Genomic DNA, 72,089 nt, shown 5'->3' with positions numbered 1-72,089 from the left:
CTGCTTTCTCCCCATTACCCCAGGGGTGTACACACCTGTGAAAATGCCAGGTTTAGTGACTTAAAAAAAAGAGACCAAGACGAATCATTTCAGAACACAATTTCCACCTTTAATGAGACCTATAGCCTGTCCATCTCAATTAAAAAACAAACCAAAATCTTTAGGGGGATGAAGTAAAAAATAAAAAAAAATAAAATAATGTGGTTGCATAAAAGTGCACACCCTTAAACTAATACTTTTTTGAAGCACCTTTTGATGTTATTACAGCACTCAGTCTTTTTGGGTAGGAGCCTATCAGCGTGGCACATCTTGACTTAGCAATATTTGCCCACTCTTCTTTGTAAAAACGCTCCAAATCTGTCAGATTGCGGGGTCATCTCCTGTGTACAGCCCTGTTCAGATCACCCCACAGATTTTCAATCGGATTCAGATCTGGGCTCTGGCTCAGCCATTCCAACACTTCAATCTTCTACTGGTGAAGCCATTCTTTGGTTGATTTTAATGTATGCTTTGGGTTTGTTTGCTTTGTTGTGCTGAAAGTTGAAGTTCCTCTGCAGCTTTAGCTTTCTAGCAGAAACCAGAAGTTTTTTTTGCCAGAATCGACTGGTATTTGGAACTGTTCATAATTCCTTCTACTTTGACAAAGCCCCCAGTACCAGCTGAAGAAAAAGAGCCCCACAGCATGATGCTGCCACCACCATGCTTCACTGTGGATATGGTGTTCTTTTGGTGATGCGCAGTGGGGGGTTTTTTTTGTGCGCCAAACATACCTTTTGGAATTATGGCCGAAAAGTTCAACCTTGGTTTCATCTGATCATAACACATTTTCCCATGTTTCTGCAAAATTTAGCAGGGCTTGGATGTTTTTCTTTGTAAGAAGAGGCTTCAATCCTGCCACCCTTTCCCATAGCCCAGACATGAAGAATACGGGATATTGTTGTCACATGTACTACACAGCCAGTATGTGCCAGAAATTCCTGCAACTCCTTTATTGTTGCTGTAGCCCTCTTGGTAGCTTCCCTGACCAATTTTGTTTTTGTCTTTTCATCGATTTTGGAGGGACGTCCTGGTCTTTGCAAATGTCACTGTTGTCCTATATTTTCTCCACTTGATGATGACTGTCTTCACCGTGTTCCACGGTATATCTAATGCCTTGGAAATTCTTTTGTAACCTTCTCCAGACTGATGCCTTTTGACAGTGAAAGTATAAGAGTATATATATAACACTTATGCAACCACAATATTTTATTTTTTTATTTTTTACATCTTCCACCAGTTTGTTTGTTGATTTCAGTTTGTTTTTTAATTTGTCTTGGTCTCACTAAACCTGGCATTTTAACAGGGGTGTGTACACTTCTTATATACACTGTAGCTGGGTGGATGCCACAATACTGATTCCAAATAGTGGAATGGCACTGCATCACTATGGTATTTTATGTTATTTCACTAGTATATGGCTGCAGCTGATGGTCAGTAAATCAAAACCCAGAAACCTAGATATTCTCATAGATGGCTTTGTCGGTGGTGTTGCTTTGGGGCACACTGAGGGCTGTCCCTGGAGCATCAGAGGTGATGGATAAAAGACCTCTCTGCTGCCCTTGTTTGCCCTCTCACACTAATGTGGACCACCCCAGTGCCCCAGACTGAACAGCTTGCCAGGCATACGTGGGTGTAAAGGGTCTAATTGCAGCATCAGAGGACCGTATGTTTAGAATCTGCTCTATCCATCATATGGAGGGATTTCATCAAAATACTGCTTTAAAGCAATGTTTTAGGAAAACTATTCAAATGTACACTATAGCTCCTAAGCAGGAGTTGTAGTAAAGGGTAATTGTACACTTTTACCACAAGTTTACACAGTTCTAAGTCCTTAATGAAACATCTGAGATATGCTTTGATCAAAATATACACATCTACAAACACTAGTTAAAATTCAGAAATGCAAAGAAGCCAGATATAAACAGTATAGAGAAATGCCATGGTCTTCTCTGGGCATGAGCTCATTTAAGACGAGGCGAAGTGGAAAAGTGTCCGGTGTACTGACAGTCAGAATTTAAAATGATATTAGGAAATCATGGTTGCTGCATCCTCTGGGGCTAAAGAGGTGAGAAACCATTCCACTTATTATAAACATAGAGTTCAAAAGCCAGCATCTAAAATAGTATGAGGGGGACATTCATGCACAAAGCATACTTGTGCATCTGTAAAGGGACTGTTAATGCTGAATGATATATACAGGTTTGGAGCTCTGTGCTGCCAGTCAGACACCTTTTTCAGGGAAGGCCTTGTTTATTTCAGTAAGACAAGACCAATCCACATTCTTCGTAGATTACAACAGCGTGGCTCATTAATTCAGACTTGTCACCCACTGAAAACAACTGGTGATTTATGAAATAAAAACAATATAAAGAAAACCCCATGCTGTTAAGCAGCTGAAGGGCTCCTCAGTCGCTAAACACTTACAGAGTGTTTAACAGAAGAGTTGATGCAACATGGTGGTAAACAAGCTCCTGCCCAAACATTTTTTGAAATGTGTTACTGGCATCAAATTCAAAATAGGAATTAAAAACATTTAGCTCTCTCAATTTCAATATTTAAAAATTTGTAAATACATAAGATTATAGGGAAAAGCATTACTCTAACTTTGAATGTGTAAAAATGCATTTAAAAATATAAAATGAATAAGCTGCACCATCCTATGCACAAACATACACTCTCAGGAAAGAGGTATGACAGGAACATTATTGTTCACAAACGGTACAAACAGTGTAAATGTACCTTTAAAGGTATTTTTAAGTTTTCATTATACAACTTTAGGGCGGCACGGTGGTGTCGCAGTCATACAGCTCCAGGCACCTGGAGGTTGTGGGTTTGATTCCCACTCCGGGTGACTGTCTGTGAGGAGTTGGTGTGTTCTCCCCGTGTCTGCATGGGTTTCCTCCGGGTGCTTCGGTTTCCTCCCACAGTCCAAAAACACACGTTGGTAGGTGGATTGGTGACTCAAATGTATCCATAGGTGTGAGTGTGTATGTATTGCCCTGTGAAGGACTGGCGCCCCCTCCAGGGTGTATTCCTGCCTTGAACCCAATGATTCCAGGTAGGCTCTGGACCCACCACGACCCTGAACTGGATAAGCGCTTACAGATAATGAATAAATTATACAACTTTATAAAATATAAGAACATAGTATAAGTCCTGGGGATGGAATCAATACAATTTTAAAAACTACAATTCTAATAGAATAAGGTCCAATTATGTTCCCTAATTAAACGTACAAATATGTACCCTTGAGGGAACTACCACACTGACAGCAAAAGGTACCGTATGCATAAAATGGCCAGAGTGTTTGAACATATTTCTATGTTTTAATAACCCTGAGCTCTCACTCTCTCTCCTCTCCCTTTTTGTAACGTAGTGCTTTTATTTTGAATTCTCTGCAGAAAATTAAACCTTATATTCCTCCTATCCCCTACGTAGAGACGCATGCAGCGTGAAATTAAAGTCGAGGCCTTCTGATTTCAGAAGAAATGCCTTTTCCCAACCAGGCTGGAGCTCATCCAAGGCAGGGAGAGGTAGATGCTATTATATGGATTTTTCCACACAAGAACAATATTCAGGGGCTTGTTATCATGCGTGATTCACTGTTAATGATCAAAATGGCTTAATACAGTGCTGCAGCACATATGAAACACGTTTCATTTCCTCATTCATTATCTGTAAGCGCTTATCCAGTTCAGGGTGACAGAGGGTCCAGAGCCCATCTGGAATCACCGGGCGCAAGGCAGGAAGGGGGCGCCAGTCCCTCACAGGGCAAGACACACACACTGACACTTTTGAGTCGCCAATCCACCGGCCAAAGTTTTTGGACTGTGGGAGGAAACCAGAGCACCCGGAGGAAACCCACACAGACACTGGGAGAACACACCAACTCCTCACAGACAGTCAACCGGAGCGAGAATCGAACCCACAACCTCCAGGTCCCTGGAGCTGTGTGACACTACCTGCTGCGCCACCGTGCCGCCCCATTTCATTTCCTTACTTGCTATAAACTCTTCCCATTTCTAGCAGCGGATCATTTCAGTGCAGAACTCTTATGGCCAAGGAAATGTTTAATTGTTTGTGTGAAGCAGGTTCAAACAAAATTGAATTACGTCCAGTTTCTAGTAACATCTTTCATACAATTTCTAACAATGAAAAAATCTGATCCTAATAAGTAGACTTTTGCATTGTTTTCTTGGATAAGGATTGTCAATTACGGTGGAATTATGAATATACTACACCTCTGGCTTTTTTCACTGCCTGGGTAGGATAAAAACAACATTTGCTTTACATTTTGCGTTATTATTTCCTTCAGTGACTGGAATTACTGAATGTTCTTTTTTTTACAAGAATAAACATTAGGCACTAAGATAGCAGTCATAACTGATTGACATCACACGGATTCCCAACTGGTGACTGAAAATGTGAAAATTCTGTCATTTAATTGTACAAATCATATTTGTCCAAAGAAAAACATGTATCTCCATTTGAACAGAGCAGCTTGTCCTTGAGTAAAACTTTCATGATACATGAAGTATTATCTTATTATTATCCTAGTATTATTTTTGTTTTGACTTGTCTATTATTATTATTATTAATAATAATATTTTTTGCATTTATTTATTTTTAAATGACTTCCACTGAAAGTTTTTTTCCTTCTGTTATAAAGTTACTATTTAGGAGATGCACAGTTTTATTTGGATGGCACTGAAACAATGCAAACCTATTTATAGACCAGAATGCTCTTTAAAGGGAAAGTTTATGATTGTGGGGAAATGCTGTTTTCTCTGTTTTTTAATGTGTCTGTAAGTTTGTATTCACTGTTTGAATTTCCACAGAAACTCATTGGTAACTTGAGTTGTGCAGTTTTGTAGCACTTTCAGTCTGCGTTTACTTTCATGCAGTAGCCATCTCCTGAATTTGGAGACATTTCAACCTTCATCCTGGAACAGGAATGAAACAATATCCTCATCTCGGTTCATGCCTTTCAACCTTTAGAAGTGTGTCAGTTGTCTGCATTCCAGATGCTTTTTTTCCTACCGTGAGTAGAGAGAAAGAAGTCCTAGCATACTGGACTGAGACCTTTTTTCCCCCATTTACTGACACCACATTAAACAATCTTTGAGAACGCAAAATGTCCTGAGAGCTAGCAAATGGTATATAATTTATAAAGTGTTCTTTGATTAAAAAACTTGAACACTGCCTTTAATAATAGCTAAATATATGTCCACCATTGAAATACTAGTTTTCTAGATACTGAGAAATCTGTCCTAAATATGTTCATGTATACTTTGTCTCGCTTGTTCTATTACAGAGACTGGTGTGTTTACAGCAAGGTGGCTTTTACAATGCAAGAGCAGTTTGTGTTATTGATTTAATTATACACATATTCAAATGTGGCTGTCACTTTGGTGCTCGTTTGTCTGCAGTGACACAGATGACCATCCGGCCTGACGCCCTGTACAAACAAAAGCAGGTGATGTTGTGGATGGCAATGTTGTCATCAATTTCCTTCAAACCTCCCCCACCAACCCAGCAGCCCTCCACTCCTCCAGGCCCTTTTCCCTTAAAGCAGGGAGAAATATTGCAGGTGTCGTGGGCAGGCTAAGCGTCTGGCGTGTGATATATAGCTCTAATAAAAGAGCCATTTCCCTCAGTGGGCTGCTGAAGGACTGATAGGGCGGCAGGCCGAGGCCCAGGCCCCTGTGCTCCCTGGAAAAAGACACCAGTGCTCCATTTTAAACCCTCCAGGTCATTCTGTTACAGTCGTGCAGCTCTGATAACAGTGACACTGCCACTCAGGGCTCCAATGTGCCCAAGAAGTGCTTAAAGATACCATCAGGAGACCAATTTACACCCCAGATATCCTCTGTGTGTGTGCGAGTCAAGGAAGGTGTGCTTTTAAAAGACTGTCAAGGTCCATGCTTAGTTCCATTGTAAAGAATGAGATCCACTTTGGATCAAAGCTCACCCCCAAACTCCTGATAGGATGCAGTGTGATCCCTCTGAAGACACTAATAAGGAAAAAGGTGTTTATACCTTGAGAAAAAAAAAGCCAAAACATTTTGGCAAAAAAAAAAAAATTTGTAGAATGTTATCAAATTTAAATACACTATATTCCCACAAGTATTCGCTTGTCTGCCTTCCCACATATGAACTTAAGTTACATCCTATTTTTAATCCATAGGGTTTAATATGATGTTTCTGGGATGACTTTCCACAAAGTTTAGGAGTGTGTTTATGGGAATTTTTGACCATTCTCCCAGAAGTGCAGTTGTGAGGTCAGACACCGATGTTGGATGAGAGCCTGGCTCGCAGTCTCTGCTCTAATTCATCCCAAAGGTGTTCTGTCAGGTTGAGGTCAGGACTTGACTGTGTAGGCCAGTCAAGTTCTTCCACACCAAATTCACTCAAGCATGTCTTTATGGACCTTGCTTTGTGCACTGGTGCACAGTCATGTTGGAACAGGACCTGACTTTTCCCACAAAGTTGGGAGCATGAAATTGTCCAAAATCTCATTATGGTGAAGCATTAAGAGGTCATTACACTGGAGCAATGGGGCTAATCCCTACTCCTGATAACTCCACGCCATAATCCCCTCCTCCACCAAACTTCACACTGTGCACAATGCAGTCAGACAAGTACCGTTCTCCTGGTAACCGCCAAAGCCAAACACGTCCATCGGATTGCCAGACGGAGAACGGTGATTCGTCACTCCAGAGAACACGTCTCCACGGATCTAGAGTCCAGTAGTAGCGTGCTTTACACCACTGCATCTGATGCTTTGCATTGCGCTTGGTGATGTAACATCTGCTTGGCCATGGAAACCCATTCCATGAAGTTTGGAAGTCTGCAGCAATTGACCCTACTGAACAAATTTGGCGAACTCTGCGCACTATGCGCCTCTGCATCTGCTGACCACACTGTCATTTTACGTGGCCTACCACTTCATATCTGAGTTGCTGTCATTTCCAATTGCTTCCGCTTAGTTATAATACCACTGACAGCTGACTGAGGAATATTTAGTAGTGAGGAAATTTCACAACTGCACAACCTATCACGGTACCATGCTGGAATTCACTGAACTTCTTAGAGGGTCCCATTCTTTCACAAATGTATATAGAAGCAGTCTGCACACTTAGGTGATTGGTTTTATACTCCTGCGGCCATGGAAGTAATTGGAACACCTGAATGCTGTAATTTGGATGGAAGAGTGAATAACTTTGGGCAATATAGTGTAGCTTTTTTTTTACTTTCTGATATAATATTCTTTATAAAATATAAACAATGGTACTTCACCATTATATGGTAACAGCCATATTGAATGCTGGATTTTGCTCTGACATTTTTAATGGAATTATGAGATTTTAGCATTTAAAGCTAGCCTTAGCTAGGGATAATTTATAATATATTCAAAAATTGTTCCTAAAAGATAGGTGCTGGAAAAATTTCCATGTCCGTTTGTAGCAGAGATGTAGTGCAGTGCTTGTATCAACAATTAATTTATAAAATAATAAAATCATATAATTATATTAAACATAATCGTATTATTATAAAAAATTTGAAGGTTTTAGAAGCCAACAGAAGGTATAGGTTTTCCTAATGAAATATGGGACGAAACAGGTGTTAATATTCACAGCAGGTAACTATGGAAACTCCTAAGGCGCCAGAATGACAAGGTGGGGGTCCACCATGGAAAAAAGGACAACGTATTCAAATTAAAGGTCACTTGAAGTGCTGCATACTAACAGCTGCTGGAATGAAGCAGCAGCTTGGCTCTTTGAGCCAATAAAATGCATCTGTGGCATTGTGTGTTTGCAAGAGAGAGAGAGAGAGAGAGAGAGAGAGAGAGATCGATGCTGTGGCACCAGGCCGAGCTAAGATCCCAGAGGCAGGACTATCCATCCTTTCCTATTAGCGCTGACCATTGCTATCTCACTCATATTACTCCAGCCGGCTGGGGAAACAGTTTACCTTCAGCTAATTGCAGTGGCTTCAAGCTAACAGTGCTAAGCTAATGAGACAGACCAGCCAGTTGACTGCTAGGGCTCTGTCCATATTATCACTCCATTTCTCTTCCATTCCTTCTCAATTTCCTCCAATAACTAGCGTCACTATTGAGGGTGGACTTGAGAGAAATGGCTTTAATAAGACTTGATTGAAACAGAGATGATTCCAAGCCAATAGCAGAACATTAAAAGGTTATACTGATCCACTAATGATGCTAATAATTAGCAGTGAGGTCTGATCATTAAGGCCATCATGCTGCTGTGGAAAATAAAACATAACAATTTTCAGTTGAAAATTTGAACACATTTTGCCTTTTTTTTTTAGAATGCATTGCATCCATTGTGGCCACAGGTGTATATTACTGAGCATGTACAGTATTTATCTACAGAAGAAGACATGAAATGATGTTCTAAAAATCTGCAGCTGTTTAAGATGCGTGTGACCTACAGCTGTAAAAAAAAAAGGAGTAAAATAATGGTGACTAATGTTGATTTGAAGCATGATTTTAAGGGGCACTTCAATCACCCACAACACACTTGTAGTGTATATTAAACATCGTAGCTCAGTACATGAGCTAAATGTGGACTAAAATGTATTGTGAGTTCTTTGGTTACTAAGCAATAAACAGTGGACGTGTCTGAATTCACTTGTGTTTATCACTACTTGAACTGAGTGAACTGCAGTGCATCTCGATTTAGCACAACAGGTAACAGTCTTTATATTATCGTTTGCCTTTCCTTATTTAATTTCTTCTTATAAAGCTAATAAGCAGGGCATATTAATGCACCTAAAATTACCATCACACACTTTTGAGTACATGCACACTCGCTCATTTATAGTTAATTTACATTCAAGTGAATTTCCAATGCAAAATAAAGTTCATTTTCATTCCCATTGTGATGTGAATAGGAATTATACACAAAAAGCCGCCAATACTATGAGGGTCTTGATGCTAATGTGATTTTTTTTTTCTGTAGAACACATTTCAACAGGGGACTGAGGGGAAAATATCGGAGGCTGATCTTACCTCTCGAGTGAAGTTGAGAAAACTCAGTGAACATGCTCGTGACGGTTCTCTCAGAGATGGCTGTGAAGAGGAGGGGAGACTTTAATAATTTATGATAGTCTGCGCTCTTCAAGGCGCTCCAGCGCTCCCATTCCTCCTGACATTTAATTTGTCTGAAAATCAGTGAGTGTGCAGTCTGATTATCGCCTGTGCCTGGGTGAGGATGTGCTACACATTAGCCTAGCCTAGCTGCCAGCACCTCTGCATGCAGGTACATTCATCAGTAGACTTGTCTCAATGTAATATAAAATAACACAGAAATGTAAAATAACAACAATGTAATACAAGGTCCTTCCATGTAAAACAATGCCCTGAAAACTTTATGGGAGCGCACACCGAACTCCTCACAGTCCGTGACCAATGGTAGAACCCAGTGGTGGCAACACTTGTCACTGTGCCACCAAAAATAACACATTAAATTAAAGGTGGTCCTGCATCGCTCTGTCATCACATTAACTTCAACACCTGACTCTTTGTGAAATAGTGTGCCTCTGTATTGATGGTAGTAAGCAATGAGGGCAGAAAGGGAGAGGCAAGAACCTCCCGTTGTGACTCTAACTGTACACCAACAAGGTGGGCCTAAGAAGGAAGGGCTTTCAAAATAGCAGCCAGTGAATGTAAGAAACGTAAAAAGGTTAATAATATAATGGTAGAATACTGCCCCCTACAACACTGACCAAAAAGAGCTGCTCTTTCAAGCCTAACACACACTCTGTCAACGCTGGATATTCTCATTGACAGCAGTATTACTAAAAAACTTGGATAAACTCTTGCATTCAGCTTTAGATTCAACACCACTCACAGAATTGCTCCAAATCTCCGTGAGCCACATCGTCCTTGGCAAAGCAAGAGACCAAGCAAATGATCAATTTTTTCCAGCTCAGTTAATGTATCATTAATGAATGCACACATTTACCTGCAATTCACTTCTACTGCAGGCCAACAGTCTGCTCCCTCTCTACCTTTCTCCTTCTCTCAAGTCCCCACGTTCATTCATTCATTTTCTCTCTCTCTCTTGTTTTGGAACCCATTATCACACCCTTTCTTTTCCTCTGTAACAATTACTCTTTCTTTCCTCTTATCCCTCCCTCCCACCCTCTCTCTCTCCATTTAGTGAACCACGTTTATCAGTTACCTAAAATATTTTTCATTCCCAATACAAAGGAAATACAAATTAAACTGTCAGTCTACAACAATAAAACAATACAATAAGACAAACATGCAAATAAATAACCAAACATTTGCCATTTTATCATTGTTTGAAGTAGGTTAGAGCTTTGAAAATGATTTATCGGCCCTTCCTCAGCCTTCAGGATGATAAACATGCAGCTCGCAGCCAACCCACAGCGAGGTGATTTAGAACACATTCCAGTTTAAATGGGGCGGGAAACAGGCAGCATTAAGGTTAATGTACAGTAAAGGCAAAAAAATAGTTTGACATTCTGAAAATATCCTTGAAATACCTTCAAAGAATGCTGTATTTCGTTGTGCATCAATACTGACCCCATCTGGTGAAAACAGGCACAGGGCCAGCACAATCAGAAACCAGAGGTGTGGTGTGTGCACATAGATCAGCCATAACATTAAAGCCACCTTGTTTCCTCTCATTTGCGCTTTATTAACCATACAGGGGCACTGCATACTTCTACAATTACAGACTGAAGTCCATTTGTTCCTTTAATACGTTGTTAGCTGCCTTTCACCCTGTTCTTCAACTGTAAGGATCCTCAAAGGAGCACCACAGAACCACCCGGAGGAAACCTACACAGGCACAGGGACAACACACCAAACTCCTCACAGACAAAAAAGGAAATTAAATTTAAGGAAACTACCTTATTTCATAATAAGAGCCCTTGTTATATCTTCATAATAAAGAATGAAACAGAAGTCATTATTCATGTTGTTACTCTCCATAAACAAAATATTATAAATGTCAAAATGGGGGGAAAAACTGATTTATTTGTATTGTTGAAAAACAGAAACATTCTTCTGACAGAAACTGAAAAAAAAAATAATAATAATAACAAACAAATGATTGAATATAGGCATTTAACCCCAGATAAAGGCCACATTCCTTTTTACGAAACCCCAGTGTCATTAGATATCGAGAAAAAAAAAAAAAAGGAACATTTTGGTATGGTCTGGTATTCTAGGCTTCACTCTCCGCTCACAGCTGAAAAAAAAGACATCTGGAATATATTTAGACAACTGAGAGAACTCCAAACGTTGAAAAGCATGAGCCAAGATGAGACTTTTGCTCTATTCCCGCTCCATATGTGGGTAATACTGACTTCTTTTTTGCTGTTTCAAATTACATAAGGTGTCACCACACAAACCGAAAGTGCAACAAAACTAAAAAACTGACGTTGAAATTGAAGTACTGTGGTAATTCAAACAATTAACAAATCCATACAGAAAACTTCAGCCATGTACAAAAAAAACAACAATCTTTTTTTCCCTCCAATGTACCATTTCACTTTCAAAGACAGAGAGCTTCTGAACGTAAACAAACCTAGAGAGAACTGTGTTTCCCCCACATTTGTAGACATTCCTTTTAAGTGTTAAAAATGTATTTTGTATATCCAACACACAGCAGGTCATTAACGTGACACATTTCTTTGAACATTTGAGGTGTTTTTTTTGTGTGCTCTTGATATAAATGATTACTTGTTGCCATGATTAGGGAATGTTCACTCAACACTGCAGCAATCAACCAATGAGAAGAACAATTCTGAAACTTAATATTTTATAAGATTTGTGAAAAATTCCCATACAATTTTATGGTGTAAACAGTCGTTGAGAGTGGTTTGTTGTGAAATTCTACTCTAGAAAAACTAAATGATCAGAATTGTTCACAGCAGTGGTAATAACCAGACGTCTAAAGAATTTATGGTGCTAAAAGTATCATCCATGTAAGTTAGTACATGTATTGTTCATGAACACACCTGTTTTACTCTAGTTTCAACGTGTTTTGGGCTTAAAGTATATTCTCAAAAATGTAATCAAACAGGGCATTCTACAGTAAAGTAGTGCCTGTAGAAAACAGACTGTTCCAGCAGTTCCACCATTTTACACAACTCTACAGACTGATGTACTTCACTGGTGGTTGTTGATAGTAAACAAAAAATATTATATTTAAGCGGTATACATTAAGATGCCTAGTTTCGTTAACACCACTGTAAAGAAATCTCAGTTAACTAGTTTCTACAACCATTTCACAGCAAAATACTCCCAATGAAATTCGAATCACTCAGTAACAGATTTAACAAGTTGTTTTTTTTTTTAATCCACCCCAATGTGGTAAAAACGCACAAACCAATTACATTGTTTAAAAAGACCTAAAGTAAAATTAAATTAAAAACAAAAGGGTCGACAAAAAGCCATGCCAAAGCAAAACCTATTTCTTCCACTTAACAAACGTAATATCCTTGTGTACAGAATAACAAAATTAACCCATACAACATACCACACCAACAGACACACACACACAGACACACACACACAAGCTGCCTTTTACTATGATCCAGGACTATGATACAAACATGTGCTTCCCTCTGCTGTCCCTCGACACCTTCATACATGTGTATGAAGTAGATAGCTTATCAAATATTCTATATCTCAGAATCCCTACTCCACAACATACTATATACAAACTACAAGAGAGCCCTTCACCACTCCTCTACCAGAGACTACGGCTTGATTTTTCAAATACAGACCTTAGATTTAACCCCAGACTGGGCAACCTTCAACTGTGATTGATTCACCATTGCATTTGCAAGACCAGGCCAAATCCACATGTGGGTGATCAGCCATGCAGGTATGAAAACTTTATAAAATGTTTACAATGATATTTTCAATATCACTCCACAGTAAAACTACATTTCTTAAGGGTTTATAATGAGCTAGGTAATGCTAAGTAATTACTTCAAAAAGCCTGTTACAAACCATTAAAGAGCAGTTATTTTCTCCAGTCAGCAGTAAAGTTAATACTCATGTTGTTCATATACAACAGCACCCTGCTTGGCCCTTTTTGTGCTGTAACTGCTTATTAATAATTTATAACATTTTAAGTAATTACTAAGCATTAATACATTTTCTGTCATAAACCCTTATTCTAAGCGGCACAATTATTTTTTCCCATTTTTTTTTTTTATTCAGTACAATTTTCCCCTAACCCTGTTCTCATTGTACTGAACAGCATCAAAGGTTTAAAAGGTGACAGTGCTGTTAGTTAATATAGACCTTATAAAATTCATTTGCACGTCAAAACAGGAGTATAACAACTTTCTACAAAGACTTTCTTTCAGAAGAGCTGAGAAAAACCTTCAGAAAACCTGGAGGTACAATTAATTCTGCTAAAAGGAGAAGATAAGATCTAGCAATTATAATTATTTTAAATCAACCAAGAAAAAAAAATCAATAATATCATATTTGTATTAACAGAGTAAATATATTTTTGAAACAGTACTACACTGCCTAGGCAACAAGGGTACCCCAAAAGAAAGAGGGAAAAAAAACAAAAAAACAATAAATACAAAGCAATAATAAAATAAAATCTTCCAAGTCTGTACAAAACAAGTGTGGTTTCAGATACGAATTCTAAACCACATTTGCTAGAGATTAAATTGGCAGGGTTAAAACTGAGGAATGGCAATCCACATCAGTTGGAATTGTGCAATATATTAGTAGAGCTTCAACTTCAACAGCGTAAGTTCAAAAAAGGAGGGGGGGGGGAGAAAAATTAAACAAAAATTGGAATTTTCCAGTCCCTTTGCAGTTGTGGCATCAAATTTGTATATTTCAGGGTAATTTTGGGAAAACTGGAAAGCAAAATTCAGTAAGGATTCTGAGCGTGCAGATTTTAAATCTAAAATATATACAACAATGAAAACTCCACTAAATACTGATCATGGGCAAGTATTACTTTGGCCATGAAAAACAAACAAACAAACAACAACAACAACAACCTTTCGTGCCAATGACAACCTGGTGCTTGTAGCCCTCTTCACAATGAAAATGACTTTCCCAAATCCCAACAGCAATGATTATCCAGCGCCACACGGACATACCCTACTGTCTTGTTGTATGAACACAAATCTAGAAAATAAACAACGTTCCTGAAGTCCCGAACATACAACTACTCTATTTTCTAGTCTCCTGAGCGTACTTGTTCCACCAAACCTTGTCAGTTATGAATTAACTATACAACAAAGAAAACTCACACCCCTCAACTTTACACCCACATTAAGATTCAGACAGTTTAAAAACAAACAGATTATGGTTTACTTCACTATAAATAAATTAAGTGGCCGTCTAAAGCTTAATAAAGCGAAACCTTAAGGCGGCCCAAGTGCTAGTAAAATGTTTAAGGCAGCGCTGAGCTGTAGCCCTTTAAACATGATGAAGCAAGTGCGACAAAGCCACTGGTCCACACTCATCAACTAATGTTTACTTCACTGAGAAATAGGCATCGTGTGTTGTTTGGAAATAACGCTGCATGATACAGAACTTTTTAAATGATCTCGTGATGCTGATATATGCAAATAAAACACCCTTTTCAGAGTGATTTCAGCTACTTCAAGTTTCACGCATTGTGGAAACTTCTTGTACAGTCTGACTAAAGCATGAACGTTCAGGAGCAGCTGCACAGAAGCCCAATATCCCCATTCCAAAAGTCAAACATCTGGCACTAGGCTGGGGAGCAGTGGAACTCCATCAAATATCTACAATGTGCTCACATCGAGCCTAAACAGTTCCCAGAGAAGTAGAAGCTGTCTCAACAGCAGAAATGTTGGCTGAGCTGGTATTCTCAAACTTTTAGCTGTATAGTGTATGCAAATTAAGTCCAATCAGCATCATTAAGTAAAGTTTTCATATAACTCCAAAAAACAAATTCCTCGTGAAGGCCAATTCAGACCAAGTAAGACGTATTTCTGATGGGAACAGGCCTTGATTTGTTTCTAGAGTCTAGATTATTATTATATTAATAATATAATCATAATATAGAATTTGACTTTTATGGTGCAGCCCTCTATGAAAGTGTCTGCTATATCAGCGAGGATGCAAGTGATAAATAGAAAAAGAACACTAAAGAACGCAAAAATTAAAGCACATTTTATCTTCGCTCTTTCTCTCACATTCTGTCTCTCTCACTTAGAAGTCAATGTCACCGAAATTGCAGTCAAACAGTTCACTGATACCCTCGTCGTCCTCCAGGCCAAAGTGGTAGTCGTAGTTTTGGGGTGGAGATAAGCTGATGAAACTGTCTAATGGCAGACCAAAACTGTCCCCCACTGTCCCAGAGGAAGCAGAGCGCTCCAGGAGGAAGTCTGATGAGCTCAGGACAGGAAGGTCAAAATCAGGCATCTCACAAATACCAGAAAACGGGTCCAGAAAAGACTCTGAGGGAAGATCAGAGAGGAAACCTTTGCATTAGGGGGCTGTTAGAGACATGCAAGACACAATACACCACTAGAGCCCCAACTCTGTAACACAACGTTCACAATAAAACGGAAAAAAGTGAAACAAACAAAAAACAGTTTAAAAATGAGAGAATAATAGAGAAATGTGATTTAAAATCAGACGTTTCAAACAACTGAAAAGAAAGAAAGAAAGACGACACATTTTTCACGTTCTAATGACAAATTCTATTAAAAAAAAAAAAAATAAAATAAATAAAACGCACCTGTCTCATTACCCAGGGGCAGTGGGGAGGCACTTGGGAGAGTGGATGGTGATGATGCTGATGCTTCATTTGTATTTAAGGTGGTCTGAGTAGGGCTATGACTGGATGATTTGGCCGGACTACAACCTGTCACAGGACTACAAACTTCAGAGCTGTCTTCTGGACACAGGAAGACATCGATGGGTCCATTGCTGCTCTTCAGAGAGACCTGGTATCCCTGAGGACCCAAAAAAGAATCAATAAATGACTAACACACAATCAAAGACACAATCACTAAGCTCACGATGCACAAGTGTAGATAAAAAAAACAAACAAAAAAAAACACGTGTAAACACCTGACTGGGCTCCGAGACAGTCATCTGCGTTGCAGGAGGGGCTCTGATCACCATGACAATTTGATCTGGAGGGTCCACTGTGTTCCTCAAGTCCTGACACTTCACATATCCCAGCGTAGCTTAGTGTTAAGTCAACACAGATTACAAATGATATAAACATACTTCATTTTTTTTTATTTTGCATAAATGGTTGAAGACATTGTACACACACACACACACACACACACACACACAAAGGATATTTTTTATTATTAGAGTCCTCAGTGAGCAGCCTGAGCTGGAGATTGCATTTGCCGATGAGTTCATCCAGTTTTTCTTCAGCTTCAGACAGTTCAGACACTTCCTTCTGCAGCTCTTGATAGCGTGCCACTGATGCCCCATCGATTCGATTCCCACTGAAACAACAAACAAATATAGCTTTAGAAAAAGTTGAGACCTGGAGATAATTCAACATAGACTTAAGTTAAATTTGTCCAAAGGAAAGAGAGGACCCTAAACTGTGGTCTTGAGCTATCTGCCGAACAGCCCTCAAGGAGACGCCTCAAGAACCCGAAATTCTCAGTTTTAAAGAGGAAACTTAAGTATGAAATCCAGCCTGTCCAATAAACTAAGGGTTGAAGAATATTCCTCTTAAGTGAACTGTTTGTGAAACCCCCATTTCTCATCTCAGGTTATTTCTGTGAAAAAAGGGCAGATTGTAAGCTTTAAATCCAGCCCACAGTAGTTTACTTTACATTTTATTATGATTTGAATTTTCCACTACCCTAGTTTAGAGCGATACTAACTCCGCAATCTTACAATGATCTTGTGCCACTTCTTTTTTTCTGCCTGGACCCAGTTTCATTGACTTTCATAATCCATTTCAAACCTGTAATTTTTACAATGAACCTATGAACCCTGTCTGGTCTTACAGGAGTACATTTCAACTACAGCAGGTCTGGAGAATGCACATGGATTTTACTCACAGCCACTGAATGTGGTTCTTTGACTTCTTGGAGATGAGGTGAATGCCCTCCAGGACATTAGTGATGTCGTAGATGCGCCGTTTCTGGACATCCAGAACCTGTGAGGCCCAGTTAAGGTCCACCACACCATCAGCAGACTTCGCCAGAAGGTCCAGAAAACGCTTGGTGGTCAGATTGAGTGACGTGTCGTAGCGAGACTTCTCTGTGTTTAGGGAGAAGAGGGAGGGGGAAATGTATGCGTGAATGTTCTTAAAAGTCACTTTCAGGGTATTATCAAACTGTGTAAAAAAGTGCACCACTCTATAGTCTTCTGAAGGAGTCATTATCTTCGCCCCATTTAGAATAAGCTCCTAAAATATGTGATGAGGTGCATGCGTGTTGGTGATTGTAAAATGAATCGGCACATGGAACTCCAGCCTGCTGTGTGCTACCATGTTGTTTATTGCTATTTTAAAGAAGCACCACACTCCCTTTGCTCTTGGATACACAGCGAACACTGAAAGCTACCTACCATAGGAGCATGCCGATTATATTAATTTATAACTACATTTGGAGCTCTGAAAAGCATCATGTTGTATACAGAGGTCCCACCGCCATGCTCCAGACTGTCTATACAGACATCACAACCAGAATTATCTTACTTGCTTAAGGATGCTGCATGGTAATAGTGGTCCAAATCTTTTGCTGTAGAAGGTTGTTTACCTCTGGGAGCGGGTGTTGTTGGGGGGGCTGGGATTTGTGACGGTGGTCCAGAACTGCTGAGGTACTGGTGATCACTGTCCAAATCTAACTTCCTCTTCACCTAGAGTTAAGGCAAAAGTAATTAATTAAAAATAATGACTGACTAATAAGTTGAATTAATTAAAATGATCAAAACTATTGCGGTTAACACTAACAAGACAACTAGGAGAAACAGTATCACTGTAAATAATATTATTACAATTATGTTTTTTACAAGTAATAAAATGAGGGTTACTAATGTTATATTAATACTAATTTAAGGCCCAGGCACAACATTGGTAATAACAGGGTTATTACTAGTTATACCTAGTAAGTGCAGGTACAGGGCTAATAATAAAAGCTCTACAACAGTCTCCGCTACGACTAATGATAACAAAAGCAACAGAGTTGATAAGGGCCTAGTTATTGTGTAGCTGCTGTACCGGAGGCCTTCCGAGTGGGGGTCTGCGGATCTCTGGCCCAGGCCCGGTGTTCGTCTGCGGGGTGGCGAACAGCAGGATATCCGTGGTGGACTGGACTGCGGTCGGGTGGAGGTCCACACTGCTCGGGGTGGAGATGATAACAATCTGGTGATCAGCGCTCAGGTCAATGCTGCCACTGTTCAAGAGAGACTCGAAATCCACCAGCAGGTCTTCGGACGTCTGTCCAGTTATAAACGTCTCTGACATCATTGAGTCTGCGGAGGGTAACTGCGCACTGTTCTCTCTGTAAAAAGCTCCTCTACTTCAGGCATCCAGGAAAACACTGAGCTGAGACTGCCTTAAACTCTCATAAGTCAGTTTACCCTGAAAGTAGTGTCCTGAATCTGCCATTTTAAACATGAGCAAATAAGCTGTCTCCACTGGACAGACAAGGGGTCTGCTGCACACTGGGGTCTTTTATTGATAGAGAGGGACTACAGCAGCTAAGCTAGCTGGGTTAACTAGGTCAATGGAAGTACTACTTTCAAGATAAAGTACCCGAACTATTTAAAATACAACACATTCTTGCAATAAACGCGTACGCTGTGGTTTTGCTGCAAAAAATGTAGGAAATGTCCCTGTCACCCGCTGGTTGAACATGTTAAAACCAGAACAGGTTCCTGAAAAACTGCCCTGATGTGTTAGCGGCCCTTTGTTTTGGAAAATGAAGTTACACAGCTGAAAGGCAGGCAGCCGTAACTCCTATAAACACAAGCTAAAGCACGTTAAAGTGATACAGATATGTATATGCAAGCACTTAATGCATCGTTATATACAATACACACAGGTATATTAATGAACTTTAGTCCCTCACGCAGACAGAGTCCCGGTGGACGAGTGATAAAAAGTGCAGTCACTCGAGCTGGACATTATTAACACTTTTAACTAACTTCTTTACGCAGCAGAAGTCGTTAGGGGCTGATGTCAAATAGAACGATGCACTGTGTTGTCCCTATGAAAAACATCAAAGTGTTGGTTTCTCTTTAAGTCCGCAAACGAAACAAAACAAACCAAACCCCATTCAGGAAGCGTCTCCCCTCAACAACAAAATGACACCAACATCCAGGCGCTGAGATCCGAAATGAAGCGCCCGGTCGCTCCTGTCCGCACTGCTGTGCCCCTCCGCTCGGCCGCTCCCCGAAATGAACTCCTTTGTGGCTGTGCTCCTTTGTTATTGTTGTTGTTGTTTTTGTCCCAGCTGATGGGCTCCAGCCTTTTTACCCGCCAAATCTTTTTTGCCGCGAAAAGTGGCACGTGCCGAAACGTCACATCGCGATTGGCTCAGAGCGCTCGTCCACGTCCCGGGTTTATTCAGCTCTGAATGGTCTCCGCGACTGTCGCTCAGCAACCGCTCGGTTGGAAAGTGAAATATCGATCTGTGATGCATTTCTTTTGTCATACACGACAACAAACTTTGTCTTACATGTGATCGTTAGTGTTCTTTTCTAACTTTACGTAATAATTGTAAAAAGTTCAAAATCAGAAGTTCTATTGTTCTATTGGTTAAAAAATGTTGGAAATGACAAAGATGAACATATGTCAAGATATACAGAACATATTGTTACAGTTTTTATATGATGAAGAACTTCTTTCAATGGAAATGCAACCATTTACAGCACCTCTGTTATATTTAACATAAAATTACAGCTTAAACATCATTTTTATTCTCTATTGAAATTGAAATTGGGCTCAGCACTGCAGATGTTAATTTTGGAGGCACTCAGGAAGCTCAGACTTTTTTAAGGTGGAATGGTATGTTTTAGACTATTGTTGAAGTTTAACTTGTCTGAAAGTTTTCATTCACTGTTTGAATTACAACTGAAACTTTTGTAACTCCAGTTGTTTAGTTTTGTAGCACATGTAGGTCTTTGGGCTGCTGACTTTAGCGTGGGTTCCTACCTAAATCTGAAACAACAAAAATAAACCAAGTTTGGAGGTCTCTTTGCTTTTTTTTTATTGTCATTAGGGTCTCATAAAAACATTAGATCTGTTTCCAGCAAAAATTGTGAATAAACATTTTCTGAATTTTATAAGAAGTGTGTGTGTGTGTGTAAAATGTCACCTTTAATGAGTTCCACCTAAGGGCCTGAAGATCACTGCCAACCAATAATGGTTTTCAGCCTTGTCGCTTTATTAAAATATTTTCTTTGGATTCTCAGAACATTTTCATGTCATTGTGTAATGCAAGAGTGGCACAGTGGCACAGCAGGTAGAGTCACAGTCACACAGCTCCAGGGACCTGGATGTTATGGGTTTGAGTTCTGCACCGGATGATTGTCTATGAGGAGTTGTTGCCCCTGTGTCCACATAGGGGTGCTCTGGGTTCCACCCACGGTCCAAAAACACAAGTTGGTAGGTGGATTGGTGACTCAAAATTTTCCGTAGGTGTGAATGAATGTGTGTGTGTTGCCCTGTGAAGGACTGGCGCCCCCTGCAGGATGTATTCTGGCCTTGCACCCCAATGGTTCCAGGCAGGCTCCTGACCCACCACGACCCTGAACTGGATAAGTGCTTGCAGATAATGAATGAATGAATGTGTGATATAAATCATGACATCCAAGTATTTTGTGCAATTTTTTTTTATGCTTGAGCCAGGGCGGCACGGTGGTGCAGCAGGTAGTGTCGCAGTCACACAGCTCCTGGAGGTTGGGGTACAAGTCCCACTCTGGGTGACTGTCTGTGAGGAGTATGGTGTGTCCTCCTCCGTGTGGGTTTTCTCCAGGTCTATAGGTGTGTGTCACCCTGTGAAGGACTGGCGTCCCCTCCAGGGTGTGTTCCTGCCTTTTTTGAGAAATATATATTGAGATATTATCTCGAGAAAGTATCTCATTAAATTGAGATTAAGTAAATATATTGAGATATAAGTTCCGTACGTGTGTGCAAATGTGATCATCGTACAAACTAAAATCAAACATTCAAACATCCAACCAAAAAACATTATTTCTTCAACATAATATTAAACATAATATAATATTTAGTGTTAAATTTTAATTTTTTAAACAAATGCAACCAAATTAGCGAAAATTCAGTGTTAAATGAGTGTTATTTTTCTTTTTGGAACTTTTGAGTGCTGCATGAATAGAAATTAAAACGAGATAAAAACAAAACAAAACAATGACAGGTTGGATATTAATCCGCCGACAGGCTCCGCCCACTCCTCCGCCAGCCGAAGACTCCATCATGTCGCAGGCGATATTTGAGGTGCTAGAAGGTACCCAAAAGCATTTTAAAAATCATTTAAACTTTAAAAAAGATTCTGACATCTTTATCTTACCGGAACTGCAGGCCTTTCTTTCTGTTTTCTGCCTCCTTTTTTCCACAGGCAGTTTCTGTTTTCCCGTTCCACCTTAAATGGTTAATATAACTACTGTAGCATTTAAGGTGGAACGGAAAATTTCAATACGAGGTTGCCGAATAGGAAATTAACATCAGCTTTGTGGCAAATAAACGTTAATTTCGCCGCCGAACTGAATGTTTTTTATAATTTTTTTGGTCATGGTATTGAATATATATATAAACAGAAGGAGGCGTTACTAATGTGCTGAGATTCGAAGAGAAGCAGAAGCGGGAGGGAGGATTACTAAAACAACAGCTCCTCACCGAGGGAGAGAAGATGGCGGAGGGAGAAGGGTTACTGATGGGAAAAGCCGAGCCACAGTGTAAACTGAACAGTGAACTGAGGGAAACTAAACAGGCTTTCTTAATCCCATTCATTCAGAAAGGATCAGTGAAAACAGCTGTACAAGGCTCATGTTGGTCTTTACACATTTAGAGATATGAAATACACATTTAATACACGTGTGTGTTCGGTGCATGTTTTTATAATGTGGTTGTTATTATTAAAGATGCGTTATTTCATTTACAGCTGCCTGGTGTTAATTAGCAATATATTTTGCCTGTTTTGTAATAATGATAAAACTGGATGTCTAGTCTTCTTGCTGTTTGACTGTTGGAGAATAAATTTATATTCATGATTAAAAACTTTACATTTATTAGGCTTTATTTTGTTACTCTATAGGAATGGACAACCAAACAGTCCTTGCCGTCCAGTCTCTTCTGGATGGCCAAGGTGGTGTCCCTGACCCCAGTAATCAGACTGTCTCAGGGACCACCATCCAGCCAATGGGTGAGCAGCATTTTTTGACTTTTGAATAGTTGCTGAGGAAAACAGAATATGTTTAGATATCCATGAGAAGTATGTATGCTGTTGTTTTTTGTTGAATGTTTACAGAAATATTTTAATTAAATTCACAAATTGTGTTAATTTTTTTCACAACAAATATTAGTCGTATTACTGCCTGTCAAAGGCCAGATGGGGAGCAACAAATGAGTTTAAATTCCATAGGGCACATCACATTGTTTGTGATGTCTTTGATCCTCATTAGCGACCCTTCGTTTTTCAGCCCGTTTAAACACAGAGTTTATTCTGAGATTCAAGCCAGATGATGGCTTGGTTTTCTAACATTTTACAGGCAACGCAATGATCAAGATCAACTACTGTTACTAATATTTCTACCCAAATCTGCTTACATTTCTCAAGATGTGATCCTGTTTCATTTGCATACGGGCATGTTTAATGAGTTAAACAAGAGCTTTATAAATGACACATACGAGTCTTTTTTTTCCCCAGATGATGATGATGTCTTTCTGTGTGGAAAGTGTAAGAAGCAGTTTAACTCTCTGCCAGCGTTCATGACACATAAGAGGGAGCAATGCCAGCCCAACACCCCCTCACTGGCTACTGTGTCTCTGGCCTCCAGCAACGCCTATACCTCCATCCCCTCCATCAGCACTGTGCAGCAACCACTTGTCAACAGACAGGTACAAGGCACTTTATACTATCACTGCCTAGTGATGAACACATATCTTCAAAAAAGTATAGTTTCTATACTATACAGGAGAAGAAAAAACCTTATCTTTCAGTGCAATTCAATGTAAAAGGTATTTATTCCAAGTAACTTTGGAGCCTTTCTATTGGTTCATTCATCATGAAATTTTCACACAATGTGAAGGACAGTGGCTGTGTTGAAATAATGTAGTAAAGTAATGTTTTCTATGGATGGGGACAGCATAAACCTAAGAATATACAGTTAGAGGAACTTTGGTTTACACCTGGGAATATGCAGATTATTAAGGTCTTCGTTTAGACCTGAGAAAAGACATAAACAGTTTTAGGTGGTTTTAAAAGTATTATAGACAACAGTTATGTGTGTGTGTGTTTGTTTACAGGTGTCCACATACATAACAGTACCTCCCTCTCCTCTCACACACACACTGGTGCAAGGGAACGTTCTGGTCAGTGACGAGGTTCTTATGTCAGCCATCTCTGCATTTACGTCTATGGACCAGCCCATGGCAGCCATGCAGGCATCCACTCAGGTAAATTTATTCTTTGTTACAACTTGTAAGCGGTAACTGGTCATTATAGTGAAATCTTAGATATGCTAGCACAGTTCTTAACCCTGTGTTACAGTCAGGGTTTTTTATTTTCTACTGTGGCTGACATTTTGGGGAAATTACTTTATTACTTAATCCCATTTAAACTGGCGGAAAAAAATATTACTTTTATGAAACTGAAGGATGAAACTTGTGAACCAAAACCTGGCCAAGAAACTGAATGTTGCAAATTATAACAGCATCTGAGTTGTACTGTTTGCATCCATATTCTACTCTCATGTTTGCTAAGCATCTACTCTCTAAGTAGTGCACCAAGCATGTTTTATAATTATAGCTTCTCTCAGACAAAGCATGGATGTCTAGCAAATATACTCTTGTGTATCAGTCTACACTGGATGTATAGTGCTGCATATGGGTGAACAAGCCAACATTTTAAAAGTCACTGTGGCAGGCAGTTTCTTTCCTGTTTGGAGGAGATCAGATTCCTGGGCCAAATGCACTGTGTAAGACACTATTTGAGACAGACCTTGAGCTCTTGTTTACTTACTGCAGATGAGGTTAGGTGGGAACAAGGTCGTTTACAAATGTCACCTTGTATATATTTCTGTAAATTTAAGTTGTAAATAACAACTTTATGTTTTGGAAGAATCAGATAAACAATGTAAGCATGCTAATTTAAGCTTGTGCTTTTATGATAAAGTCCTGACTATCATTAATTATTTAGGTTTAGTTTATTTTTGTCCTCTGCTTCAGCACTTTTCCATTTTTCATAATATAACGCAGTACATGGGTATGTCAGCCCTCATGAGCACACAAAATTGTTCACAAAATTGCAGTAATACAGTGTTATGTTCACATGAAACCAGAGGATGATAGGAAAATCTTTCCAGTTGGCAGCCATTTTTTGAAACACCTGTCAGTAATTGCCAATCGTACAAGATCAGGCTCCTGTCTCTTTGAATGGGGAGAGACCTTATTCCTCATATAAAAAGTGTATTCTCATTCACACTGTAATACCATTCTCTACTTCATAAGGTTTCTGGCATAATGCTCGCGCCAGTGGTATCAAGTTTGTTCACTTCAGGAATGTCAGGAGTGATTTGACTGCTGTTGTCATTTTATCTTTCAGAGTAATCTGAGCATGCCCACTGGAGCATCATATCTGCAGCACCACCCTCAGCCCCACCACCCGCTTGCCCCAAGCCAAACTCAGCCCCTGACCTCTCAGGTCCCCTCCAGCAACAATAACTCAGTGGTGCAGGTGTACAGCACACTTCCTCCGATGGCAGGAGGTGTTAATACAGAAGTCCATGCTCTCGGACTGCAGTCCTTTCAGTCAGTTCAGGTACAGCAAAGATGGGGTTAGGGTTAGTTCCTTTCAAATGCTAAGATTGGTATTAGTTTGTTGGTGTGTTTTGTGTTGTAGTATGACTTTTTAAATGGTTGTTTTAAATTAATTGTTACATACTTTCAGTATTTTGTCATGCCATATATGCTGTAAAGCATGTATGCATAATTTCATGAGACCATTAACTGAGAACCGCAAAACATTTGATAAGCTGCCTGACTGTAATCTAAGCTTTTTGTTAACTTCCTCAAAATGTGTGTGTGTGTCTGTCTGTCTCAGGGTCCCAGTCATTGTGTGGAGAATCAAGGTCAGGCTTTCAGCAGCGCTCCTGCCTATAGTTCGGCAAAACCAACCGCTAAAGCCAAAACCTGCTCAGCTGGTCTGCACGAGCTCGCAGAATACGAAAAAATCATCATCCCCAAGAAAACCAGAAATACCAAGAAAGGACAGGATGGTACTAACGTCAGTTTATACATTTATGCTTCTAGACCTGTATTAAGCCTGGATTAAGGACTACGTTTTCTTATCGTTCTCAGTGGAGAGTCTCATTTAATAATATTTATACCTTCACAGTACTTACTGAAAATATTAGAGCAGATGCAGAATATTAAGTCTTAAGATTAACAACTAACATTTTATCAAATATGCAGAGTTTGCCATTTGTTAATTTACTTCAATCTTAATTGAACAGACAAAAGGACAAAAACATTTTAATGTTTTCAGTGACTTAATTATTTTTTAAATATAAACAACTGTAGAAATTGATGCCTCCAACACACTCAGGAAGGTGGTAGAGAGGCATGTTTACCCCAGCAACACTTTCTTTTAAGCTGTATTATTTAATCGTTAGGAAGTTGAAGATGTTGGGGTGCAATTGCATTTCTTATTTTAACTCCTACCCTTTGTTTTAAAGTGTCTCCTTGCCCATTGGAACCAAGTTACAAATTGTTAGTTGTTAAAATATTCCCCTGCAAAATAGGACAAGCATTAAAGAGCCTGATATGACATTAGTGGGCAGCTTTGCCAGTATGCAGTGATATCAGCACAGTAAAGTGTAGCAACCTCACTGATGGACTTTCTTTAAATATAGGGCTTCATGTGCATTCTGCAATAATATATTAGTGCCCACCTCTAACTCTTCTGTGAGATAAATCTCAATTCAGCTTCTTATATGTCATCTGTTTGTTTGAATCTACCAGTTCCAGTTTAAATATTGCCGTAGCACAGGAGCTAGAACAGGGCTCACCAATCTTACCCACAAAGGGCCGGCGTGGCTGCAGGTTTTCATTCCAACCAAACAGGAGCACACCCTGTATAACTGTTTAGAGGAGACTAGTTGATCAGACGTGTAGAATCAGGTGTGCTCCTTTGTGGATGAGATAGATAACCACTGAGTTAGAATGTAATTGCTTCACCATTTAAGGTCGAACAAAACTCTTCTAGCTTACTTCTGAACCATCAACATACTACTGGTAATAGCTTTTATGCTTGCTATGAAGTAAAGGGTCACAATATACTGAAATTACATTAAACTAAGGTCATACAATGCTCTTCATAGTTTTTAACGGAGAAAATAGATACATTTGAGTGTTTATTTGCCCTCTGCATGGCATTCATAACACTCCATTAGAAGTGTGCCTGCATTTGAAGGGCCTGTAGCCCTTCTAACACTTTGCCCTACTCCTCTATCCAGTCAATTGTGACACCCTATCCCTAGGCAAAATGGAGCAGTAGGGTTAAGTGATTGGTACAAGGGATGTACCAGGATTGATCCTAATTGTTGTGGTCTTGCAAGTGGAATTTTCTCCCATTCTTGCTGTATTAGACTTGAGTTGCTCAAAACCCTGTGATCACCTTTGACTAATCCTGCTTTTCATGATGCAGCATTCATTTTAAAAATGAACCAGATCTGGACTGCAGGCAGGAGATTCATGCACATACACCCTAATTCTATGAAGCCACACTGTTGTAACTCATGCAGAATGAGGCCTGGCATTGCTCTGCTTAAATAGACATTGAGTTCCTGGGAAGAGATATATTGATGGCAGCATACGTCTCTCCAAAATATCAATAAAGCCTCTGCATTAATGGTACCTTCACATATACCCGGATCACCTATGCGGTGGGCAGTGATGTACATCCATGCCATCACAGTCATGAGGGTCATTATCATATTTGGCATGTAGAATCTGACGTCTGCTTTGATCAGAAACAGCTGAAACATGGACTTGGCTGACCATAGAATACATTTCAACTGTTTTTCAGTGCATCTCAGATGACTCTGAAATGCTTTATTATATTTTTGAACTGTAGTGAAACTGACTGAAAATTCTTTCACAAATTTTGACACAAAGTGGTGAACAGTGACCCATTCTTGCTAGCAAAGTCTAAACCCTTAGTGGATGCCTCTTTTATACTCAGTCTTGATGATCTCACCTATTACCAAGTTTGGAAGTTGTGCTAACCTTCCAAAGCAGTGTTACTTGTATAACCTTTTCAGTCTTATTTTGCCTGACAACACTTTCTTGTACATTTTATCAGTTAAAGAAGAGTCTAAGTGAATTAAGAAATGAAACTGTTCTTAGTTTTTATTGCATTTTTAGAATTTTTCACAACTTTCTATGGGCTTTGTATATAACAAATAACTATTCTATATGAAAACTATATTTAATTCTCTTTAAAGGTTTTATTGTTCTCTCTCAGTAGGACAGTCGAAGGCTAAAGGTCAGAAGCTGAAGTGCAACTTCTGTGACAAGGTTTTCACCAAAAACTTTGACCTACAACAACACATTAGGAGGTAACCACCATGAACAACAGCCACATCACTCACACCCAGGCATGTAATGTTTTATTTATAAAAATGAATTCAGACTTTACCTAAGTAACATTAAAATATTGTTCGTATTGAACTAAATCTAGACCTTACACCTAACCAAAATCTTACAATGTGACACCATTCAAATTTGTAAATAACTGTGTAAAAGGATGTCTGCCAAGTTTTAGAAATGTCCAAATTTGTAAGCTACAATGTTCAAGTCTTGAATGATCTTTGTCTACTGTGTTCTGTCCAGTCACACAGGTGAGAAGCCTTTCCAGTGCATAGTGTGTGGTCGGGCTTTTGCCCAAAAATCCAATGTGAAGAAGCACATGCAGACTCACAAGGTATGGCCAGCTGGGGTCCACAGCACAGTGTCCAGACTTCCTATCACTGTGAAAATGGTGCCCCTGAACACGGACCAAAACACACAGCAGCCGGCTGAGGCTCAGGAGGCTCAGGGTAACTTCCGTTTCTTCTTCTTCATTTCATTTTGCATTTGCATTTACAGATACAGTGATATTTCAGCCTTTCATAACAGCGGCACTGACATTCATATGTAAATGCTGCCCTTAAGGCACAAAAGCAATAACCATCAAACTAACAAATCTTAATACACATGTAGCTTCTGATTAAGGGAAAAATCCACCTATTTTTCAAAATTTCTGCATAATAATTTTGCCATTGAGAACGGTCTTTGGTTTTTGTTTGATCACGTCCCTTACATCAAACAAACCCAGCAGCAGCTCTGAGAATTTACATGATATATGGAAAAGAGCAGATTAAATGACAGCCACATTTTTTAAAATGAGCATGTAATGCATTTCACAAACTCAGCTTAAGCAATAAACAGAAATGGTAACAATAGCAACAAAATACCAATAAGAACAAAGGCGGAAACTACTCGCAGGGATGTTTCCATTCTTCATTTGTTTTTTCTTTATTGCCTATTTCTCTTCTCCAACAGCAGTGGAGGAGAATGAGGAGGAGCTGCAGACAGAGGTATCTGGAATGTCAGAGGCTAAAGGGACTGCTCAGCATCAGAGTAAGCAGATCATCCTCATCGACAGCTCTTATCAGTGTCAGTTCTGCAGCGCCAAGTTCAGCAGTTACTTCCAACTCAAATCTCACATGACTCAGCACAAAGACGAGCAGGTATTGTCCGTTCTCAATTCACCTCCGTTCTTGTTATTAGTTATATCATAATCAGCACATTTTCTTCTCTGAGCTCATTGTGTTCTGTTTAACCTCATCTGTGTAGTCACATGAACAAGGGTCCAGTGCTGTAATCTGAGAGGTTCAGATGAGGAATATTGAGATAATGCCAATAAATGGAATTAATTTGGTCAAAATGTTGTCTTCCTGTGCAGGTGTACCGGTGTGTGGTGAAAACATGCTCTCAGACATTCCAGAAACTGGATCTCTTTCTGGAACACATTCGTACACACCAGGAGCATCTGACGTACCGCTGTCATCTCTGCTGCAAAATCTTCCCCTCTCTGTTTGAACTGGGCCTTCATCAATACTCTCATAGTTTCTGCCCCCAGCAGACGCCCCGCAAGGAGAACAACTACTATAGGTCAGAAACACTCTGCTTCACACTAGTTTAAAGTAGTGCCAAGCCATGTGATTTTGGTACATAGATTTTGCATTATATGAGGATTACAGATAGCGCTTTTCCACCAAAAGAACTCTAGTTCTTGAACCGGTACCGTTTCTGAGTCTTGGAACCTTGGTTCTATCCAGTGAACCGGTGTTCTGTCGAGTTGTGCTACCTTGTCAAAATGTGCTACTTTGCAGCTCTGCACATGCTCAGACCCAAAATTTTAATGTTTTCATTCGTTTATCGTGTTAAATCTGTTTTTCTCTGGTGCATTACACAATCTTGGAGTACTGTTATTGTTTGCTTGAGTGTCCTAAAACTGTACACCACGGATTAAATGTAAAAAATATAAAACCATTTCTTTTTACTGTAATAATCTTATCATTTCTTTAATAAGGGGATTTGGGCTGATCGTAGTTCCTGCTTATATTGCTGTAGCCAGCATTCTCTGATGCACTACATTTATCTCACCTACAGTTTTATTTAAACAACTGTATGTATAAAAGTACTGTACAGCAGCACATTTCGACAAGGTAGCACAGCTCGTCAGAACACCGGCTCGCGTTTCTACAAGTTTAGAGGGGAACCAAGGATACGTCATCAGCGGGGTTGTCGTTGAGGCTGAATACAGCACCAGAGCCAGAGATAAACAGTCAGGGTCATGACACGCATGGTGTTGCACTAAACACAGCCCCAGAAAAACAGTGTGTTCCTGTTTTATTTCCTATTATTTATATAAAATGTTGAAAATGACCTTGTGCAGCTCGATAACGCTGTATTTCAGACTCTAGCTCTTTACCTCGACATGCCCACTGGTGACCTCACAGTTCACGCTAGTTGAGACGATATGTTGAAGAGGTTGAAGAACATGCTGTTGTTTTTTTTTTTTTTGTGTGATGTTTATCTTTCAATATGTGTATTACAAATGTTTCTCTTAGTCAGTGAAGTCTTCTCTGGTTCTATGACACACATTTAAAGTGCCTTGTTATGAATGAACACAATCAAATTTTTATTTTTGGCTGGTTTCTGCAGGTGTAATAAATGCCAGAGCAAGTACTCTACTCAGGAAGCTTTGGAGCAGCATCTTCTTACCGCCTCCCACAACTACCCCTGCCCACACTGCCAGAAGGTACATATTCCCAGAGTTCCTTTATTATTGAATACTCAATATATTTGTTTGATTACAATTGATACATAGCAAATAAACCCAAATTTACAGTCTCAAGATTATTCTTCTAAAAAATGTTAGAAATATTTCTGTGTCATAGGGCTGAGCCATATCGTATCGTTCGCAATAATATTGTCATCATTTTTAAAATGATAAACAAAATCAATATCGTGATATTAGTGATACAGGGGGTCCTCGACTTACGACGTTGATCCGTTCCTATGTCGCGTCGTAAACCGATTTTCGGTGTAAGTCGGAACATACGTACATACTGTACGTAAATAACATACTGTAAGCACTTATCGTATCCTAACACCTATCCTCCTCGGTCCCGAGCCGCGTAACCGTGTATTCTTCCGCCGCGCACAACAAACACGAAGTTAGCGTTACGACGTTTATGACGCCAAACCACTTAAGTCAAAACAAGGCTTTATACAGTAAATGGGAGATGTGTCGTAACCACGAAACATCGTAACTCGGGACTGACGTAACCAGAGGACCTCCTGTATTCTGACTTGTTTATGTAACAACGTCATGCAGTTACCCATAATACAGCATATGTTCTTTATGAGTCATTTAGCCACAGTGAAGTACGGTGGAAAACGACTCTGAGACAGAGGAATTTGCTCCAAAATAGAGAAGAGAATTGTGGTTAAGTTACAAAATATCAGATGTATATTAAACCATATTATTATTCGTTTAAAAAATCATTTAATATTATTAATATATATTAAATTGATTTAATTTAATATAAGTCTTAGAAATATAACATTCATTTTGTAGCAATAGTCTGTTCTTGCATTTAATAAAGTATTCTTCAGTGTGGTGTTGTATCATGAAGAATATCATTATTGCCAAAATACTCTTAAATATTGTGATATTATTGTAGGGCCATATCGCCCACGCCTAGTGTCTCATAATAATGAGTAAACGTAACATGATTCTGGGTTGGAGACTGGTACCCTGTCCTTGGTGTGTCCAGTGATTCCAGATGGGCTACTCACACACACCATGACACTAAATCGGCTGAAACAGTTTTATAAAATTAATGAACAAATGTGTATTTTTGCTGTTTGTGCACAGGTTTTTCCTTGTGAGAGATATTTCCGCAGACACCTCTCCACTCACACCGCAGGAGGCAAATTCAAATGCCAAATATGTAAAAAGTTTTTTAAAACAGAGCACTACCTCAAACTCCACACACAGATACACTCAGGTTGGTGAACTTTTTAAATTGAACAAAAAGCACTCAGAATTGCTTACTTTTTAACTGATTTATCATCTTTCTTTATTCTGCTGTTAGTTATTAATCTTAAAGGAGAAATCTGTATTATTTACTCCCAAGCAATAACAAAAACATATTTACACAACTAAGTATAATCTTGTTCATATAAACTGCAACTCAAATGAGATGAATAATCAATTATCTTTTAATGAACTAGTGTATGCTCCATGGAGCAGGTCCTCCACAAGAGAGTGGCCTTTAATGGGACCGACATAGGTTTAGTACGTAATGTGTCCCAATAATAGATGCTTCTGTAGAAGAATCACTGCATTTCTCCTTTAATGTTATTACCTACAAAGTGCTCCTAATGATAATTGTGTTGATATTCTAGGGGAAAAGCCATACAAATGTTCAGTGTGTGAGGCCACTTTTAACCGCAAGGACAAAGTGAAGAGGCACATGCTGATCCACGAACCTTTTAAGAAATACAAGTGCCCTTTCAGGTATGGTTCAGAGATCTGGAGGGGGTCATTAAATACTAGTACAGTGGAATCCTTTAAATTGTAGTGACCCTTAAAGACCAGTGTCAATCAATACACCTAATAGGCCTGCAGAATTCCCTAGAGTAAAGCATAAAATACCCCACCAGAGATTATATATTTAATGCAGTATAGCAATGTTCATTAAAAAATAGGGCGGCACGGTGGTGCAGCAGGTAGTGTCGCAGTCACACAGCTCCAGGGACCTGGAGGTTGTAGGTTCGATTCCCGCTCCGGGTGACTGTCTGTGAGGAGTTGGTGTGTTCTCCCTGTGTCTGCGTGGGTTTCCTCCGGGTGCTCTGGTTTACTCCTACAGTCCAAAAACACACGTTGGTAGGTGTATTGGCGATTCAAAAAGTGTGTGTGTGTGTGTGTGTGTGTGTGTGTGTGTGTTGCCCTGTGAATGACTGCTGCCCCCTCCAGGGTCTTGCGCCCAATAATTCCAGGTAGGCTCTGGACCCACCGTGACCCTAAACTGGATAAGGGTTACAGATAATGAATGAATGAATGAATGAAAAAATAAATAAATAAAAATGAGGGGTATGTTATTGAAAATATTGTTCACATATCAATGTCTATGATTCTGTTACAGCAAAGTAAATAAATATAGCCATGTATTCATTGTTTGTTGTAAGTATTGAGTATTGATTTGTGTTTCTGAAAGGACGCATGTTGGCTGCACTAAAGAGTTCAACAGACCAGATAAACTGAAGGCCCACATCCTCTCACACTCTGGTAAGAAAAAAAAAACAATAAAAAAATAAATAAAAACAGCAGGACCATTTTAATGTATTTCCTTTGATGTGTTGGGATATATTAGGCAGAAATGAACAGTCTTTTCTTGAAGCTGATGTGTTGGAAGTTGTAAAAATGGGCAAAGATGGTCAGAGCATCCCCAGAATGGCAGGTCTTGTGGGGTATTACTGGTATGCAGTGGTTAATACCTAATAACATTGGTCCAGGAAATGACAGCTGGTGAACCAGTTACAGGGTCATGGGCACCACAGTCCACCGATGAACGTAAGGAGTGAGGCTAGCTGGTCTGGTCAGATCTCACAGGAATTTTTGAAAACATTAACACTGGCTACCCAGTGGGTTAAAGGTTTCTGAATATGGCGTGGCATCAATTATGATTCTTTCATTCCCTGACAGTAGTTCCCACACTCACTCATGTTTCATGGATGATTCACAATTACAACAAGCTTAAAGAACAGTAAGAAAGTCTTTTTTCCCCTCCCTCCCTTGGTGTGTTTGCAGGCATCAAGCCCTTTAAGTGTCAGCTGTGTGAGAAGAGTTTCAGCCGGCGAGCTCACATGCTGGAGCACCAGCGCTCTCACACCAATAACTACCGCTTCCGCTGCTCCTGCTGCAGCAAAGGCTTCAGCCGCCACAAATACTACAGAGACCACAAGTGCCCCCTTACAGCGCCAGCAGAAATGGAGCGACATGGCTGTGGGAGAAGCTCTGAGGAGGGGCAAGCAACAGGTAATGGTGGACGTTTCAATTTTTAAAGTGCAAATAAACTTCAAACATACGTCTACCAGATATGACACCATGATCACGAAGGTGGTTCACCCAGACGAGGCTCAGCCAGGAGAATTGGGGGCCTTGGGAGTGAAGGAACAGTGCTGTCTTCCTCCCTCAGTCAACTGCTGAGGTGCTCTTAAGCAAATCCCAACTGCTTCCCAGGCACAAGGGATGGCTGCCTACTGCTGTGTGTGTGTGTGTGTGTGTGTGTGTGTGTGTGTGCGCGTGCTCACTGCCCCTTGTGCGTATTGTTTCACAGATGCTAACTTCTGCTAGTTAAGTACTTGCTGATACTCTGCAGTACTATAATGGTAAATAATTGTTCTGTGTTTTTTTTCCCTGGTGAATATCCAGAGCCTGTAGCTGAGGAGGCTGAGACTGCAGAGGAGGAGGATGAAGATGACGACGACGACGATGATGATGATGATGAAGGAGAGACAACTGTGAGTGGAGCAATGGCGACAGAATCAGAGGATCGAGAGGACGAGGAGAGGGACAGAGGCTTGTTGGAGATGGAGGGTGGTGGAGGGACACTGCTGACTGAACCTGTGTTTGGAGCAGCTGGAGACTGAGGGAGGGGTTTGGGGGACTTTACTGGGCTGGAGGCATAAGAAATATAACACAAAAATACTTGAAGACGTTTTCATGATAGTGTTTCACAGTGTCTGTCCTGATTTACTGCTTTACCACGAATGTGACAATTCACACACCCCTCCTGCAGAGACATAACTGTGCTCTGGACTCTGGACTCGAGCTGAGCCCCTAGTTTACATTAGTTCTGAGACCTCCAGTCTGGTTCCCTGTGTACCGAAGGAAACGTTTCACCTTGGCCATGAGGAAAAGGGATTTCTGCACTTTTTTTTTGTTTTATATTAAAACAGTTGTGTATTTTATTTATTTTCTCAATGAAGAGAAAAGCTGAGAGAAGCTTGAATTAATATAAAACACTGCTGCTAATGCTGTGATCTCAAAGTCATGCACTTTAAAATAATATGGTTGATTTCACATTATCCAGAGGACCCCATTAAAATATCCAAGGTCCAGTTTGAACTCCCATTATTGTGGACCTCACAGCAGAGAATTTCAGATATTTTCACTAATTTTGGATAATGATTTCTCTAAGAATTGAGAGACCATTTCCTTTGCTGCATTTCCCTGAGAATTGTTATTTTAAATGTTTATTTACATTTAAAATAAATGAATACTCCCTGCCTAAAGACGTTTTACTCATTTTTGAGTATCTTGCACCTCTTAGAACAAAACCAGTGTTGAGATCCATGTATTTGGGTTGCCAAACCCACCAAATTAAATGTGTTATATTGATGTTTTGTTCCTTTTCTTATATTCAGTGGAATTTGCCCCAGCTGCAGCTTTTCAGTTCATTCTCAAATACTGTCAGTGCCCCTGCTTTAAAACCTGCTTGAATGAATTGCTAAAACTAATTTAATGAGTTTAGATGTTTTGTGGCCATTTTATATTTCATTAGTTTTAGCCACGGAAGCCTTTAAAATCTTAATACTTTTTAAAGAAACACTCTCAGATTGATATTTACGAAATGTTTGGATGTCAGTATTGATATCTTACTATCACACAGTTTTCACGTTGGAGGAAGGGGAACTGGCCGAGTAAGATTTAATCATATGGTCTTTGCTAGAACAATTTTGATGTTGGCTCTCTTTGTCAGCATGTGACAAACAGTGAATACAGCTAGATTACTGTTACATGAAGAGCTTGTTTTACAGGATGTGGAATAGAAATTTCCATCCATACACACAATTAATTATGCAACCTTTTTTTAATTGTTTTCTTACACAATTTACAGTACATATAAATCAATAGATCAACCAACAATGGTGCTGAATCTCTTGAGCGGCCTCAAAACGAGCCACCTGGCCTCAATACTAAAATCCTCATCTTTTCACAGAGAAGAGATTAATCAAGTATTCACACAATGTACAACATTCATTTCATATACAGAAGGAAGTAGTTCAGTGGTTTTCCAATGGGTGACTATAATAAGAGAAACAATGGAAAAATCCATATTACCATCCAAACATGATTTTTCTATACACCAGATCTTCTCAGATAGTTCAGCTCATGGATACATTAACACTTTTTTTCCAGAAAACATGGAAACAGGTTTAGTGCTGTTAGCATTCAGCTTTAAGATAAAGGCTTCAGAGTCAGAAGAATCAGAATTGACAACCCCCTGGGCAATAGGGGGGAACCAAAAAAAGTTACAAAATATATGTCCCGAATATTATTTATATACTCAATGCATGTGTAGATTTGTGAAATTCAACCTTTTCCTAAAAAATAATCTCTCATGGGTCAAAGCCAACAAGTTTGTGCAGCAACTGATCTGTCAGTGTTGGATTCCTTGTTAAGAATTCCCTCTCCTTATCAAAACGTTTCCTCATTTCATTTATCTCCATCTGTTGATCCTGGATCATACAGTTGATTAGCAGAGAGTGATTTCAAAATGTTCCCCTGCACTTAGAAAAGACAAAAACATACTGACTCAATATAATTAAATGAAGTGGGGTGTTGGTTCTCCCTGTGTCCACGTGGGTTTCCTCCGGGTGCTCCGGTTTCCTCCCACAGTCCAAAAACACATGTTGGTAGGTGGCTTAGTGACTCAAAAGTGTCCGTAGGGGTGTGTGTGTTGCCCTGTGAAGGACCCTGCAGGGTGTGTTCCTGCCTTGCACCCAGTGATTCCGGGTAGGCTCCGGACCCATGGCGACCCTGAACTAGATAAGAGGTTACAAATAATGAATGAATGAATGAAGTAACTGACCACTTATTCGTTCATTGTCTGAAACTGCTTATCCAGTTCAGGGTCACGGTGGGTCTGGAGCCTACCCGGAATCACAAGGCGCAAGGCGGAGTCCCCCACAGGGCAACACACACTCACACCTATGGACACCCCGAGTCACCAATCCACCTAGCAAATTGTGTTTTTGGACTGCGGGAGGAAACCGGAGCACCCGGAGGAAACCAACACGGACACGGGGAGAACACACCACACTCCTCACAGACAGTCACCCGGAGCGGGACTTGAACCCACAACCTCCAGGTCCCTGGAGCTGTGCGACTGCGACACTACCTGCTGCACCAGAGTGCCAGCCTCCAAAGAAGGAAAAGTGTCAGGGGGAAGAGGGGAGGAAAAAAAAAAAAAAAAAAAAGGGGTGGGTAATGGTAATATAAACAAATGTGTAGAGCTGCTGCTTCAGATTTGTGCTTGAATGTTGGCAAAAAACCTTTCCCTAACAGCTTTTACACACTATTACTGTCTGTCATCATAAAACCTGCATTGTTAGAGTGTGTAGTAGTTGTAAATCTGAATTAGCATTACTCAGTTACGCTTTTCTAACATTAATTCACAAAGCACATGAAGTGCCCACTGGTTTCTAATACAAGTTGCGAACAAACAGGCTCTTGGTTATTTTCCAGGTTCAGGGAAACACATTTAACTTACTGTGTATAGTGTTATAGTATGATTCCAAGTAGAGTAATTAAAATAAAATAAGTATCCCTGTGTGCTTCCAAATCCAAACAGACTTTGTGAATTCTACACATTTTTTGGGCTCAACAGTGCCCCCAGTGGTTAAGACGCCTATAACCTCAATGAACGAGAGGCATTGAAAGGCAAATACCCTGGACCTTGCTCCAGAATATGCAAAATAAGTTTCAAATTAAAACCCCCTATAAAACTAGGGCATAATGAACACACTCGGTCACTCATACTGTAATAAATACTGGGCTGAGGGCTTTGGGTGTGCTGATTATACTGGAAAAGGCAAACAGTTTTTTAAAAAGTCGGCTACATGTGTGTGATTATAATCTTGATCTTGTTTACTGTCTGTCTTAGCTGACATACGCTGAACTGTCCTCTGTTCAAAACACTTTAAAAGTCATAATCTAATTTTGACTGAAGCACACTGGCAATCACTTCCACTGTTCCCTGTACCTATTAAAAAATGCAGAGGAGTCAAAACACACTTATAACAAATGTCAATGGGCAAGTGCTTCAGTAACTGCCCGTTGGCGTATATTACAAGCATGTGTCGGTTCAATGGGTTTTTGTACCTACTATGTACAGGGGATTTGTCTGTGCTAATGGGTCATATGTTACAGATACAGACAGAGAACCTATTTAAAATAAATAGCACTAATTTAACGTCTATCACAGGAAAAAAAAACAAACAAACTTCAGATGGACACAGTGTTAGATCTGTGCTACAAGCCTAGATAAAAATGAGAACTAATCTTAATTTCAAGTCCTAGATTTCCATAATTCTGATACTATTTGGTGAAGTTTTAGTCCTGCTGGTTGGAAGGGCTTATTAAAAACCCTGTTCTGATGCTAAATGAACGTGTGCTCCATGTTCAGCAGAGGTGTTATACTTTAGCAAGAGCTAGCATGTTTTTAGAGCTGGGTGTACTCGCTCAGGAGAGACAATTTCATAACTTGCCCTTTCCAAAGGCATTCCATTGAAACCAGTTTCATTTCACAGATTTAGTGTCAGAGCAAAATTACAATAAAAACCTTAAATACAACACTGAAAAACAGTGCTTTGAATTTACTTCCCCTAAATGTGTGTTACTCAAATACATTTCCAAAAGCAAGTATACAGAAAGACAGAAGAAAGATATTTAATTCAAAGAACTTAAATGAAAAATAAATCTAGAACTTTTTTCAGTGTTATTTTAGGATTAGAGCATTGGTTCCAATTAAGCAGATATTTTTGGTATCATTTCTAGCTTAAAAGGGGGGTTTGTTATCATGTACGAAAAATTTTTTAAGCAATTTGTTTTTGTTTGTTTTCATAGAAAACCTACGGGAAAAGTGCACTTAAAGGGGCAGTGTGGGTTTGAAAGCACTGGTCTGGATTAGTGATTTAGAAAATGTACTCAAATTAAGCATAAACAATCATATGCATAATTTAGAACAGCCCTGGTCAAAAACCGTTCTGTTGATTTTCTAAGTGAGATGTGAACATCTCAGGTTTAAACACTGCCCAAGTTTAACCATATCCCAATACCTTTTCCAATAATCAGCAAACCAATTAAAATGTACAGAAGTGTGGATCTCTGTAGGTATATATTTCAACAAAACGTATCCTTTTCACCAGGGGTGCCCAAAATTGTTACACAAACACAGACACATTGTGTAAAACACATTACATGTAGTAAAAGTAATCATTCCCTTCTGCAAGGGAAAACATTTCTGTTAGCTGATGATGCTGTTTTGTAGCTAGCTAGTTTTGCTTGTGTTATTGATTGTACATACTCCATATACTAAAAACATGGAACAGAAATATTTTGGTGGGCAAGGAATAGAGAGGGCAGACCCTTATTAGTGGCAGATATTCAGCACCAAAAATTTAACAGAAGTGGTAGAGGATCTGAAAGATCAGAGCAAAAAAAAGTTCTTCTGCTCGTGTGCCAAACTGGCAAGGCATAGAGGTCATGACACCTCTCTCTCAATCTTTCTCTGTCTCTCTCTCACACACACACACACACACACACACACACACACACACACACACACACACACACACACACACACACACACACCCAAAACAACAACACACAAAGTGCTGCATCGTGGCATTAAATCCAGTGTGTGTGTAAATATATGTAATCTCCCATAAGGCATTTCCTGCTGCCTGTCCAGTGTGTCACTCCTGACCGAAGCCCTCAGTCTCCTCAATAGCAAAAAGCAGCTTCTCCTTAAGTTGTTCATAGCTTTTGTAGGGTGGAAGGTCCAGTCTGTTAAAACTATAGCAGGTAAAAGAAAAAAACAAAAACAAATACATAAGCCTTTAGGTTAAAAGATGGAGTTTATAGCTATAATTTCAAGAGACAATAACTGACAAATGCTAACTCAAAAGATCAGCAAAATTATACATAAAGACAATGGACCAATAATAAGATATTAGTTTGTGTAGTGGTCCTCATGAATATGAAATGAGGAAAAAGCCTGGACCAATGGGAACCGACTGTTATAAGATACTTAATGCACTCACCAGGTGTGACTCCTGGGCAGCCAGTTCTCCTTCCCTGTTTTCTCAATGCAGAACTTCTGTGGACCATTGCTCCCTACAGAACATACACAGCTGTAGCCTCCCAGCTTAAATAATGTGCTGCACATTGCAGCATATATAACACAAAACAGCCGAAAAAGTGTTCTGGGAGTTGTGATCACTAAGATTTGTTTAACATCTTTTTTTTTTTTTTTTCAATCACAAAAACCTGACTGTGTCTTTTTATATATGTGTTGTATAGACTATGGATTGAATGGTATATTTTTAAACCTAATATAATCTATACTAATACATCTAGGGATTGTTTATTGAAGATCAATATTTGGAAAATCATCATCTTACAAAAGGATAGTTCATCTTCTTTATCACTGTCCTATTACAACCACCACAACTCTAACCCTAACCTATCCCTTGGTGAGCTCTCTTTCTGTGATAAATGAGCAGGCTCTTACCCATGAGGTCAGCAAAGCCCCCCACAGGCAGGCGGCAAGTTCCAGTCACAAACTGCAGAAGACGCATTCGTGTCTCATTATCCAACTCCTTCACCATCTACAGCACAGGAAAAAAAGACGTTAGAGATGAATGAATGTGATAGAGTGTTAATAAGATTACTGATATTATGCATTATTATTCAGCAATGTGTAATGGAGAACTATGATATACTGTGTACACATTAGATTGAAAGTATAATATATTTGCTTACAACTGAATCTTGTATCTTACTTTGACTTCCACAATTTATTTTTTTATTATCAAAATATACAGCTCATACTGTATGCAGTGAACACATTTAAAAAGGGCTTGCGCAGGCCTCTTCTGAAACTTTTGTGAAGGTACAAAACATTTTTTGGAATGTTGCTAAGACAAAACTCATTGAAATCTACTTGGAGGAGAACACAGCTAATTCTGTTAAATCAGACAAACAAGCTTCATGCTGAGCTATGTAGGAAGTATCAAATCTTGCACTCCCGGACACAGAAAGTGCGGGCATTACCAGGGATCCAACTCACAATTTCCCAATTATACTGACAATGTTTACAATGTTTCATCACATGGGAGCTATTGCAAAGAATACGCCACACCAGAAAAGGAGGAGGCAAGAGCAGGTTGGCTGTCAAGCCATTAATTACACACACCATCAAAACTCATGTAGAGACTTTCAGTACCCCACAGACACAAAATCATCAAAAATGTGTCTCAGTCCCTTTCTCTCTTCTGCCCCTCAGCTCTCTCAAACTCTCCCTCCTACTCCTGCCAGTGTCCCTTCACATCAAGATAACACAGGCAGGAAATCAGTGGAGCCAGAGAGAGTGGGGGGAGTCTTGTGGTCATAGCCCCACCGTAGATATTGCTTCTTTTTGAGCTCCTTAGATGTACTGAGCTCCCTACACCCAAATGGGCCCCACACCAATTTAGCTTACTCTTTGAATGCTATTAAATGGGATCTTACATTAGTTACCTAATAAAATAACATAAACTAAAGTGCTAAATGTAACATAACAGGCAACTGGCTAGTTAGCACAAGCGAACATTATACTACAATCTGTTGCCTATGCTTTAAAAGGAAGATGCCAGATTAATTTGTCTGGCTCCAGGTCACAGAACCACTATTTCTGGTTCCTAATAATCTTTCAGTGCAACTGGCTGCTTGATGAGCTGGTGAAACTCTGCGTAGTCTTTTCCAAAGTAAGACGTCACTCACCTACTGTTGTTATTTGCCTATTGTTTTGAAGATTTGTCTTTTTTTGTACTTGTCTGGTGAGAAATAGTTTTTCAATAACATTATGTTTATATACGGTATGTATCATAGCATCCTGTAAATCAGCCATTTTTAGTTATTTTTGGGTTTTGAAGGCTTTGTCTGGTGACAATTACATTGACAATTCTTAACGTAAATTAAACAAGTGAAGCATTGGTTTTGGGAGTAGTAACATACCTGCCAGAACCAGACAATCTGCTTGCTGGTCCGAGCATAGTGTCTGTAGATAGTATTTCTCTGCCAGTCAGCGAGATCAATCTCCTGCATCCCACACAGCAAAACCTACAGAACAACAATTAGAAAATTGTTCAAATAACTGGTATTTAGAGTTTGTCAAAATAGTGCCTGTATTAATCAAATGGCTCAATACAGAGTCAATGCAATGTTCAATAACACTGGAAGACCGATTGGTTAACAGTGCCCACATTTGTGGATCTGCATGGTCATTAATCATTAAGACTCCGTCATGACAGTATGAATGGTGACCATAAACCTTTTAAGACTCCTTACTGTACCCTTTATTGTTTCTTCTAAGTGGAAAAAGACAAAAGTACGTTCTGATCTTTTGCAGCTGTATCATTCCTATTTGGGCGAGTACCTCAAGCTCTTTGGCATCAAAATACTGGAGGTACTGCTGTGGCAGGACTTCATTGAAGCCCTCAAAGAAAGCCTGCGTCTGCTCCTCTACCCCACGGGACAGTCTCCACTCAGCTACCAGCCTAAAGGAGAGAGATACAAAGAGAACATCAGCTTAATTTAATCAGAAGTTTGATGGAATCAAAGCTATTTTTAGGGAGTAAATGTCTGAGTACACTGCTGTTTTTCTATAATGTGTCTAAATTAGGGGGAAAACACACAAATATTTTTTTCTCAGTAGCTTGTAGTGTAGATAACTAATTATTTAAGAGGGTAGCTTAACTATTCTAATCAAGAGTAACTCCCCAAAAAAGTTAACACAGTCAATAAACAAATAACTATGTAACTCAGTAATGACCTTACGAACTAACATTGTTACTAATAACTTATTCTCTTATCAGTTTAAACATCTCCACGTGGGGGCACTAGAAGCATGTTTTCGTAATAAAACAAATATTTGTTTAAAAAAAACAAATTCTGCTTGGGATATTCAAAGAGTATTCATTTAAAAGGGGAGCAAACAAGAGTGTCATGAGATGGAGCGTACTTGATATATTCCTCCTTGTTCTCCTCCGTCACCTGAATGTTGCTACCGTCTGGTTTTAGGTCATGAGTAGTGATCTCCCCAAGGATATCCTTATCCACAGAGAAGAACATCTCTAGACCACACTCCTCAATGTTGTTTTCCCTGTGTGGAAGCAAGTATGCACACAAATACATGCAATTTTGTATACACTATGGCACAAAGCAGTGACGGTATCTGAAAAACTTAATGTGTGGTGTGGGGGAAGAAACTGCGTTAATGCAGTGAACCTCACTTGATCCAGATGAGAGAGTTGTAGAACTCAGGGTCTATGGACTCCAAGTCTTTAAGTGCCAAAGGTTTGTTGAGGATGCGCTTATAGAAGGGCAATGAGAAGCCAGTGTCAATGAACTTTCCGTGGAACAATGCCTAAGTGAACAAAGAACCAGAAATGACAAAATAATATTTACATTACTCATTCTGGAGTACACAGTCATTAGTAATTAATACAGAGAAATGCCATAATAATTGCATTATATATCCTTAATGTAAATATAATTATGTCTGAATTGTACTTTAATGTATGTACTGTAACAACTCTACCACTTCCTTGTTTACACAACTGCTTTGCATTCTCTCAGCTCCACTGAACACACAGGAGCGCTGCATACTTTGTTTCCACTGGTTGCTGGACTGTGCCCACAGGATGCTATTGGCTGGGTATTTTTGGTTTTTATTCTCAGTCCAATAGTGTCACTAAGGGCTTTAAAAACTCCAGCAGCACTACTGTGTCTGATCTACTTGTAGCAATGCAGCACACACTAACACACCACAAACATGTAAGTGTAACTTCAGTGCTGAGAAATATCCACCTTCCAAATCAAACCTGCTTTGTTGTGCTCCTCAGGGATCATTGAGGAACACAGTGAAATGGGGCAGAGCTACAGGGGGACTACAGAGTGTAATTGCAGTTCTACAAAGTGCTCCTAAATGATCAGTGGAGCTGAGAGAATGGACAACGGGTATAGAAATAAGGAGCTGGTTATAAGGTTATGTCTGATTGATATATGGAAGGAATGCCCATTAGGGGAAATATATTAAATAAAAAGTTACATTTTTACCAACATACCAATACCAATTTCCCCCCCCAATTAATTATATTTGTATTTTGTAGTAGAATGTATATTCATACATTTACAGGGAAAATGTTCTGGAAGATTAAAGTAAAATTTTAAGTATGCTTGTCCAACAAAAATCCATGTGATGAATTTGAGTTACCATAGCAATGAAGCGTCCAATGAATTTGAAATATTTAAGGTGGTCTGGGTTGATATATGAGGCTGGATTGATCTGTAGGCAGTAGTTATCTTTTCCAGCATACTCAAACAGGCAGTACATAGGATTCAGCACTTCATGGGACAGCAGGAAAAACCACTCCCTAAAAGACACATATTTGGTAACAGTTTATACAGAGTTACCTAAGGGGTGGGGCAAATCTCTTATTATACTGTGTCTAAATGTAAATAAATAAAAACCATAAATGCACGCATGGGTGATTAACTGAGAAAGTCATACCCACAAGATGAAATATATTATATGAACTTTCTTGGACAGAAAATATATATCCTGACTATTAGAAAGTATTAGAAATTGTTTAGAATGCCCTGAATCCCACTACTGTGAAAGTCAGTCATGTTTGTTTATTCAGTCCAATTTTAAAAATCATGTTTTCTGTGATGGGGATCTTGCCTTGCTACACCGCCATAGTCAAGTCCCTCCTCCCCAGGAAAAATGATCCACAGTCTCCGGCGAAGGTCTTGGGCATTAAAGCTCATTATCTGTACAATGGAAAACAATAATGAAGTCAGTAATAGTTTAAAGATTCAATTCAACATTATGTATTCAATTTCAATTCACCCCCCCAATCTGTTTTTTTTCTGCTGTCATGCTCATGCATCAAGAGGCCCTGTTCCTGATGCTCTCCCTGATGTTGTACAGCCAGTATAAGATCTTGGCTTTGTCTCACGTACAGCATCAGGCCTGGCCATACAAGGATGCCGTTTTAGCTCAACTGGACTTACCACCTGCTTTTATTCTCCCACAGAATCACTGATCACCTCGTCCTTCCTCAAGGTGATGCAGTGCTTCTAGTGTCAGACACTTAACCTCCACAGACAGGATGAAACAAAAACTTGACAAAACCTTTAATAATTCTTGATTTTTTGGCCTAGAAATATAAACAGACCACCAGAAACCTTGAACTGTCTTTTTTAAGTCTATAAGAAACAGACGTATTGAGGCACATTTCAGTGAATCAAAACTTATTTCATTTCAGAAATCAGACAAAACACAATGTTGCCAAACCTCAGATTAAAAACATAAGAGGGCACCCTCAGTCTACAACTCCGGTTCACCAGTTTCCACTACAAAAGGGAATTTGTTGTCGTGCTAACAAGGATAGGAAAGTGGGGTAGTGGGATGTGCTAGTGTGAGTTCTGATATTCAAACAATTCAACTGCATTATAAACCAAATGTGATATATTCCATCTCTACACTGCAAATCATCACATTTTTGCATTGAGATGAATTGTGTCAGGCTTTGTTACAACCCCAGAAAATGAATCACCATAAGCAAATACAGGTGACATTTCAGGTATTTTTCTAGCAGTATGTTAAATTCTTGTATTTGTACATACTCAAAAGTGTCTGTATTGTGATTCAATGTGTGTGTGTATGTCGTCATGTGAAGGACCAGCACCCTTTCCAGTGTGTGCTCCTGCCTTGCGCACAGTGATTCCGGGTAGGCCCCAGACCCACCGTGACCCTGAACTGGATAAGCGGTTACAGACAATGAATTAATGTATTTTTATAATATTGTGAATTTAAAAGTGCAGAAATGCTTTTCTGCTTTTCACTTATTTCCATTTAGAAAGTCATAAAATGACCAGGGAGAGACAAACTTTTTGGCTTTAAGCTCACCTGCTGGAAGGAGTCTTCGAACAATGTTTTGCGATTCACTGTGATCTTGATGTGCTGTGGCAAAGCTAATTGCTACAAGAGAGGAAACAACAAAAGAAGCCAGCTACAATCTTCAGTAAAACAAACATTTAATGAAGGTACTGCATGGGGTACTGTTCAAACACCTGATGAAGTGTATCTGTACAGCCATAATAATAATTGTGGTGTAAAATATAAATAAATAAAACTGTAATGTTCCCCAAAAATTGTTAAAGGATTACATACCTGACACCAAAATCTGAAGTATTGTACTTTGGCTTTGAAGTCTCGAACATACGTGATCTGAGGGCCATTTTCACTGAATGAAGAAGAGGTAAAAAACATACAAAATATCAACAATGACTAAAAGAGGACATCATAACCCCTTTTTTAAAGCCCCTGGGAACTCAATTTGAAATTTGGGTGTTATGTGAAACATTATGTTATGTGAAAAAAAACCCACAAAGCAGAAATATGATAAATCTCTCCTCAAAAATGACCAGTACTGCTCTCCTCTCGATGTAGAATGGGCAGTAATGCTTATGTCAGTATTACCCTAACCAATCACAAGGCTAACATATCCTTGTCTCCTCTGAGTCGAAAAGACTTGTGAGCTAAAGCTTAGGAGCCATCTTAGTGAGCCAACTAGCTATCCAGCTATTCACCTATTCAGCTATTGGGAGGGAGTGTTCTTCCTAACAGCTAGATGAATGTCCAGTGAGTTTATAAAAGCACATAGACTTTTCAGCAGTCCACCCAGGAAGACATCAAGACTGGAACACTATGACAACCAAAACAGTAAGATCAGCTAACAATGAGCTAGGTGTAAATTTAAGTATGTCAATTTTAATTCTGCTGGAGACGCAAGAAACCTACCAGTCCATCGCCAACGTGATCACAAGTTATTTGCTCCCAGAACTTCTGAATCATCTTAATAATAATAATAATGATCATAATAATAACGATACATTATATTTATATAACGCTTTAAAGAACTCAAAGACACTCACAATCACCAAAACATAGAAACATTGAAAGAAAAACAGAGTGAACACAAAAAAATTACAGAACAAGCATGAATGGATCAAGTCTGAGCACATCAGTGACGGCAGCAACACACGGTCGGCATGTATAACAGAGTAGCAGCGGAGACAGCAGCCACACTGGACCTGTGTGTAGAGCAGAGTAGCAGCAGGGAAGGCAGACCCACACGGTCACAGTACAGTAGAGTAGCGGCGGGGGAAAGCACCACTTTGGACACTTTAGAATGTATCCAAAGACATGCAAAAGACGTCCATAGGTTCATACAAGAAAGGCTGTATAATGCTAATTCTACCCGCCTGTGCTATTTCATTGTGTATTTTGTGTAAAATGACAACCATAGTTCAGAGTAAAAACCCAGAAAAACACTGCGACTGCTCTGTCTCGAGGTTGTGTGTTGCTATGGTAATGTAAACAGCATTCTGTTCTTCAATGATAGAGAGTTGTCAGTCACGCATGGTGATTAGTATACTGGACCACACCCTTACTGTTCTCAGAGAGCTTTGAGGAGCTTATTTTGGTCATTTTTTTTAGGAGAGATTTATCATATTTCTCTTTTGTGGTTTTTTTTTTTATTTAAAAAAAATATCTAAATTTCAAAATGAGTTCCCAGGGGCTTTAAGTGAATTAAGTGCAGCACAGGGAGTATCATTGTGCTCAGTTTTTTAGGACTGTTGTTAAATGTGACAAAATGTGTGCACTATATAGCCAAAATAACAGGCAACTTTTATTTATGTTTATTAAGAGAGCTCTGGACAAATTGTCAGCATTTTCAATTTTCCTTAAAACTGTTGATATTTGAATCCATAGCTACAATGAATGTGGCTCATTCAGTAAGGTCCGTGGCTTATCCTTGAGGTGACATATAGAAATTAAGACGTCATTGCTCTTCTGAAAACCCAATGAACAGGTTTTTCTTGTTGTCCGAGAGACAGCAGCAGTATCTGTTTAATGGAAATGCATTACAGTACAGAGGCTCATTTCCTGAGCCAATGGAAAGTAATTACTAATCCGTGTGTGTGTGTGTGAGACAGAGAGAGAGAGATAGAGTGCATTTATGTGTATGTATATGTCTTTGGGGCAAGTACATTCCAGGCCAAGGATGAATCAGCTGGAATGGTATTTAGCTGAGAGCAACATTGTAAACGGGCCATAAACACAGTGTTTTGGAGAGAAAATTTTGTGAGTCCTAAGCCAACCTGTGACGTCACAGCTTATATATGCTTGTAGACTTGGGAGAAGGTTGTCAAAACAAACATGAATAAGGTCCATTATGTTTTAAACCAATGTTTTAACAGAATGAATGAATGAATGAATAAATAATTAAAGTTTTTTTTAAGATGTGTTTTGATGTGAAATACTCCATTACAGAGAAACACTAAACAGGTTTGTTAAAGAAATTACATGCAATAGTAAAAAATATGCTGCCTGATATAAAGTTTTACGATAGAGGTGAGAAAGTTGTTTTTGGCAAACACATCTAATCCGTTTGTGGCAGTGAAGTAAATTCTGAATTTTAGTAGAGATTTGTGAGGAAAAACTAATTTTAAAGTTATCTCTTCACAATTTTTATTATTTTACCTTCAGTGACATTCTGCATAAAACTGATCATGTAAGTGGAATAGTGAAATACAATATTGCAAATAAGTATAACTACATGGTATTCAGTGAACATACAGAATTTGGAGGCTGTGTATTTGAGCATCTGTTGGTTTTGGTTTAACATTAACATTGAAACAATAAAATGGACAATTTGACACTCACAATGATGATTTGCCTGTTCGTGGGTCAATGTAGGTAGTTGTCTTTCTGTTGTGATCCACAAAATACGGGATTCCATCAACAGTGAACCTCATCTCCCAGCCTTCTGGCAGCGGCTTCTCATTCAGCAGCCTGCAAAACAGCCACATAGGTATATATTTATATACAGCATGCCACCAAAGTCACCATGAGCTCTTTCCTGGACACAGATTCAAAAGTTTGGACATCACTGGACAAATGACAAGATATCCTCAACAAGGAACTTCAACACAAACATTTTCTGTGTATCAATTTTACAGAAATTGGGTAAAATATTAAATATCCTGATATTGTTTTACTTTTATCTAGTATGTTACACGGTGGTGTATGGAGGGGACATGGAGGTTGTGGGTTCAATTCCCGCTCCCGGTGACTATCAGTGAGGAGTTTGGTGTGTTCTCCCTGTGTCCGCGTGGGTTTCCTCTGAGTGCTCCGTTTTTTTCCCACAGACCAAAACCACAGGTTTGTAGGTGGATTGGCTAGTGTGAGTGAATGTGTCTGAACTGGATGAGCAGGTTAAAATGTTTGTTTATTCTATGTAGTTGGTTTTTATTTGGAAAATTTACAAAACATGTCATTTGACCAGCAGTACCTAATTTTGTATACAAGATTGTGCATAATACATCACAAAAATACACAGTCACTGCAGATTTGTTTATATTTCTACATCTAAAACTAGACAATTGAAGCACAAAAACATAAACATGTCTCACCCCTGAGTGCGAGGGTCCTCCCATTGTGTGGAACGAGTTGGGTGGTGCACAAAATAAACTCTGCCATTAGTGTCTGTTCTCTTCTCTGAGAAATTAAACAAACAAACAAACAAAAAATATATATATATGTTTGGATGAATACAATTCAACACAATGTTCCAAACACTCTTTAGAAATGGTGTATGTGGGATTTGTATATCTTTTATATGCAGCGAACCCAAAATTAAGTCTACAACGCTAAATAAAGACGTTTACATCTAGCTAATACTCAAATTTAAGCATTCATTTTTAAGGTGCAGTAATCAAGTCACTCGATCATTTATTTATTTACACATACCCCATCCATGTGGCAATGGGCCCAGTGGGTCAAACTCTTTATTTTGTGGTGCAGCTGCAGCAGCAGCAGCAGCAGCTGCAGCAGCCTGATCCTGTAACGTCAAAACAAATACAATTACCAGCTAAAAAAAACAAAAACAACCATTATCTTATTCTGAATTTGAGGCCATTTTTACTTTTAACACAGTTCACAAAAAATACTAATACAAAAATCAAGGGAGCAGGTGCAGAGCACAATGTCTGTTTTTCAATATTGTTTATTTACAAATGTGAAAATTTCTGATGAAGGATTGCATTTTTCCTTGCCCAAAAAAGAAAAATGCCTTCTAATACTTTGGCTGCTTTAGTCTGTGTGTGTGGTGTGTGCCCGCTCACCCCTAAGAGGTAGCGACGATTGAACTGGTGCATGGCTCCCTCCAGCTGACTGCGCTGGTGCTGCCACTGCTCGTAGTTACGCACTGTCTCCATGGTCGGCCGCTGCCACGTGGTGGTCCGGGTGATGTGATCCACAAAGTAAACACGGCCTATTTGGTCCACTCTTCTTTCCCAGCTTAAAACAAAAATAAAAGAAATGAAAACATGTAAGAACAAGTGATTATTTAATTATTTCATTCAGTTTGTAATTACAGTTGTACAACTATTTAGAATTACAAAGTAAAAAACAGCAATCCTAAAAAAAAAAAAAAAACACTTAACAATCCTAATACAATCAATACTTCGTCTATAAATATTACTACTACGTGCTGTGCAGGATTCTATACAGCACCAAAAAATTCGGCATTATGGCTTGTAAGAAAAGATATACTACAAACTCTTTAACTGATTCGGATCAGAGCAAACAAACTACAGGTATGAAAACACACTTAGTTAAACTTTGGAATTTGTTAGAAAGTTATACTGCATAATAAGCAGATTTGTAATGCATTATCTAGCATTTTATGGTGATATTGGCCCAATATTGATAATGGTATTGGAGCAGTGCCATCTCTAGTAGATATTTTGTGCTTTTACCCTTGTGGCAGGGGCTCTGGTCTTTCCCACGTCGTCCTTTTTTCCACATGGTCAACAAAATACATACGACCACTCTGGTCCACTCTCTGCTCCCAGCTACACAACACAGTGAAAACAACAATCCCATCAACCCAAACCCTGACCTACAGACTTTAGCTGCATAATGCAGCACTACATTAACACTACCTGAAAATCCAGTTCCAGTTATAGACACAGTTCAGAGCTTAAACACACTCATCCGTGTCATTATCAAGCGCAAGGATGGACTACACTATAAATAAGAACTGTGCACTAAAATTAGCAAAATGTACTAATACTCAGTTACAAATCAGCATACAAGTCATTTGATTTCCCAAAATTTAGCAAACAATTGCATTTAAATTTCAAATTCAAATTCCTGTGTTTGTTTGTGTTTTTGTGTGTGTGTGTGTTACCCTGGGGGCAGTGGGCCTGTGTTAATTGACATTCTGCTGGGTGCAGGGGTCACAGTAGGGGTTGGTCTGATGGGCTGCTCAAGGCTGACTGAAGGAGTGGATTCTGGAGCTGCTGCTGGAGTAGGGTTAGGGTTTCGCACTGGTGTCTCTGCAGAATCATCCCCATCTGGCACCAAACCATTAGAGGTGCATGCTGAACAGAAATTAAATTTGTAAAAAGACAGCTCAATTTGTTTTTAGCCTGTTGCTTTTCCACTAGCACAGAACCCCCGTGAAATGGATCGGGTGACGTCGCAAAAGCCTGTCTCTAACGGGAACTGCAAGCTTTGAAAAAAACAATAGCTAGAAGCAGGTAAATTTAGGCGCAGTTTACTTATTGTGTATTCGCAGGTTTTTTTTGGGATTTTGGACTGAACCCGTACCCCAGTTTTCTTTGTTGCACGTTTGGCTTTCACAGGTGATTTTCGATGGCCACAGACGCAAAGAACGTTTGAATCTCTTCAGAACACTTCATGGTAATGTTACAAGCTGTCGTTGTGAATCGGATAAAAGCAAATGTGAAAGCTGCTGTAATTATAGAGATTTTACAAGTAGCTATTTTGTGCTGGAGCTCTGCATTTCATGGTAATTGACAGGTCTCTCTGGCCAATCAGAGCTCTGCAGGGTGTACACGTTACCATTTATTACCCACTGGGTTGGTACCGTAAGCGAGCATTAACTAAAAATGTTCCTGGTTCCAGGGACCAGGTACCAGATTTGGCCAGTGGAAAAGCAAAAGAGCAGAGCAATGCCCCGTCAAATAGGTTCCATGCTGTGGAGAAGTGACATTGAAAGCTCATGAGAAGACATTAATAAAAATAATACAGATGTTAGATCTCTGACCAATGATGTTACAAAATTTGTCTTTATATAAACCAGTTTTGCTGCTTAAAAAGAAAATTCTTACAATCCTCAATTTACAGAACTCACAGTTACATAGTTTACTTGGTGTTTTATAGTAATTACTCAGAAGTTCTATGTAATCGCTGTCCAATTAAAAACATGCACAATGTAGTAAAACTTAATGATGAATGAACCAATAAAAATGCTCTAAAATTACTTGGAATAAAATCTTTTTACATTGAAAGTTAAGAAGGTATCCCCTTCTCCTGTAAAGTTGCTATTTTGGGAGATATACGGTTTTAATTGGACAGCAACGATATGTTTACTAAATACTTTACTATAATTAACTGTAGTTCCTACATTTAAATCTGAATAACAAAGCTAAGCATAAAATAAATAAATAAATAACCCCAACCATAATCATCAGCAGAGTCTGACCTGGAGATGATACTGGTCTACGGGGGGTAGGGGGTGGGGGTCTGGAAGGCCTTGGGGGTCTCAGGGGTCTTGATCCCCTTACAGAGACAGAGGGGGACCCAGTCCCATTGACAGCTCGTCCATTAGGGGCAGAGTTTCGCTCTTGAGCATCCGTTACTGTCGGAGAACCTTCTCTACTCCTCCTGAGATACACACATACGCATACATACACTTACAAAAGACTAAGCCTATCTATGTATTCACAGCAGTGTAGTTGATTGTTCATGATTACACATCTAACAATGTTTACACCACAACCACACTTTCACCTACCTCATGGGGACTTCTTCATTATACTGTGACTCTCCGTTTGACAGATCTAAAAAAAAAAAAAAATAAATAAAAAAACAACATCAAAACTATGTTCATGGGAAGATGGCAAAATTACTATGGGAGAGGGCATAGATAGAGAGATACTCACTTTGGGTATTGGCTTCTGCTGAGGCAAACATGTCTGGGTCGACCTGCATCCCGTCCAGACAGACACACAAATCACCTACCACATCTGTCTGGTCTCTGTCTGCACACAGTGGGATTGTCTGAACCACCTCACACACTGCAGAGCACACAATAACAACAGAAAAAAATAGTCAACCACAAAACCACAACCACATAGACACAAAAGAATACCATCATGCATCCCGCTTTCAAAAATTCAAAATAAACTATTTTAATGAAGCTGCCTCTTTGTGAGCACAAAAATGCACAGGTCAATAATTTCCTAACACTACCTTAAATTCAGTGCTAATACATGACTACAAGAACTAGGCTTACTGTTCTGTTCATAGATATCAAAACAAGAAAAAACCCATCCCTGTGGTAATGCCAATTTCTGCTATCACTCCTATGGGATTCTAGTAGTGTGTAAGGGCTTAAGTAACCATTAAGGGTAAATATTTACATTTCACGGTTACAAATCAATATATTCACTTTCATTTTTACACTGAAGAAGCTTTAGTGATCCTTTAAATACAGAACTCTTTCTTCACAATTTTGTTTTTAACAGTAATGGTTTAATTTCCTTCCATAACTGATTTTTTTTTAAATAAACAGAGCCTAGAGAGTGGCTCAGGGCACCAAAAACTGTTCAGAAAGAAGCAGAATTGCTGGCTAAAATATCAATGGTGGGTAGTGGGAGAGCCCAGTGAGGCTCAGTGGTAAAGTTATGTGGGCTGGAAGCAGAGAAGGCATGTCTCATTACAAACATCACCTTGATAAAGTGATATAATCTCAATAGGACTTTAGAGGCTGAATGTGATGAAAGCAAATTTTATAGCATGGTAACTTTTTTATTAGTATTTTTTTTGTTTGCACAGTATAAAAGAGAAATAAGTAAACTCAATACAACAGTGTAAAGAAAAAGAAAGTGCAAAGAAAGCAAAAAACAAATTATAATAATAACGATGAACAAATAAGACGTCAAAAGAGAACGTGATTAAGTTACATAACAGGGTTGGGAGGTATAATGATAGTACTGTATATCCCAGTATTAAAAAATGTATCTCAAAATGAGGGTGGTATTTATGGTGTGTGTGTGTGTGAGAGAGAGAGAGAGAGAGAGAGAGAGAGAGAGAGAGTGTGTGTGTGGTGTGTCAGATTTCTGCTATGTGTCTTTAAGGATGCAGCTAAAATTTTCATGTGCATTTAAGAGAGCCACAGGGAGGGGGCGCTGTGGGACCTCAATGACTGTTGATGTCATGGTGTGAAAACCGGTGAGAAACACAAAAGCCCAGTAGCCCACCACAGTTGTGAGTTTTGCGCTGAGCTTGGGTTAAAAGAGAGAGGAAGAAAGCTGTAAACTGACAAAACAATCCTTCACTCAACTTTGTGCCCACAGGTATATGTCTATATCCTCTAAATATGTGTTCTGAGCCTCAGTTTGCTGAACATTCTGCTGTGGTGTGCTAAACAACAAGTGCCTATTAGCACCAGCTGTGCTTCTAAACAGTGTAGAAGCGTATTATTTCGCTTGTTTTCACACTTTTCTGTTCCTCCAGCACCCGTCGCTGAAATTTGCTCTCTCAGAAACGGATTTGTGTGTGTGGGTGTGCACTGACGGGCTGTGTTTAGCTAAATTCACTCGACTTTGTGCTCACAGATACAAGGCTCAGCCCGACAGAGCACACCCTCTTCAAGGTAATACTGTATACCGCGAAAATATTTTGAGACGGTATGAAAAATGTGGATACCGCCCATTATAAGTCTATTACATAAAACTTAAAGAAAAGAAAGAATAGAACAGAAATCAATAATGTGACAGATAGCCAGAAAAAGGAACCACTGATTTGTAAAACAGGTTGGCAATGTGCTCACACTGTACTTATCTTGCTCTCAGATGGGACACATCACGGAAATGAGGTAGAACAGGTATCACCTGTTGTTAGAAATGTTACGAAACTGATGCACAAAACACATACCCAAAGTATGTGTGGAAACTATTTTGGATCCACTTATTGAATAATAACGCCTGGTTAAAAAAGCCTTTGCAAATCATGCACACCTTCTGCCTCTCACGATTATCCACTGAAGCAAGGTCTCACAGAATCACTCAAACAGAGTGGCATATTACCGGCTAATCTATTATTTTTAAATATTTTTTTTATCCTTATTCCAGTTTGCATATGCTTTAGCTGTAGGGCTAGAACCATTTGTGAGCTATTCAAATTACACTAACTAAAGATACAGTTAACATTAATCAAACAAAACACCCTTTTGCCCTGACAGGATATTTGCTATTTATGTAGATATTCTGTATTGGCCATTATATAATCCATCAGTATCTCCAAAACGTAAAAAACACAGTCTGACACAAGCCATGACACTCAGATATAGAAGATATAATGTCCAGCACTAACGTAAACATTGGTTTGTGAACAGAAAGAACTTTCTTCACAGAAACAATTCTCAGAAATTGAAGCATAATCATAATCAGTTGTTCCAAAAACCTCCACTGGTACTGCACAACGCAAAAGCAAGCATAATCAACCAGGTGTGCATACTGTCACAGTAATAGCTCCACTGAACATCTAGTTACGTGCACTGTTTTCAGAAAGTGGTTAGTGTCATAGTAATTACGATTGCTATAAGTGCTTGTTGCACAGCTTTCAAACACAGGACACAAACCACTGAATGAGGCCATTCATTTCCATATGAGTGTGAGGGCAGGGTGAAGCCAGGTTTAGAGAGAGCATTTAAATCCACACACACAAACTAAAAAATGTGTGTCAGGGAAAATAAACTGACCGATAAAGGGACAGAGGCAAGATCTTAAAGGACACCCTGGTCAAACAGGGAAAATGCCATTCAGAACACATCTTGAAAGTGGGAGGAACTGTTGGAAAATCAAACCTGGAAAGGAAAAAACTAATAGCTCCTTCTCATCCAACTATAACTCAGACCACAAACAATGTTAAAAAAAAAAGACAAAATATTATTGCATCAAAAGGTTATTTCTGAGGGAAATGATTTTTAGCTAAATATATGTAACATTTCTGGTGAGACAAGCAGAAACAGAAAAAGTCATTGAACTCCAACCACAGAAGTGGGAGGGACACCATGCAGATTTGCACTGGCATCTATTTTCAGTTCCTTAAGGACAGGCAACCTGTACATACAGTTTAACAGCTTTATAAAGCCAACAGTAAATAGTTAATGTCCAACAAACTGGCTTAACTAAAAAGGTCTTTTTTTACCTGTGCAACAAGCCTCTGCTTAACTCCCAGATCCCTTCATGGAGATGAGTGGTGTTGATTTAAAAAGTCTGAAAATATGATGCTGTTCCAGACTTCAGGGGTTTCGAGAGCTCAGCAGTGGAGTGACTGCTCTCTTTGTAACATTATCTTCTTCCCCATGGTAACAGCCCAGCAGCAACAACACTGAATTACAGGCTGTAGGCTTCCACACCACAGACGGCCAATTCACATATAATCTCTTAAACAATTTTGGACAAAAACCCAAATATGCAAATCAACCATGATGTGAAACAGTGGTCAGAGGGCATACAAACAACAACACACACAAACACAACAACAACAAACAAAACCCAAGATGCTAGAAACAACCAAATGAAGGAACAAAGAACCATTCAGTAGCAAAAATACTTGCTCACACTCTCACAAACAGACAGACATAGCCCCAAGCTCACGGACTGTTATCAGATAGCTTTAAAATTCAAATGGGAACATGGATTTAACAAACTGCACCAGCAACAAATTAAATCAATAAAATTAAATAAAATGATCAAAGGAACTGTAACTGACAAAATTCCATATAAACAAGTAGTTCATTTAAATGGGATATCACAATATTTCTCCTCATAATCATGCCTTTAACAAAAATAAATGGCATTCAAGCTGACGTCATGGAAATAGTAGGTATTTTTATTACATTTTTATCTTTTATTACTGCTGACGTCACTGATGTTAAAGTGATACTGATAAGATACAACAAGCAGAACGTGAAGTGAATATCTTCTTGACCTCTTGAATAAGAATTGACAGCGAGGATGCATTTTCTTTACTTTTGGGGTTGGAAATTGATAGCTACAGTGAATGCATGTGGTACCCCAACACTACCATCAATATTTTAACAATAAAATTTAAAGTACCGATAACATAAATATATGACTTGGAGATTAATCCAAATACTTTCATTTGATTGTGAAAGATGTTATGCCTCTTAAACTCAGCTCAGTTTCCTCCCACATCCAAAAGTTCAAAAGTGTCTGTAGGTGAGAGTGTGTGAGTGAAAGTGTGTGTGTGTCAGTATCTCAGTATCTGTCTGTTATGAATGACTACTCAACTGTAGTGACAGTCGAAAATCTGCTGTAGCAGTGTCTTGTATTATCCACATTACGTGACCGCAATACACAAATTGAATAGCCAGTTCTATCCCTGATTTACACCAAGATTTCTTATCCAGTGCAATTCCATAGTAAACATTACTGTGGTCCTGTGGTAAAATGCCATTACCCCAGCTCCTGTCTAAATAGGGGTTATGGGGTTACATTTAAAAATAGCTTAAATTACTTACTAGTGAATTTACTTAAACTACCCCTTTAAGAGCATGCAGAAACTATTCTATTCTGGCACAGAAGTCTAAGGTGGGGCAGCTTACTCACACTTCATGTCGTTATTCTTGAGCATATCACTGATGTTGAGCGTAGCTGTACCAAGCAGCAGGTCAGACTTGAGTGTCTGATGACTCCAAACACGGAAAATCAGTTTACTGAAGGGCGTGACAATCCTGCAATGGAATACCCACAACAATCATAATCAAAGACCGTCCATTACATCATTTAGTGTAGTGTCACAGGTGTGGCTGAATGAAAACAGCAGAAGATGAACATTTTAAATTTCAGTATCGCATTAGTCATTAAAACAGTACATAATCCACACTCCAGAAAACATAAAGACAAATCGTTTACTTGAAATTTTAGATTACTGAAGTTACTGCATACACTGACCTGTCGCAACATTAAAAACACATTCATCCACAGAAACAATGTCTGTTTTTGACACAAAAGGTCTATAACTGTAGACATACAATGTGCACTTACATGGTAACTGAAGCTGATAAAATAGGCAGTGAGTGCAGAAACAATAAAGTCTTCTTAATGTTATAGTTTATTCGTGTGTGTGTGTGCGCGTGTGTGTGTGTGTATACACTGCTCTGAACACCCACACAATGAGAGGCTGCTTCCACTTGGGGCTGTGAGTGTTGGTGCATTTCTCTGTCTTCTTGGACTGGCCATCCACTGCCACTTCCACGTAAGGATTTGGGCCAAACCAGTTCTTCTTATTCTCCTTCAGCTTGGCTGATATTACTGTACAGGAAGAAAAGATACGTTTATTTAATTCCTGTTCCCTTATATCCAGATGTTGAACTCTCAAACCTTCACAGGAACAAACAAAAGCAGTAAAGAATGCATAATTTAATTTGCAGAAAAATTTAATTAAACAGACAGACCTGTGATCTGAAGCTGTGCTTTCATGGGGTAGCCATTGCCAGGGCCTGGTTTGGGAACACTGCAGGCCATGGCAAAGGGCCTGGTGTGAAACCTGGTGGGGGGGTTTAAAAAAAAAAAAAACCTTAAATAAATAAAGAAATAATTTGAGCTTGACAATACGGTACAAACACATTTTAAAATATCTTCACTGTCCAATAAAAAACATGCATCTCCATTTTTGTCCATTTTCAGTTTATCATATAAGTTTTAAACATAGTTTGTGGGTTCAAGTGCAGCTCCAGGTGACTGTGTGTGAGGAGTCTGGTGTGTTCTCCCTGTGTCTGTGTGGGTTTCCTCTGGGTGCTCCGGTTTCTTTCCATGGCCCAAAAACACACGTTGGTAGGTGGATGGTCAACTCAAAAGTGTCCAAAGATGTGACTGAAAGTGTGTGTTTTGCCCTGTGAAGGACTGGCGTCCCCTCCAGGGTGTGTTCCTGCCTTATGATTCTGGGTAGGCCCCTGACCCACAGCAACCCTGAACTGGATAAGCGGTTACAGACAATAAATTAATGAATGAACGAATTTTCTTTTTAAAAAGTTAAGAGGGATATTCCCTTCTCCTGTAAAACTATTTTGGAGCTATTTTGGCTATTTTGGTATATATCAAGAATAGACAAATAATAATAATAATTAATAAATAAATAAATCAAGCACTGCCACAAAACCTTTTCACAAACTGCACTGCACTAGACTGTTAAAAATGTCTAATTATACTCTATATATAATTAAACATGCAATTTTATTCAGGGATTGACTATATGTCCAAATATATTCATATAAGCAACTGCGTCATACAGAATTAAACTTTATACACCACCAGCTGAATCGACTAACCACAGTGTGTTCAGTAACTGTTATGCATAACCCATGAAGAATTGCAGTCTCTGTCTCTCTCTCCCTCTCTCACCAACACACATACTCAGACAGGATGTGTATAAACTTTCACTTGGGCTGCTCTCTGAGTTAATAATTCATTGTGGTTCTTGTGACTACAAATACAACCTGTATTACCAAAGCTTCTTTTCACCTTGTAAAAGGTTATCCTACCTATAGTTGTGATGTCACAGATTGAGACCGAAATCAGTTTTATAAACATATTTAGTCCAAATTTAACGGAAACTTAGATGACATTATTCCATAACATAATATGGCTGGAAACAAGTTCTAAATACAACTGAAATTCCAGCAACCTCTGGCAGGCCATTAATGTGAATATGTTCATTGATTATAACAGCATCATATTAATTCTGCGATGAAGATAAACATTTTCCTCATAATTAACAATTACAAGCATGTATTATTCAATCAAAGGCACTGCTCATTTATATTGTTCTTGTGGGATTTTATTTTTGGAATATGCACCAAACAATACAAGAAGTTGTGAACTGTTTATTCTCTTGAACCTTTAATAAACTGACAAAAGTACAAGGAAATAATTTCCAGTGTTTCACTGACCAACCCAGCTGTATTTTGTAAATATAAAAAGTAAATATGAATTATGCCAACACACTCCAAGAAAACATGTGGCATGTGGAAAAAAGTACAAAAAGAGCTTAACATTCAAATTACACCATTTTAAAAAATTTCAAATTCAGCACAATAATATAACATTCTCAAAGAGAATTCAACCAAAGGCAAGGGAACAATTGCTGAATATGAATGGCTTTGTGATATCATACAACTATAAATAGCATGCTAAATACACAGTTCAGTCATAATATTATGACCACCTCCTTGTTTCTATACTCATTGTCCATTCTCTCAGCGCCACTGATCACCGGGGTGATCATTGAACATTGAAGAACAAGTTGAAAGGGGGAAAACAAATTTTGCAGAGAAATAAGTGTCTGTCATGTAGTAGTCTATGTCTATGTGTCTATGTGTAGAAATATACAGGGCTCCTCTATGGTCAGTTGAGGTGAGAGAATTAACAGTGTAGAAACAAGGATGTGTTCATAGTATGATGACTGGGCTGTGCATAAACATATGGACTCAGGATTACTCTGGAACAAATTATCACTTAACTCAGTCCAAAAATTCATCAAGAAATGTAACCTGAAACTCAGTTAGCAAAAAAAAAAAAAAAAAAAAAAAAAAGAATGTCATACATCAGTTCTGTGTAGAAACATAAGATTGTTCTCTGGGTCCGAATGAATCTCAGTTAACCTAAATAAACACTGGAAATGTATGCTGTTTTATTTACAAACAATTTGGCCCCTAACAACACTGGACATATGTATTTGTAGTTTTGTCAGATTAATGAAACTTCAGGAGAAAAGACTGATCCAAGACAGTCGCCTTTACTTCGTTTTACAAAATACAAACAATCAAAAAATAAATACAGAAAAATGGTAAATATAGCATATAGGGTTCATGTATAGAATATATTCAAAATTAAACAATTTCTCATCAAATTTTTAACCCTCTAAACAAATTTTAAACATAGCTAAATCAGTATGGGTAAAAAAAATCTCAACTGTCACTTCACTCTCCCTTTAAAGAGCTTTTGAACACGTATATTAAAAAACATACTTTTCAAGAAGCATTTCATATTTAAATAAACACAATGGCTTGAATAAGACATCGCTAGTTTTCTTATCAAACACAAGGCTAGAAGTTGGCTTCATTAGAACTGTCCGCCCCACCTTAACTCGCGTAGCAGTTGCTGTTCCATTTAAGGTGGAACGGGAAATGCAAAACAAAAACCAACTACCAGCGTTGTAGTGAGATCCTAGTTAAATGGCCAAAAAATGAAGCAACGCATAGGCGTATTTGTCCATCGGAAAAAAAAATGGAAACGACGAGTTAGAAAAATGTATAAAAAATGTAAAAATGATCAAAAAACATCGAAAAGCTCGCCAGTTAGCAGCTAGCTTTAACGTTACAAAAACACCAACAGTTAAACTGCTTCCCTGAAAGTGCATTTTCACGAAGGAACGGGATCAGCTCTTTTACATAGTTCAGACTCAGGTTTGGAAAGAGAAAAATAAGTGTCAGTTAACATAATAACGCTGACGCTAATTTAAAGCTGAAAGTGGCTGTGGCTATAAACTGACAGGCTAATGACAGCAGTTAGCTCTTTTAGCTGGAACGTTGTTTTACATCTAAGAGTTTTAACGTTAAAATTCTTTCGAGATCGAGTTGTTATTATTTTTATACATCATCGTACCTTTAAAGCGGCTTTCAGTCGGGATCCGGGCGACACTTAATTCCAGGAGAGCTTCACTTTCTCAGTTTCTCTTTCTCTCCGGGAAATAAAACGCCTCAACCAGTAGAGCATTAAAAACTGTAGCGAGTAGGAGAACAGCGACACCTATCGGCTCACAAATGAATATACAAATAAACAACAAACCTTTCCGACCGTTAGGTGCCGCTGTGTGGAGAGAGATTAGTCTCACAATACTTTACAAATGCGTAATTGTTAATACACAAATTAAACACAAATCACAAATATGTTTCACTATACATAAAGAACAAGAACACTAAGACAAAGGACTGTTGGGAAAAAGAAGCTGCCTTAACTTCTAGAAGCAATGCTTGTCTGAAAGTGAAGAGATGTTCATTAATAAGCTGTAAAAAATTCCAGGTTCTCTGTCAGTTTTGTCTTTTGACCACAGGAGAATGTCTTTTAGAATGGCATTTTTGCCATTTGTGTTAGAACCCTATGATTGTAAACTTTGTTGCAATCCAGCTACTTCCGCCACACTGCGGCCTTTGGCATGCCCAAACGCAATCACTCCTATTTGTCAATCATTAACATCTGCTTTGCATAAAACAAGATATTCACTGCATTGTACAACCTCTTCTATTATCCTTGTGAAATGTTATCTGCAGGAGCCTGGTTACTACCATCTTAAACATGTAATGTGCATAATGTCAGTGGCGTTTAAATCACAATATACACAGCACACAATGAAATGGAACCCTCTAATGAATCTAAGGTCACCATGCCCAATGTGAAGTGACTGCCCAGCATAGGCCTTTGGAGCAGTGTAACTGTGTTTTATGGAGTGATCCACAACAAACCAATCAACATCTGATGTGGGTTGTGGTAGTTCTGGAATCAATGGACAAGGAAAGGAAGGAACACACCCTGGACAGTCCTATACACACACACACACACACACACATACTGACGCACACACACTCATATTTTTAGCCTAAAAACTGAAAGAGGCTACAAAATGGAGATTACAAATTGATATTGAAATGTCTTGAATTATTATAATTAGGCACAGTGGCTGAATATAGGTATGAACGACATTCTGATTTTCTATTTTGTATTTAAAAAAAAAATAGAGGAGACTACTTTTGTTTGTTGTGTGAGTGCGTGTTGCCCTGTAAAGGACCGGAGCCTCCTCCAGTGTGTGTCCCTGCTTTGTGCCCATTGATTTCGGGTAGGAGCTGGACCCACAGTGACCCTGAACTGGGTAAGCGGTAACAGAACATAAATGCATGACAGAAAAAAAAAAAACACTTAGATAGTCTATTCACGATGTTCTTAAAATATTTAATGTTAAGCAAATTCCTTATAAGCTCTCTTCCCTTGTTACACAATACAACAAACACACTTGGAAAGATCAAGTGGAGTTCTGTTCTTTTTACGAAACTTGGGGTATCAAATCCCACCTGCCCAGAAGAGCCCTGTCCGTGTATACAGCAAGCCACTATTACTGTGGCCAGCCATCTCTAACCCACAGCAAACCCTATCACTAACCCATGCACATGCGAATGTGAAAGTATCTAAAGCAGCAGTGCAACACAGCAGCACAGTGCCATGGATGTCACTGAGCCTTGGTTTGACATAGTGCCATGTGACAGGAACAAGGAACTGATGCGCATCACATCCTGGAGACCTACACTTCTTCTTAAAGGACAGTTGTGTTGTTTACATTGAAATTGGAACCGGTATTTCTACACAAGTAAAACACTGGCAAAAATTCTCTTAGATTATCACCAATTCAAAACTACAGCAGCTCAGACACTGGGTTTATTTACATGATGGGACATCAGTAATAATCCTGTACACTTACTTTTTTACATTTAAAGGATTTCTTTATCCAACACAACTGGAGTAAAATGCTAAATCTCCTTTTATACTTATTCTGAAGTTGTATTCATTGTATAGTTAGTTTTGCTGTTGAATAAATTGAAAAAAGAAAGGTTTGCTAATGTAATTACAGCAAGAATGATGTGTTATATCAATTGCCAAACAGAAAATGGCACACCAAATATACAGGCACTAGATTTCAGAAATATAGTTTATTAAGTGAGCTTATTAATCATGTGACCCTTGGGCATAAAACTATCAGTAAAAGAATAAATGACAGAAGACACTTTCCAGTCACTTAAAAACCTTTATTTTAACTTGTTCTCGGTTCAGATATCAATATAAAATCATCTTAGATAATAATTAGAAAATGATTGATTAGAAAAGTAAGTAAAATAAGAGTTTTAGTAGAAAACAGTTATTCAATATTGCATCTCATTTGTAGATATAGGTGCATTGACGTCTTACACAGTCTTCACTACAGACTGTTAACTCTTGACAACTAAACCGTAAGAACATTGTTAAATCAATGACACATTCACGTATATTTGAGAATTTAGAGGAAGAGGAGAAAGGAGAGCAAAGAAGACAGAACCATCATCAGACTCAGATGAACATTTTCAGCGCTGTTACACAGATCAGAGGAACAGCAGGATGACTGCACATTGGAATAAGTGTTATTACATTGTAACTCGTTTGTACATCCTTTCAGAGTAACAGACCTGTTGAACACTGAAACTGAATAGAGAAATAAAATAGGTTAGAAATACGGTTAGGAAAAGTTCAGCAAAGAAAACACTACTACATAATATTATTTTGATTATGCTGTCAACAGACTTCTGTAATGTGGTTATCAGGGTTGAGAATCAAAGAGCAGCAGTTCAACACATTATTTCCTATCATTCTCCAAATGTTACATAGTGCATTTTCTTTTGTTCTGAGTCCAGACTCTGTATTCGCCATGTTACATGTCAGTTGAGCATCACAAAAATGTTGAAGCAATAATTTGAAGATAAATAAATTAAATATTCATTCATTCATTGTCTGTAACCGCTTATCAAGATCAGGGTCGCAGTTAAACTGCATATTTTTAAATAGTGATGTGATTATTTAAAAAATGTCAATGCTTTAAAAAAATACTTGTGGGGTTAGGTTTGTGTGTATAATTTATTGTATTTCTTTTAACGGAATTCCTAGACAAAGTTTGTTGAGTATTTTTCCACAATTTCTGAAAACATGGCACAGGTAACAAGAGGCTTTTAGAATAAAAAAAATGTGAAAAACCAAATAATGAAGAAAAATCCTGTAACCTATCATACCAATTACTCACAGGGAGATTCTTACTTTGTGCTTTAAAGCAGCGATCATCAGAAGTCGCACAGGATGCAGATACACAAAATGTGTACGTACAAGTGTAACACGTCAGCGCTTCAGGAGCTTGAAAATATTCAAAATCAGGTTAAGTAGTTACATAGGGGAAAAACAAATAAAAAGAAATATAAAATAAATAGCAAGTTTAGTTTCGATCTGCAGTGATTATGGACATTTATTTATACTAAGATGAAATTGACCTTTTAAAAACAAATTTCACATGTTTCATTAAATATGAGTTTATAGTTCCACAAGATTTCATTGGAGAAACATCTACAGATATATTCTCTATTTGATGTCATTTGAAAAAATATGCATAACAGTACTACAAAAATACAACTCAGATACAATGCATCAATAAAAATTATCAATACATTAATTGCAATGGCTTATATTTAAATCTCAATACACAAATTATGACAATGAGTACCTTCAGGCAATAGGAAGCAAGCGAGCAGCAGCGTGACCAGCAGCTTCATTGTTGGTGGATTCAAGAAGTTGGGAGTATAACAGAGAGTTGAATATAAGTGTATTTGTTTTTATATGAAATCTGAGAGGGTGTGGTTTTGTGTAGTCCAGTCCTGCACCAAACTTTTGCAGTGATGAGTTTTGCAGTTATTCCATTATTAATTGACAATAGCAAGGCAGGAACACACCCTACACACACATTGTGATAATACAAAATAAAAGGAAACCACAAATTGATATTTTAAAATCGTGAATAAATATACATAGTCACAGGGGTAGATTTAGCTTTGGAACCTCACTCTCAAATAATTTGTGAAATGGCAAAAAGAGGTCTAGCTTCCACAGTAATATCTGCCACTATGTTGCATGATCATGGGGGAAAAAGGTTTTTCCTTTAGGAGTGTGAGCAGATAACAGTGGGTTTGACAGGGTATCTACAAGCTAGAACTGCCACTGTTTAGGCAACAGATTAATGTTTGTTTTATGATTTGATTATAATCTGAAATCTACAAAAACCTGAAGAACTGCACCTTCTCTACTGGTTTTAAAGGACAGTTGCTTTGTTTACAATTAACATGTATTTGCAACTCCCAAGTTGTCAAATATAGCCAACTGGTTAAAAGGCCCCTGAGTCACATATTGATGTGACTGGGGCCCCTTCAGAATCATATATGAATGAGCAAGGTGGAAATATTTAGGACTATTAGGCAGCTTATTATTGAAGTTCAAATTTCAGAACTCCCAAATCTACCAAACCTTAACCCTAACTATTAGCATGAGTAAATCATATTTCACCACTTTCCCCTGACACTTTGCCTAGCGGTAAGTTGCCAGTGCCTGTTGGATTCCAGGGGTAGAGCAAAGCTTTGAGGCTATATAGCCATTGTAACTGACGCAACAGTGCCATCCTCTGCATGAATGGGGGACCTTACAGAAAATTTGAACGATTGTGAAAATAAAATGAAAATTCAATAATGAAAAACTTCGCGGTTGTCTGATTTTATTCTTAGCTTCAAGAAAAGCAATGTCCTATTTTTACTTTTTAATTGAGGCAATTTCCTGAACCTCTACAAACAAAGGAAAGTCCAAAAGAGCAGGACTATGAGGTCAAAATACACAACAACAAAGCTCTATAAATCGCTCAGTACACACACTATAATGTTGGTAATACATTCTGAGGGGGTTATTTACAGGGTAGGAAATGAAACTCTCGGGTGAAGAGCTAGAGTGAAACTGACTGTGATTGGATGAGGGAGGACATGTGACTAGGATGTGTGAGTCAGAGGGAAATCCTGCCAAAATTAAAATAGAAATGAAAGCAGTAAAATGAAGATGCAAATACCGTTTGTAAAGCATAGACATATTTAATTTACATTTCATTTTTATCTTTTTATCATTTTAATTCTTATTATCCAGTTCATGAAGAAAAAACAAAACCAACGTGGTGCTTGAATTTTCTTTTACACATTAGATTTTTCATTTTAGAGGTGACCATGAAATACCAGCATAGTGTTGAAAATAAAATGACTCATGTTTGAGTGAAAAATTAAATTGCAAGGTATTTAATTTAATTTTGTCATGATATTTGCTCACAGGTTTGATATAAGAAATGGCAAAACAGAATTTTCATTTTATTGTTTGCATTTAAATTTTAAATTTGGCAGGATTTACCTCCCATACTTAGTAGCTGTGGGTGAGTCCAGAAGTGTGACACTCGCATGACCAGGACCCCACGGTTGGCCTTCCAGAGCATGCCACAGGAAGTGAACAGTGGAGCTAGGAGAGGACCATTTAATAGTAGCACTCCGTTCACTCACATTCATTTCAGGGTGCCAGGGTATATTTTTGAGACGTTTCCAATTAGGTCCTCTTCATCTGAGAGTAGACTTAATGTCATTTGAGCCACAAGTTCATAGTTTAAAACTGAACGTTTTTCCACAACAATGCTATAGACGCCATTATAAAGCTGTGACCCACACTGTGCTGTAATGTTTAAAGATGAGGCTCAGTATCCAGAAGCATTGAGATATGCCCAGTGCTGGTCAAAATGGTTTGAGTGTCAATGAAAATTAGTCTATTGTTAATTGTGGTGAAAGTGTATATTTATTTTCATACCTGTAAACCAGCTGTTCATGAAGCAGTAGAGCTGATTAAAACTATAGCTTACATTTTCATATAGAGTTTCAGAATGCATGTACCGTGTTTATGACCAGAACAGAAATACTGGTGATAAATAATGCCAAACTGAGCACCGCAGGCTCTCACTACATTTTGTCTGTGCTTACGCCTGTGCATCAATGTATCTAAATACTGGGTAAAACTTTTTTGTTTTTGAGAAGCGCAGCACCTAAAGACAGTACGGTCGTTTGAACAACATGCTGGAATTCATGGCATGCGGACACCTGCACAGTCTCTCATTTTCTTGGTATTCATTGCATGAGAAGCCAATCAGGAAGTGACACCACAGATTTCCCTGTCACTCAAAGATTTGCGCTGCCTAATTTAGACTGTGCAGGCGCAGAACATCATGCTTGTGCGCACTTTGCTGATAGCCCTGATAATGTACAAATTTTTTCTTTGAGCGTAATTATAAAGACTGTCATGTCATGTGTCCCACATTGGTATTCATTATGTTTTCTTTGAAAAGAAAAATATCTCAATATGGATATTGTCAGCTGTAAATAAACACACTTTGCAGGTTTTCCGGTGGTTTAAAACCATAAAGAAAAGTGACAAAAGGCTAACTCATGTTTATGTGTCTTTAATGTTACTCACTCGTGAAGATAAATCTCCTATCTGCTTTTTAAAACAGTCTCTCTACTGTTAAAAGCTACATGCATGAAGGCCGCACAAATCAGGTTGCCACATTCCCCACTGACAACAGCAGGATCACTGGGTCCAGTGTACTGTCAATATGCCTGACGATACTGCAATATACATTTGAATGGGAAAGTTGTGAAAGTACGATAATATTTGCTTACTGAATGCTTCTGAATTTAAATGATGCCAAATATTTAACTAAAGTCCTGCAGCGCTCCACTTATATCACTGCAGACCAGCCTACAGTGCACTGCTAGTAGCCTGGGAATGAAGCGCTGGTGATGTATCAGGCTCTTTAAAAGTTGTCTCATTTCATAGGAGAAGATTTTAAACTCTACAACTTGTAGCTCAGTTAGTAATAAGAAATGAGATATCCCTATATCTCTTGGCCCTAAACCTGTATATAATCCTAAACCTGAACGTAGCCCTATATTTAATCAAAGGACAAGATTTGTAAGGGCAAGCACAGCCCTTGTACCATTGTAAAAAGGTTAAGTCTTCAATATTAATGGAACATTAAAGGAATATTTGAGCCTCATAACAGCAGAAGGCAGATTATGAACACTTACGAGGATCAGGCAGCAGTAGTGAACTTCACACACATTTGGTAGTTTTGAAATCTAAGCTTCAATATGGTAAATGCAAGATAAAATGTGAGATTTAATATTGAAATGCTAGGAATGTGATGACCATGCCTTATACTGAAGGATTATTAGTCATAAGTTAGCTTTGATGTTAATATAAATACATTATAAAAGAACATAAATATCAGTCTTAAAATAATAAATGTAAGGCCACACATTGCAGTCAATTTAATAAGTTTTTTCAAATGTATTTTATTTAATTCTAATGCACATTTTTTAAATAATAATTAGAAAATGATTGTTAGAGTACACTGAGATAAAAGACACTAAAATAACAGCAGGAGTTAGAAACAGAGTTATACCATATATATTTGAGTACATATACATTTATTTCATATGCTCTGTCTTTAGGTTTTTATTTAATGTTTCTATCTTAAAGCATTGTGTCATGAAAACACAAGTGAGAAATATGTGCCTTTCCTTCTTTTAAATGTGAATGTAGTTTAACCAATAGGACTCACAGCTGACGTTTAAATCAATGATACATTTAAATTTAAACTGAGGGCACATTTGCCTTGTTTGTACCTTTAAGTGGACAGAAATATACCAGTACAGTTGTTTTACACTTCATGTCTTTCTTTTAATGATTAAGACTTATCACTCACTCACATTAACAGGTAGTACAAGTTTAGGAGAGAAATTAAATAATAGCAACATTCTGTAATTTTCTTCAATATCATGCTAATATTTCTATAATTTCAGTTTCAAAGATAAATATTTTAAAGTTTAGAGGAAGAGGATGAAGGAGAGCAGAGGAGCCAGAATCATCATCAGACTCCAGTAAACCCCTTCAGCGCTGTTACACAGGTCAGAAGAACAGCAGTATGCCTGGCCAATTTTAGTACACACTGTTTGGTTTACACATGCTTTCCCATTGTATGCAGTGTTGAGCGCTGTACCTGAGGAAAAAAGAAAAAAAACACAAAAAATTAGAAAATGTTTTCCAGAGCAAGTTAAACAGTTAAATCATGCTGTATATGGATGATAGGCGTTTTGCTGAAGGACTCGTCTCTGTAATGTGGTTACCTGGGTTGGGAATCAAACCCCAGTCTGTCACATGAAGAGCAGTGTAAAATATTTTTATTTATTGCATCATTATTAAAAGTAATAAATCCTCATGCAATGCCATCATAAGTCAGGAGCTCACACTGCACATGAAAGGATTTCAAGCAACACTTGGGAAGATTTGGCAGTTTTGCTCATGGGCTCTTCTTATAGTTGAAGGGAGTGTTATACTTTTACAGCACTTTTCTGAAATCAAGGGCGAGGGAGGGGTGGGTGGTTTCCTATCCACTTCCAAATGTTGCAAAGTGTAGTTCATGCATGCTGCAACAAGTCTCTATTCCCATTTTACAGGTCAGTGGAGTATCACGATAATTTTAAAGAATTAATTTAAAGGTAAAAATATACTACAAAATGTTTCTGTAAAAGACAGTTACCATCACAGATTAAAATAAATGTAAATAATCATTATTATATATTTTGTAATAGTAATGTTTGAAGTTATTTTAAATATTCCATTATTTCAAAAATATTTTAAATTTAAACTGATTTGTGGGATTTGTTTTTAAACTGAATCCCAGACAAAAACGGTGTGTCTGAGAAATATTTTTGCCAAAAAGTAAAAACATAGTGGAGTTGTTGAAGAGCTTGAAAGCATGTATCAAAGTTGGAGAAAGCTCCTTGTAACTTATCATACAAGTTATGCACAGTTATGAGATTCTTACCTTGTGCTGTAAAACAGAAGGTAGCAGAACCCGCACAGGTCTCAGTTTTGCAAACTGAGTTGGTACACGTGTAACACTTTAGTGCCTCAGAAGCTTGAAAAGATTCATAAACAGGTAAAGAAGTGAAATAAGAGGGTGAAAATAACACATAAAATAACAAAAAATACAATAAATTGCACATTTAGTTTCAAATTTGCAGTTATTATGGACATTTCTTTGTACTAAGATAAAATTGGCTTTTTTAAAATTGAACTTCACATGTTACTCTTGGATCAAGTTTATATTTCCACAAGATTCCTTTTGAGAAACATTTACAGATATATTCTATTTTGTATGTCCTTTTAAAAACATACATAACAATACTACAAATAGACCTCATAAACAATACATCAATAAAAATAATCATATCCATGCATTAATTACAATAGGTTTTATTTAAATCTCTTTACACAAATGATGACAGTGAGTACCTTCAGAAAACAGGAAAAAAGTGAGCAGCAGCGTGACCAGCGGCTTCATTGTTGGTGGATTGGAGAAGCTGGGAGTGTAATTTAGATATAAACATAATAACCTGAGTGGATTTGTTTTTATATCAAATCTGAGAGGGTGTGGTTTTGTGGAGACTTGTCCTGCACCAACCTTTCCATCAGTGTATTACTCCCTGTATTAATTAAACTTCATGTATAGGTTTTTAGACACTTTTTGAAATTATGTCAGATTGTGCCTTGGTCCCATCTCACTCAAATTTTGTGTTACACTGAAAAAAGATAATCCATGCCGAGAGAACAATTTGTGGCAGTTTGGATGCTTTCTTTGAAAGTTCATTAAATTGGAAATGCCAAGAAAATGTCTCAGTTGCTTCATTTGACTCATTCTCATCCTGAACTCCTGCCTCAGTCATTCTTGTCTCTGACTCTAGTCTATATTCCTCCCTCAGACAGTCTCTTCCTGCCTCAGACTTCTATATTTGCTCGTCTCAGGCACATTCTCTATTCCTGTTTCTGGCTCTGTCTCTATTCCTGCCTTAGCCTCAGTCTCTATTGCTGCCTAAGGTATTTTCTTTTATTCATATTGTCTAAGTTAAAAGTTTATCTGTGATTTACATCAGATGTCAGAACACGAAAGCTTGTGGTGAAGAACATGCATTTACTCTACAGCATCATTACAATGTACATAGGGGGGGTGGGGGACCATATACAGGTGCTATGACCAGTATATCATCAATCAATATATTTACACACTCATAGATACAGCATTGCTTCAGGTGTTTGGGTTTTTAAAAATCTTTTTATTTATGAGTAAAAAATATAAATATAAAATAATAAAAAAAATACATTCAAACAAAAAAAAATAAATATATAAAATATATGTTATTTCACAAAATACTATATTAAATCTATATTTAATATCTAATTTATAT

The 72,089-nt window shown here is 38.5% G+C and overlaps 3 protein-coding genes and 1 long non-coding RNA gene across 9 annotated transcripts; 1 reads left to right on the top strand and 3 right to left on the bottom strand.

Moving 5' to 3' along the window:
• Nucleotides 1-11,083: 11,083 nt before the first annotated feature.
• Nucleotides 11,084-19,463, bottom strand: e2f1 (E2F transcription factor 1). Its single transcript, XM_066670115.1, has 7 exons — nt 18,264-19,463; nt 17,803-17,902; nt 17,101-17,302; nt 16,378-16,530; nt 16,136-16,250; nt 15,801-16,017; nt 11,084-15,516 (listed from the first exon to the last, which is right to left on the bottom strand). Exons 1-7 carry the CDS (start codon nt 18,510-18,512, stop codon nt 15,269-15,271), a joined length of 1,284 nt encoding a protein of 427 aa, XP_066526212.1. The 5' UTR covers nt 18,513-19,463; the 3' UTR covers nt 11,084-15,268.
• A 1,988-nt stretch (nt 19,464-21,451) lies between these two features.
• znf341 (zinc finger protein 341) lies at nt 21,452-35,132 on the top strand. 6 transcript variants are annotated; one of them, XM_066673128.1, is made up of 16 exons: nt 21,452-21,513; nt 22,321-22,428; nt 22,933-23,123; nt 23,532-23,681; nt 24,829-25,044; nt 25,327-25,501; nt 27,754-27,844; nt 28,119-28,324; nt 28,830-29,017; nt 29,233-29,441; nt 30,498-30,594; nt 31,717-31,849; nt 32,250-32,361; nt 33,062-33,132; nt 33,655-33,882; nt 34,279-35,132. In XM_066673128.1, the coding sequence occupies exons 1-16, from the start codon at nt 21,483-21,485 to the stop codon at nt 34,494-34,496; spliced, it is 2,424 nt and encodes an 807-aa protein (XP_066529225.1). In that variant the 5' UTR covers nt 21,452-21,482; the 3' UTR covers nt 34,497-35,132. The 6 variants fall into 6 exon arrangements, with proteins under 6 accessions (XP_066529225.1, XP_066529224.1, XP_066529226.1 ...); XM_066673127.1 differs by having other exon boundaries at nt 27,751-27,844; nt 28,833-29,017; XM_066673129.1 differs by having other exon boundaries at nt 27,751-27,844; nt 34,288-35,132.
• A 586-nt stretch (nt 35,133-35,718) lies between these two features.
• On the bottom strand, nt 35,719-61,877 carry itchb (itchy E3 ubiquitin protein ligase b). The gene is made up of 24 exons (XM_066671300.1): nt 61,759-61,877; nt 58,551-58,642; nt 58,266-58,407; nt 57,703-57,827; nt 53,005-53,139; nt 52,857-52,902; nt 52,545-52,726; nt 51,225-51,417; nt 50,791-50,886; nt 50,155-50,329; nt 49,781-49,871; nt 49,444-49,528; nt 48,695-48,823; nt 46,136-46,208; nt 45,872-45,943; nt 44,642-44,730; nt 44,171-44,330; nt 43,188-43,321; nt 42,917-43,057; nt 42,332-42,452; nt 41,911-42,015; nt 40,427-40,523; nt 39,957-40,029; nt 35,719-39,708 (listed from the first exon to the last, which is right to left on the bottom strand). Exons 2-24 carry the CDS (start codon nt 58,618-58,620, stop codon nt 39,609-39,611), a joined length of 2,634 nt encoding a protein of 877 aa, XP_066527397.1. The 5' UTR covers nt 58,621-58,642; nt 61,759-61,877; the 3' UTR covers nt 35,719-39,608.
• Nucleotides 61,878-63,950: 2,073 nt separating this feature from the next.
• LOC136696041 (uncharacterized) lies at nt 63,951-65,516 on the bottom strand. Its single transcript, XR_010802558.1, has 3 exons — nt 65,441-65,516; nt 64,984-65,076; nt 63,951-64,377 (listed from the first exon to the last, which is right to left on the bottom strand). It is a non-coding gene; the product is annotated as an uncharacterized lncRNA (long non-coding RNA).
• Nucleotides 65,517-72,089: the final 6,573 nt, after the last annotated feature.

The sequence above is a fragment of the Hoplias malabaricus genome, chromosome 5, assembly GCF_029633855.1.
Source record: "Hoplias malabaricus isolate fHopMal1 chromosome 5, fHopMal1.hap1, whole genome shotgun sequence".
NCBI classification, from domain to species: domain Eukaryota; kingdom Metazoa; phylum Chordata; class Actinopteri; order Characiformes; family Erythrinidae; genus Hoplias; species Hoplias malabaricus.
The sequence above is the reverse complement of the archived record's forward strand: the minus strand, read 5'-3'. Positions and strand labels throughout refer to the sequence as shown.

Excerpts from the sequence above, each read along its gene's own strand:
- itchb (XM_066671300.1), bottom strand. The coding sequence starts at position 58,620 with ATGGCCTGCAGTGTTCCCAAACCAGGCCCTGGCAATGGCTACCCCATG. Across the intron at positions 58,408-58,550 it reads AGCACAGCTTCAGATCACAG|TAATATCAGCCAAGCTGAAG; the intron begins GTCTGTCTGTTT and ends CTTCCTGTACAG. Across the intron at positions 52,903-53,004 it reads AGCAGAAGCCAATACCCAAA|ATCTGTCAAACGGAGAGTCA; the intron begins GTGAGTATCTCT and ends TTTTTTTTTTAG.
- e2f1 (XM_066670115.1), bottom strand. The coding sequence starts at position 18,512 with ATGATGTCAGAGACGTTTATAACTGGACAGACGTCCGAAGACCTGCTG. Across the intron at positions 16,531-17,100 it reads AAGAACCACATTCAGTGGCT|TGGGAATCGAATCGATGGGG; the intron begins GTGAGTAAAATC and ends TTGTTGTTTCAG. Across the intron at positions 15,517-15,800 it reads GCCCCTGGGTAATGAGACAG|AGTCTTTTCTGGACCCGTTT; the intron begins GTGCGTTTTATT and ends ATCTTCCCTCAG.
- znf341 (XM_066673126.1), top strand. The coding sequence starts at position 21,483 with ATGTCGCAGGCGATATTTGAGGTGCTAGAAG. Across the intron at positions 29,018-29,232 it reads CTCAGCACAAAGACGAGCAG|GTGTACCGGTGTGTGGTGAA; the intron begins GTATTGTCCGTT and ends CTTCCTGTGCAG. Across the intron at positions 33,883-34,278 it reads TGAGGAGGGGCAAGCAACAG|AGCCTGTAGCTGAGGAGGCT; the intron begins GTAATGGTGGAC and ends GTGAATATCCAG.